The sequence below is a fragment of the Rana temporaria genome, chromosome 4 (assembly GCF_905171775.1).
Source record: "Rana temporaria chromosome 4, aRanTem1.1, whole genome shotgun sequence".
NCBI lineage: Eukaryota > Metazoa > Chordata > Amphibia > Anura > Ranidae > Rana > Rana temporaria.
The window spans coordinates 54373600-54445688 of record NC_053492.1 but is presented as its reverse complement, the minus strand read 5'-3'; the positions used below and the strand labels follow the sequence as shown (position 1 = coordinate 54445688).

Genomic DNA, 72089 nt, shown 5'->3' with positions numbered 1-72089 from the left:
TAACATAAACGAAAAAAACGAATTTTTTGGCAGTGCACATGTCTAACAGTAATCTTCTCCACCTCCTTCAATCTCCCTCGAGAGACATCACACGTACCACTCAGGGCACAAACGTTGCTCTTTTCCCAATTTACGCTTAATCCGGACATACTTCCAAAGATCTTTAATTGGAGTTCCGCCCTGTTCAGATCCCTCGCCGAACTACAGAGGAACGCAACATCGTCCATATAACACAACGTCTTCACATTACTGCCATCACATCCTGGTACAAACATCCCCTTAAATGATTTGTCTTGAGTTATATTTTTCATCAAAGGCTCCATCACACAGATAAAAATAATCGGGGACAAGGGACACCCCTGCCTTACTCCTGATCTCACTTTCACAGCATCAGTAAGACTCCCGTTAACCAGGATCCTACTACTAATGTCCCTATATAGACATTTTACCATTTTAACTAGGTCTTCAGGGAACCCCAGACTCTTCAAGACCGTCAACAAGTAGCTGTGCGATACCCGGTCATACGCTTTTTCTAGGTCACATCCCGCGACAGCAAAAGGTAGGTTATTGCTTTGCGCATAAGCGACAAGGTCCCTCAGCAGGATAAGGTTGTCAGATATCCTCCTTCCCGGGACTGCACAGACCTGCCATTCCCCAACAACCCTGCTAATCACCTCCCTCATCCTGTTTGCCAACAGTTTAGCCAACACCTTATAGTCTGTATTCAGCAGAGTTATTGGCCTCCAGTTCTTGACCTCACGTGGATCCCCTTTTTTGTAAAGCAAGGTAATGATCCCCTCCTTCATGGATCTTGATAACGTCTTGTTTTCCAAACAAAACAAAATAACTTCAAAAACTTGGTTTTTAATTACTGACCAAAAACGCAAATAAAATTCCACCGGGATTCCATCGCCCCCGGGTGTCTTATTCTTCTTCATGCTTTTCAGCACATCCTCCACTTCGGTCAGGGTCACGACATCCACAACGGTCTCAGCCTCTTCCTTCTGCAGGTTCCCTTTCACCACCTGACAGTATTATTCAATCTCCTCAGTTCGAGCATTCCCACCACCTCCATAAAGATCCTCATAAAAGGTTTTAATCACCTCCTTTACCTGATCTCCACATACCTCCTCCTCCCCCTTCAGGACTGTACATATAGCCTTCTTCGGCCCGAAGGACTTTTTAAAAAAATACCTCGAACAGGTCTCCCCCTCCTCCATCTCTTGGATTTTAGCTCGAAACACAATCCCTTTCCCTTTCTCCTTTATCATCTTGTTCCTCTGTTCCCGTACCATTTTAATATCCTCCTCCACCTCCACTCCCATCTTTTTGCATTTAAACAAAAAATGTAGCCTATTTTACAAGCTCTCCTCCTCCTCCCGTCTCCTTCTCGCATTCTCCTTTCCCATCCTCCTAAAGAAACCACCGATTCCTCTCTTGGCCCAGTCCCACCACTCCAACACATTCGTAAAATCACGCTTCTTAAAAAGCAAAGTTTCATAAAAGGACTCAAACCTCCTACAGGCTACATCGTCTTCTAGCACAGAGCAGTTTAATTTCCATACACCTCTTCCAAATTCCACTCCCATCTCCATATTCACATGGCCAAATAATATAGAGTGATCTGAAAAGGTTACCGGAACTACCTCATACCCCTGTACCTCAAGGGAGGCGGAACAAAAAATAAAATCGATCCTTGACTTCACCGTCCCCTTATCTGAATGAAAAGTGCAGGATAATCCAGACCCTTCCACCACCGCCCCCACATCCTGAAGGTGAAAGTCAGACACGAGATCATTCAATAGTTTAGACGAACTATCTGTACCACCTCCCTCACCACCACCCTCTCTCTCCTCACTCTTCCTCACACAGTTAAAATCACCCATTAATATAGTAGGTATCCTCCCAGGCAACCACAACTTTAGTGTATTCAAGAAACCACATCTTTCTTTCTTATCAGCCGGTGCATAGCAGTTAATCACACGGAATTTCTTTTGAAAAAGTTCAAAAACAGCCACTTGCATCCTTCCAGGAATCACCACTTCATGGGACATACATTGTATATTTATATTCTTCACAAGGATCCCCACACCTTCACTCCTGGACTCACAAATTGGAGACCACAAAGACACCCCACACTTCCACTCATTAATGGGTATCCTCCCAATTCCGCACTCCTGTAAACAGATCACATCCGCTTTAAGCTGACTCAGGTGTTCAAAAATCATGGCTCGTCTCCATACAGAACAAATACTTCTCACATTCACAGAACTCAGAGTCAGCGCCATCATAAGGAGTGTAAAAAAAGTTAACACAGCCATATCGGATACTTAAAGGTAGTGCGCGTCCTCTCCTAATCCCTTACCCGCCACATTTGCATATGTGAGCCTCTTCCTTGCAAACGGAGAACTGGCAGACTCAGAACCTGAGCCTCCATTGTCGGGGTCAGCCACGCCTCCCCCTCCCCCTCCACCTCCAGCTCCTTCCTCCCGAGCTCTTTTGGAGGATTGAGCAGTCTCGTCCATAGAAATCACAAGTCTCTGACCACACTCAATAGACTCATCACTGTCCATCTCCTCATCTCCTTCCTCATCCTCCTCCTCAGCACTTGAAGATAGTCCACTCATCAAATCTGATATCCGCCCAGGGCTTGTAAAGGCCTGACTTCTTTGTTCCTCCTCCACACCACCATCCTGTTGACCCGCCGAGGATCCATCCTTCTCCACTTCCTGATAGTCCCGAACCACACCAGTTTCTTCCCCTACAGTAACCTTAAGGCTCCCTTCATCAGGCTTCTCACCAACCACTGTACCCACAGTGGCAGCACCAGCCCCTCCGTTCACCGCCTCAGATTGAACTGTAGGTGCAGCGTCATTGGCCTTATGCTCTGAGGACACAGCAGGCTGGCCCACTTTATCCGCAGGCCTACCCCTACTAGCCTGCCGAGCTAGATAATCAAGCCTCTGCTGCTCCTTTTCCTCTCTCGCAAGGTTCCTAGCTATCTTCCTATTCACCTCTTTTTCTCCTTTTTGCCGAGATATATTTTTCACACTGTCTTGCCAGATGGCCAGGCTTTTTGCAAATATCGCACATTTTCTTTTGTCTACAGTCTTTGGAGGAGTGATCCTCAGTTCCACAAAACCTGCACTTAACTCCTCGATCACAATCCCCACTAGTATGCCCATACACACAGCACTTTCTACAGTACACTGGCTGTCCTGGGTAAAAAAGAAATCCCCTCTCCCCACCAATATTGAAAACTGCAGGGGGCCTCCTCACCCCTCCAATACACTCTGGGTCAGGCCGGAACTTGCCAAAAAACCTGTATTTTCCAGTCCATATTCCGTATTTGTTCAACACTTTATCACCCCCACGCAAGTTTTCACAATAATTGTTCAGAAAAGCTTTAACCAGGTTCTCATCCGCAAAGGGATTGTACATATGAACTACTATAGCCTTTTCTTCCTGCATGAAGAGAGGTGTAATCTCCATCTTCCTTAACAATTCATTATCTGCTTGTCTCACTTTTTCATATATATTCCAACATATCTCGGTAGAAGAGAAAGTAATATCATATAACCTCTGCTGAGGAAAATCTTGTAGACACAATATATCTCTTACCCTTAGGCCAAGAAGATCCAACAAGACGTCGACCACGATCGTGTGCAAGCTGACCTCCTCCTTGAAGTCCGGCTTCACCAGGAAACGCAATGAATCCCGCAATCCACGGGCAGCCATCTTCCTCCGTCAAAGGGCACCCCCAAGGGGGACCCTGAACTCCGCAAAAACCGCCTTCAGAAGGGCGATCGCTTCCCGTTGCCCGGGGACTAATCCTAAGGCCAATAGCAGCAAGGGGGGGGCCTTCCTCAGAAGAACGTTCCCCCCAAGGCCGACCGTCGGGTACCCCGGGCACCTCTTGGCTAATCACCGAATGCAGCAGAACTACACTGGATCTTAGCCAAAAGGCCGAGAAGCGATAACCCAATTATTCTCTGTTCCGAGCGAGCGGCTTTCTGGCCCCACCGGAGGGCTCGCTGAGAGTTGCCCTTTTGCCTGTACCCCGCAAGCGCCCTTCCCCCCAGTCTAGGCTGTCCGGAGGTGTGAATCCTCAGCCAGACGGGTGTGGCTGGTCTACAGGCCTGACCCCCTGTCTACTGGACAATCCACCCTTTTCTGACACCTGGCCAACACTGCTGGAGCCCAGTCATGACCTTCAGTCATCCCAAAATAAGAATTGCACACGTTCAGGTGCTTCTCGTTGCTCCTCGTTCACATTCAACAAGGAAAATCATTTGCATGGGCCGGCCTCCTAGTTAGCATAACGTGGACTTAGTTAACATAACGTGGAAGAAAATCGAGGGCCACTAGAGGGAGTCAAAGACTAAGGGATCCTCCGGATAAAAATAAAAAACCCTTGCCACAGCAGACTTTTCTAGCTAGCTGCTGCATGCAGCAAGGCACACAGCAATGGAGCAAATTCAGCCCCCTTGTTTGTCAGCAGAGTAGTCACTGCTTATCGAAGGCTTCATTTTGGGCCTTAGGAAAGAGAGAGCGAGGAGTAGAACACTAGCTGACTTGTCGAAAATCGGATGCCCTGACTAAATCTAGGTGTTGCTGTATAGGTAACTTGATCAAGTAGTGGCATTCATTTGGCAAGAAAGTGACAAGAAGCAATGAAGACAAAGACACAAGGGTTAAATGCCAGTTTATTATAGCACGGAACTGAGTTTAAGCAAGAAACATTGTCAGCAAGCAACAAGAACACACAAGACAAACAAGTTGGATGATGTTCCAGTTAAATCTATTTTTTGACACTGCGTAAGAGAGGGGTGCACCGGTCCTGGAGGTACTGCAATACCCGGTCGATGCGTGGAGTGGACAGAGCAAGCTCTTCTTCCATCTCCCTGTTCTAAAAATCCATTTAATATATGGTCCCCAGATAGGGGACGTATCAGATATTAAACTGATAAGAACAGATTTTTTTTTTTTTTGAAAAGCCTGTGGCGTGCAAAACACAACCCAAAAACTCCACCCGGTGCAGGGAAAAATGTGCACACACATAAAGAGTGACATCACAAAAAACTGCGACGGGTGCAAACGTCAGTGGTCCTCCGAAAAGGACCCGTCTCTGATCCCCCGGGGCGTTAGGCTCCTGGCAGGGAAAAGAGTAAACTGTGGCCCATACAGCCGAAGCCATATGGACCCATCTTGGTCCAAGCAGCCGAAGCCACAAGGACCCAACTTCCTCAGAGGGACTGCCGAAACAGAACCCTCCTCGGTGAGGCTCCCCCGAAGGGAGACCCCATGAGAGCCGGTGAACCTAACCAGAAGGCCGAGTCCACCAACTCCCAAGACTTTCAGAGACCGGCCCGAGGACCGGCACCCTACTCGCCACACATAAAGTGCAAGCACCACACAAAAAGTGACAAACAAAACAACACACGGGGAAAAATAATAAAAGAAAGTGGGGAAAAGGAAGATGGGAAGGTGAGGAAAGTGACCAATGTGAAATACATTGGCCGGCCCTCCGGCCAGGATAAAAATTCCACTGGTCCTAGCCAAAAGGCCCGGCCCAAGCGGCAGGTGTGAAAAGTGTGTTGTGGAGATCAGTGACCTGAAGGTGCCACACGATGAGTGCCCCTCAAACACTCGTGCAATGTATGGCACCCCTGGACTGCCACTCCAGGGGCACAATCTCCACGGGCTTTTCAACGGTCCCTAGCCCCCGGTCCGGACCGGCAGCACCCTTCCCAGCCAGGAAGGTGGGAGAAGAGGTTGGGGAGAGCCTACTGACGCAGACTCCACCCACAACCCCTATCTCTCCCACCTAATCACATTCTGGAAGTACTACCCGCTCCATCCCGGTTAAAGGAGAAGCAAGGGTTCCCTCCAGAACAACTGACTGGGGCAGTTACCACCAAATCCAGGCCAACGGCCAGGGACCCGGCCTCTTGGCTTCGACCTCATGCCTCTCTGTCCAAATCAGAAGGCTTCCACCTCCACACCAACAGGCTTAGCGTCCGCCGACTGCCATCCCTTTCCCCCTGCCACAGGGTACCGGGGACAGTCAGCTTAGCACCACCTATTGGCAACTGATAAGAACAGATTTTTTGATTGAAAATGTATACTTTATTTTTCAAAGAAAATATACAAAAAACAAATACTTCAACAGGGTACATTCAGTTCCAAGCGTACAGATAAATTACATTCATTCACTCATTCTGCGGTATGATGCCCAATGTGTTGTACAGAGTAATATACCCTGTAACATCACATCATGCATGACGCCGCATTACCCTGAAATCAGTACTTCCAAAAATCATGTCAAATTTTAAGTCATTAAACTGTCAAAAGGAAATAGCGTTCAACTGGGCAACGGATGTGATGGGGAGGTGGGGTGGGGGAGGGAGGAAAGAGTTCACAGGCCCGAAGCTTTATTGAACTACCAATGGATACACACAGTTGGGAGAGAGGGGGGGGGGGAGATCTTTAGACGTCCTCTTCCTCCGTAAAGTCCATCAGGTGATAGTCTCTTAGTAGACTGAACGTCAGTCTGCGACAATCCGCGATGGACATCCTCTCCCTCTGGTGGATGAGGCGTTTTCTTGCACACCATACGGCGTCCTTGAAGCAGCACAGCACCCGCCAGGCACTGTCAATGTCCTCCTGTGAGTGAGTCCCACAGAAGAGTCCGTTTAACACACCAAAGTGTGTAATAGCAGTCTGTGGTACAAAGTCTTTAAGTTCAGGTTCCAAGGCCCTCAACAGGCTCTGTGCAAAGGGGCACTCCCAGAAAACATGAAAAGCAGTTTCCTCCTGGATGATACAAAAAGGGCAGTGCCTGTATCTGCACAGGTTTCTGGCATGCATGAATGTCCTCAGTGGCAAACCCCCTTGGATTGCCATCCATGCCAGATCTTTGTGCCTGTTGGTGAGTCTTTTTAAAGAAACATTCCTCCAGACCACTTTGCAAGTGGCTGAAGGGAGGCCTGGAATAGTCTCAATGATGTCCGATGCTCTAATCAACTTGTGGATAGTTTTTGGCTTCCACAAGTCGGGCTTAACTCCATGCAGCCCCAGCTCCTTGATGAACTTGAAAGTGTCCAAGTAATACCATGGAGTGTCCCAGTTGTAGGGGACGGAGCTGTCCCATCCGAGAGACCTCCAAAGAGGTAGGAGGAAAAAACGGGACATGGAGTTACCGCCAGAGTCCACTGTTCTGTCAACCAAGGTCCTGCGGATACAGTTACAAGCAAAGAACACCCTCAGTAGTGTTGCGATGTCGGGCACTCCCTTACCGCCTTTGAGGGGTTCCTTGAACATAACCGCCCGCTTCACTCTGTCCATTTTGGAGCTCCAGATGAAGTGAAACACCGCCCTGGTGATGGCTTTGCAAGTGTTAACCCGGGGGGGCCAAGCCTGGGCGAGGTACTGCAACACAGGGAGAATATCGCTGCGGAGTACCAGTGTTTTCCCTTCGATGGTGAGTTCTCTGAGGCTCCAAAGTCCAAACTTCTGTCTCATTTTCGCCAGTCTTTCCTCCCAGGACTTCAGGGCTGCGCCTTCCGCTCCAAACCAGACTCCGAGAATTTTAATGAAGTCCGCTTTGATGTTGAACGGGATGGGCGCAGAAGAAGGCAGGAACCACTTTCCGAAGAGCATGACTTCCGACTTCCCGCAGTTGACCTTTGCCCCTGAAGCTTGGCCGAAGTCCTCACACGTCCGGACGAGTGTGTCGATGGAGCGCCGGTCGGCACAGAACACCGTCACGTCATCCATGTAGAGCGAGCACTTGACCTCCCGTCTTTCTGGTCCTGGTGCGGTGATCCCTCTGATCTCTGGGTTCTGTCTGATGCTTCGGGCGAATAGCTCTATACAACAAACAAAAAGCAGAGGTGAGAGAGGGCAGCCTTGTCTGACCCCGGAGAAAATTTAAAAGGGGTCAGTTTTCCAGCCATTTACCAACACCAAACTACAAATGTCCTTATACATTACATTCACAAACGAACAAAACAGTTCCCCAAGACCAAACCTGCGCAGGGTTCTGCACATAAACTCATGGGAGACACGGTCAAAGGCCTTCTCCTGGTCAAGACTGACCAGGGCCGCGTGCACACGGCGGCCATGAATGTACTGGACCGTGTCCCGGACAAGCGCAAGGCTGTCCGCAATCCTGCGACCAGGAATGCCACAAGTTTGATCCGGGTGGATGATCTGTCCGATGACAGATTTCAGCCTGTTGGCCAAAACCTTGGCGAGGATTTTGTAGTCCACGTTCAAAAGAGAGATCGGACGCCAATTTTTCAGGTCCGATCTCTCCCCTTTACGTTTATACAGAATCGTGATCATCCCCTCTCTCAGTGATGGAGGCATTCTACCCTCCACCACCATCTCCTCGTACAGCTCGAGCAGGTCCGGGCCCACGAGGTCCCACAGGGCTACATAGAGCTCAACTGGGAGACCATCGGAACCCGGGGTCCTGCCCCGCCTAAAGGATTTAGCGGCAGAGTGCAGCTCCTCCAACACCAGAGGGGCGTTGACGGCCGATGAACCTGCAGGATCAATTTGGTTAGTGATACCTGACAGGAACCTGTCGGCTGCCTCCGTGTTCGTTTCCTTCGGGGAGTAGAGGTTGGTGTAGTAGTCTGCGACCACTTGCATTACAGCCTCCTTTCCCTTCTGGAGCATTCCAGTCTCGTCACGCAGTTCAGACAAGGGAGTGTGTCCTGAATGGAGTTTCCTGAAAAAGAAAGAGTTACACTTCTCACCTTTCTCATGATTCTCCACCTTGGCACGGAAGACAATGTGCCTAGATTCTTCCTCAAAGTACCCTTTCAGGGTCTTTGCGGTGTCCTCCAGGTCCTGCCTAACGTCCCAGCCGCAGTGGTGAAGGTCCTGCAGGGACTGCAACTGACGTTGCAGTCTCCTGAGTTCCTTCTTCCTTGCACACACTTGCTGACGTCCCCTTGCCTGAAAGAAGCTGCGCAGCTTAACTTTCACAAACTCCCACCAATCACTTACCTTTCCGAAGAATCTCTTTTCCTCCGTCCAGGAGGCATAGGCCTCCCGGAGTTCCCCCATCAATTCCTCATTGTCCAGCAGGGTGCTATTCAGTTTCCAGGAACCTGGTCCGCGGGCAAAGCCCTCGCCAAGTTCACCCCGAATGTGAATAGCCCTGTGGTCAGAGAAACAGCAGGGGATCATGGAGAACTCACGATGCTTGACTGCTCTTGAAGTGAGCACGAAGTCAATCCTGGAACGCACAGATCCATCGGGACGGCACCATGAATAATTCACGGTACCTTTCCCTATGGATCCCACGGCGTCCTGCAGGGAAGCCTCCGAGATCATCTCCCTGAGCAGCCTAGAAGTAGCATCAAGTTTTGCGTATATGCTGGAGCTGCGCCCATCCTCCTCTATCGGACAGTTGAAATCACCGCCGATCACTACTGCTCTGGTGGTGACGAGTTGTGTCCTCAGGGTCTGGAAAAGTTCCAGCCACGCACTCTTATCTGGGGGGGCGTACACGTTGATGAGCCTAATTGGCTCTCCCGCCCACGAGCCGTCTATGACCAAAAGACGGCCACAGACTAGCTCGTGGATGGAGTCAACCGTGAAGCGCCCGCCCCTGATAAGAATGGCAACCCCTGCGGATTTACAATCGCCGCCCCCGGACCAGTAGGAGGGACCAAGGGTCCACTGAGAGGTCAGATGTGTGTACCTTCTCAAGGGAGGAAGAGCGCATTCCTGAAGCATGTAGACATCACTCTGCTGAGTTGAAAGAAAAGTCAGCACCGCTTGCCTTCTAGAGGTATCCTTGATACTCCTCACATTAATGGAAAAGATTGAGATCTCTGCCATAATGAAAAAGGGTATGAGGTCTAGTCAGCAAGGGGCCAAACTTACCTCCCCGCAGGGGGGGGTGACTCCTCCATTTGCTCAGCTACCTGTTCTGGGGTCTGGGTTAGGCCCAGTTCCACTAGGACATCATCAATCATCTGGCGGGTGTGGACGGTGGAGTTAGGCACAGTGTCGGCCATAATCTCCTCGTCTTCCTCTTCTTCAGACTCCAGGTCCTCCATTAACTGCCTTGGTCCAGCGCTTTCGTGCTGGACCCCATTGGGCCGTTTGATGGAGGTGGCAGTTTCCTCTGCCGATGGGCTCACAGTCTTCCGTTTCCGGCCTCCTGTTTGACCACCGGCAGGGGTGGAGGGGGGGAGGGAGGGGAAGTCCTCCAAGGAGGACAGGTCCGGGGTGGGCAGTGGGGCAGGAGGGGTCTCCTCTGACACAGAGGGGGTGGGGACAGGGACAGGGGCTGGGGCAGGGGGAGGGGGAGGGACTGGGGCAGGGGCTGGGGCAGGGACAGGGGCTGGGGCAGGGACTGGGGAAGTGGCAGGGGCAGGGACAGGGACAGACTTACCTGTGGCCTTTCGAGGCTCACTTGGCTTCTTTACTGGTGGCTTACTACCGGAGCTAGGGGCTGGCTTACCCTGGATCAGGGCTCCAGCGTAGGTCCGGGTCCTCTGGGGGCATTGCATGAAGACATGCTCTGCCAAACCACAGAGGTTGCAGGTTTTGGACCTCGGACAGTCCTTGGTCTCATGGCCTGAGACCCTACAGAACCTGCAAGAAAGCTCTCTGCAATCCTTACCTAGGTGCCCCGGATGGCCACACCTGTTACAGTTGATGGGCATCCCGGGGTAAAAGAGTGAGCCTGCGGAATATCCCAGGGAGAAGCACGGCTGCAGGTGCTGCATTTCCCCCGATGGGTCTTTCCTCAGCTTGCAAAGGACGGACCACTTACCTATCCAGAAGCCGTTGGCATCGAGGATTTGGACTGGGTCTTTCACCACTGTGCAGAACCTCTGGAGGTATGTGGCTATGTCTTTGCCTTGGGTATGGGGGTTCCTCATGGACACCTTCACCCACTTTTCGTCCCGTGTAATGGGGCAGTTCGCGCTGAACTTCCGGAAAGGGGATTCAGGGCCACTGGTCTTCACCATGTCCCAGTACCTTCTGCATGTTTTGAATGACACGAAGGTGATGAAGAAAATCCCTCTTGGGAAGGACTGTACTGAAAGCGTTTCTGCTTTGCTGAAACCTTGCTCCAGGATCATCTTCTTTCCGAAGATCTCCGGGGTCATGTCAGGGACTCTTCCGTCCACCTCCTTCAGCTGCAGCACGACCGTCTGCTTCATCCAGGGCTCCAGGATTGGCAGCCCGTCTGCAGGAGGGTTCGGCTTCACTGTTCTCGGTTGGCTGGTGCCGGCCGGGGTAGGAGTGGGGGTTGAGGCAGTGACGTTCTCTGGGACTTCGGAGGAAGTGGCTGGTGCAGGGTTCTTCTTCATCATCGTTTCTTCTGTCTTCTTTTTCTGGTCTTTTTTCTGGTCTGTCTTCTTCTCGCTCTTCCCCATCGTCGAGGATTTAGGATGTCGCTTCAGGTGTTCTTAGGCGGCTTCCTTCTGGTTCCTCGACGTCTTCACTCTTTTCGTAGCCTTGAGAAAGGCTCTTGCATCTACTGCCCGAAGGTAGTAATGCGGAGTGTGGGGGGGGAGAAGGGTAGATCGCAAACTCGTTCCAAGTGGGGGCTAAGCCTCTGCCCAATAGCAGCAAGTAGGTGAAGCTGAATTTAATCAACGATCCTACAAGGCCGAGCAGAGGGTACCCCACAAGGACCAATTGGCTTGGATAGATACAAGTGGTTCTCAACGTCCTAGCTGTGAAGCCTAGACACCCCTAAAGGCTATAGTCGATTTTTTTTTTTTTTTTTTTCCATCAGACTGAATCACTACACCAGCACGAAAACCCCGACACCATCACTGAGCAGCGTTCCTTGCATCATCTGGACGTTCTTTTCATAAAAGGTATGTAAAAGGTACAAAAACTACTCCCCACTAAAAAAAAACCCTCCATCTATCATACTTCCAATACAGGTTCGCATCATCCACCCCCATCCGCTTTTGGTCATACAGCAAAACGACATACAGTTTAGCCAAACACAGATTCATACAGTCTTCCTCTGACATATTGAAATTCTTTTTCACCTTCCAACACCTAGCATCCCATAGAACTTCTTTAAAAATGGCAAAAAAGATCCAAGCTTTCCGTTGTTGTCGATTCCCTCCCCCCACCAAAGCATAAAACCAATTCAAAAGGCAAACATTTTCCACCTCCACCACACACCTTACAAATCTCTCCACTTTCTTACATACGTTTTTTGGGAAGTCGCAATCCCAGAAGACATGGGTTGTGGTTTCCATTCCCCCACACCCCTCCCTTGGGCATCTGTCATCCCTGGACAAATCCCTCGCCTTCAAAAACGATTTTGTAAGTAAACAGCCTTGAAAGGTCATCCACGAAATCTCCTTTTGCCTGTTGGTTACTCCCTTAATCAAAAAGTTTCCCCAACACTTCTCAACTAGGGCGGATCTCAACCCAAAAATATTAGTTACCACCTCCTCCCTCCTCATCCATTTAACAAGGTTGGCTTTAGCCACAGCTCCAACTCCCAAACCAACCAATCCATTTTTCAAAAAAAACTGGTGTAACCGCAGATATACATGCGAAGGTACCAAGGCCAAAGGCCTTCTGAGATCTTTCTCGTACCACCCCCACTTGAGCATAGACCATCCGGCAAGATATCTCATAAACTTGGCGGCATTCCCACCTGCGGAAAAGGTCTTAAAATGACTTATCCATAAATGGATCCCTATAAAATCATGAACATTAGGAAAGTTATACCCCCCAAACTTAATGTCTCTCATAACAATAATGTGGGACACCCTCTCCATCTTTGCTCCCCAGAAAAACAGGAATAGCAACCTGGCAATCTTCCGCATGGATGTCACATTTGGTGGAAATATCAGGCTAGTATATAACAGGAGAGGCAGTATCACTGCCTTCACCACCAACACCTTCCCAGAAAAGGTCAAATGCCTCAATCTCCAGAAGTCTAGCTTCTGAGATATTTTCTCAGTCACTTTCTGGGCATTGCACTGGCTTATCATATTTCTACAGAACCGGACTCCTAAGATCTCAATGGTCTCGGTGGTCTTCAGGTGAGCACGCGCTGTGTTACAGGACCCACTTAATACACACACTTGACTTTTATTCCAATTAACCTGCAGACCAGACATACTCCCAAACAGTTTTAATTGTAGCTCGGATCTGCTCAAATCTGCAGAAGAAGAACAGAGGAGCGTAACATCATCCATGTAACACATGGATTTGACTTTGCCACCATCCCCCCCCGGAACAAAAAAACCTCGGAAACACTTATCCCTTTGTATATGTCGCATGAGGGGCTCCATGGCGCAAATGAACATAACAGGAGACAGGGGGCACCCCTGCCTCACTCCTGAATTCACATTAAAAGGTTCCGACACTACACCGTTAACTACAACTTGGCTAGACATGCCAGCATATAGGTTTTTAAGAGCCCTCAGGAACTTGTCTGGGAAGCCCATCTGCTCTAAGACACCAAACAAAAAGGGGTGAGCGACTCTATCGTAAGCCTTTTCTATATCAATCCCGGCTATGGCTAACGGAAGATTGTTAGACTGGGCATAACAAATCAAATCCCTCAACAACGTCAAGTTATCAGTGATCCTCCTTCCGGGCACTGCACATGTCTGCCACTCTCCCACTAGGTTACCGATAATCTGACTAAGGCGACTCGCCAATACTTTGGTTACGATCTTATAATCCACGTTTAGCAGAGTTATCGGTCGCCAGTTCTTCAAGTCCCGATCTTCCCCTTTTTTATACAACAAGGTAACCACCCCCTCCTTCATTGAGAGAGGTAAGCTCCCCGTCTCCACACAAAACTTTATTACTTCCACTAAGTGTTCTTTCAGAATAGGCCAGAACCTTACATAAAATTCTGCTGGAAGCCCATCCTTCCCTGGGGTTTTATTTTTTGGCATCCTTCTCAAGTTATCTTCTACCTCCTCCTCCGTGACCTCATTCAACAGAAGGTCTGCATCCTCATTTCCCAAACTCCCCCTCAGGACCTCGCAATACTCAAAAGTTTCCTCTTTAGTGGTTCCTAAATGATGTTTATATAGATTCTCATGGAAATGCCTCACCTCCTTTACCACCTCCCTTCCACACACTTCCCCATCCTCTACGAGCACACTTTTAATCACCTTCTTTGCTCCCATGGCTTTTTTGAAAAAAAACCTGGAGCATTGCTCTCCTTCCTCCATATCACGTACTTTGGCACTAAAGATAATCTGTTTACCTTTTTCTTTTAGGAAACGGTTTCTCTCCTCCTGCACCTCCTCAAGCTCTTTATCCACCTCCACACCAACTTTTTTACATTTTAACAGCAAGTGTAATCTCTCCACCAGGGCTTTCTCTTTCTCCCTCCTCCACCGTGCTCTTTCTACTCCTGTTTTTTTAAAGAAACCACATATCTGCACTTTAGCCCAGTCCCACCACTGTAGTGTTCCTCCAAACTCCATCTTCCTTCTCGCTAAACATGAAAAAAATATTTCAAAATTATTACATACCTCCTCCTCCTCCAAAATCATAGTATTTAATTTCCACAACCCTCTTCCAAAAGAAACCCCCTCCTCCAACATAAGGGTACATGAAACCATTTTATGGTCTGAAAACAAAAAGGGTTGAACTTCATAGCCTTTAACCGTCATAAATTCTGACATGAAGGCAAAATCTATCCTCGAGCTGACCGTACCCCGATCGGAAAAATAAGTGTGTGAAGTACTCCTCCCCTCCCACTCCACAGCTGCATCTTTTAGTCTAAAGTCTGTCACCATCTCATTCAACAATTTAGATGAGGAATCTAGTTTACCCTCCTCCCCAGAGCCTCTTCTATCACCTGTTTTCCTAATACAGTTGAAGTCTCCCACTACGATTGTAGGGGTTCTACCAGGTAGATATAGCTTCAACGTGTTGAGAAGTTCCTTCCTTTCACTTCTAATGGCCGATGCATAACAGTTAAAAAGCCTGAACCTGTACCCCACGTATTCCAGCACCACCATCAACAACCTTCCTGGCACAATCACTTCTTGCGATACCATCACAACTTGCGGGTTTTTTATAAGAACACCCACACCTTCACATCTTGACTCGCAAGCTGGGGACCACGCACTCCCCCCATGCCTCCATTCTTGAGGCCCTGGAACCCTCTCCACACCGCATTCCTGAAGGCACAAAACATCGGCTCTGCATCCTGACAAACTGTTAAAAACAGCAGCACGCCTCCACCCTGCTCTCACGCTCCTCACATTAATGGTACTGACAGTTAATGCCATTAAAAGAAAAAATAGGATTTTTCCAGCCATTATAAGTCTTTAAGGAAGCCCTTCCATACTTTCGCCTTTACTTTCTCTCTTAACTTTTGGGTTCTTTCTCTGCCATCTCTTTGGACCAGGAGAACTGGCGGACTCTTTTCCTGAGTCCCCAGAAAGGGCAATGTGAAGTGACCCCTCCCCCCCAGAGTCCTCCGCTTCAATCCGGGCTCTTTTACCGGAGGAATCCTCCCCTTCTGCAGATAAAGGCACAAAGCGCTGCCCACACTCTATCTCCTCTTCTTCTATTAACTCTTCCTCCTCCTCAGACTCATCCATTTCTTCCTCACTGTCCGAAATTTCACCGAGCAGCCGGGTCACACTGTGCCCCGACTCAGAGACTGGTGTCCTCGCCCCGCTTTCTCCCTCTGCATCCTGCTGCATGGCTTCTTCTTCACCCGATCCAGGCGCCACCAACGTTGTCTCCTCTTCGCCCGGCGAAGGGTCCCCAGGCCCGAAGCCGGCCACTCCAGACTCCGCTGCACCAGCAGAGGCTGAAGCATCGCCCGCTCCACCAACCGGGACCCCCCCATTCTCGGGTACGGCATCATCAGCTGTGGCAGGGCGAGGTAAGCCAGATGGGGCCGCATCATTATTATCTTCCGCGGGTCCCCCCTCGGCTCCCTTCTCCCCACCACTATCTTGCCTCTGCCAAAAGCTCTTTCCTCTCCTCGCATTCCACATTCTCCGGATCTCCTCTCCTACTGCAGTCTCCGCCCAAGTCTCTTTAGTCTCTTTATATATATCACACTGTTTTGCCAAGTGTCCTTCCTTCTTACAAATATCACAGACTCTGCCCTTTTTACACTCTCTTGCCGAATGTCCCGGCTGAGCACAAAGCCGACACACCAACCCCTCATTGCACTCGTCGCTCATATGTCCATACTTAAAACATCTGCGACAGTACTTGGGCTGTCCCGGATAAAAGAGGAAACCCCTCTCCCCCCCATGGAAAAAACAGCCGGGGGCCTCTTCACTCCTCCAATACAACTCGCATCTTTTTTGAAGCTCCCAAAGAAGCGATATTTCCCAGACCAAATACCAAAATTATTCTTTATCTTGTCACCCCCCCTTAAATCATCACAGTATTGTTTCAGAAAGGCCCATATCAAAGCAGAATCCGCAAAGGGATTGTATAAATGTACAGTAATCATTTTCTCCTCTTGCAAAAAAAGAGGCTGAATTTCAAAACATTGCAAAATTTCGTTCTTTCTTTTCTTCGCGTCCTCAAAGATCTTCCAGCACACCTCGGGAGATTCAAACGTAATATCATAAGTCCCCTGCTGAGGGAAATCTTGCAGACACTTTATGTTGCTTACCTTAAGGTTAAAGATCTCCATCAAGACATCGACAACCACCGTCCTTAACGTCACCTTCGCCCTGAAGTCTGGCTTTACCAGGAAACGCAGTGAATCACGGAGCCCGCGCCCCGCCATCTTGGCACCAAAGGGCACCTCGCCTTCCCACCGTCCAAGGGTACCCCCCAAAAGGGGCACCCTGGAAAAACGCCTCGGTCGCCTTAAGAAGGGCGATCGCTTCCCGTTGCCCGGGGACTAATCCTTCAGCCAATAGCAGCAAGGGGGGGCCCTCCGAAGAGGAACGATCCCCCCAAGGCCGACTGTCGGGTACCCCGGGCACCTCTTGGCCAATCACCAGCACAGCAGAACTAGTGTTGCTCACGAATATTCGCATTGCGAATATTCGACTCGAATATAGCATATTCGAGAAATCGCGCTATATTTCGAAATTCGCGGTGAATATTCGCAATTCCGAATATTCGACTTTTTACAATTTTTTTTTTAAAACAGATCACATCCTAGATATCTCCATCGACGTCTAAAAGCATTGCTGGTATCATTAGAGACCCTGGGCCGAGTAGCTGAAGCGTTCATTGAATTTTCCAGAAAGATCGCAATGCGATTATTCGGCAAACGCAATATCGCGCGATTACTTTCCTCGCCCCGATCTTCCGCATCAGAGCGATTTTTACAGTTTCATTTTTAAAACAGATCACATCCTAGTGATCTCCATAGACGTCTAAAAGCATTGCTGGTATGATTAGAGACCTTGGGCCGAGTAGCTGAAGCGATCATTTTATATTGCCGAATAATCGCAATGCGAATATTCGGCAATAGGAATATTGCGCGATTATTTGCTCCGCCCTTTTGCATCAGAGCCAATCAGAGTTCTCCTTCCACACTCGTCAGAGGTTAGCAACCAATAGGAACCTGCCTGCATGGACATTATATAAGCTCACTCCCAGCACCATTTCATTGCAGATTCAGAAGCTGGCTATAGAGTGTGGAGGCTGTTTCTGTGTTCCTGTGTCTTTGTTCCTGATTGATTTAGATCATCACCAGCATTGCTATTTAGTGATTCCAGTGGATCTTTTCCAGAATATCAACTGCTTTTTTCAAAGCAATAGACCCAAGAGCTTTTTTCAAAGCTACGTTTTGTGCTGTTTTGTGCTGTTTTTTTTCATTTGTGTTACTGTTTGATCCTGCATTCTCGCTGTTCAGTGATATTTGCTAGAGATTTCAGTACACATTTTGCTGAGCTTTATAAAAGAGCTTTTCTAAAAGCTAAGTTTTGTTCATCTTGTGTTACTGTTAGATCTTGCAGGTTCGCTGTTCAGTGATATTTGCTAGGCATCTCAGTTCACATTTTGTTTAGTTTTTCCTAAAGAGCTTTTCTAAAAGCTAAGTTTTGTGTTCAGTTTAGTTAAATTTTGTGTAGTAAGTGTACACACTGTTAGTGTACATTTATTTCATCTAGCTTAGCTTAGTGTGTGTTTAGTGTCTGTGTTTTGTGTTTAAAAAAAAAAAAAAAAAAAAAAAGTTAGTGTTTGTTTAGTGCTTTTTTTTTTTCTTTAATTTTGTAGTCCTTGTCTTTGGTGTACTACTTTTCTTATAGTTTAGTAGCTGTCTGTGTACGTCTTTGTCTGCGTGCCTGTCTTGTAAAAAATACACAAAAACACATTTTGTTCACATTTCCCCCCCCCCACACACATATCAGCAATAATGAGCGGCATCCGTGGCCGTGGCAGCAGGGGTAGGGGAGTTACTCCCAGTGCTGGATCGCTGCCAGCACGGGGTACCTCTCGTGCCCCTACTAGTGTTAGAGGATCGGGTGCAAGGGGAGTACGCCTGATCCGGGAGTTCTTCCCATCGGGCAGCCGCCCGATATTGCCATCTCAGGCTGAAGTAGTGGTGGACTACATGGGGCACAGCAGTGCCACTGAGTCGTCGGTCCCGACTCACAGTAGTACCACCATTACACCGGTGCCTGTAGTACGCCCCCCCAGCCCCCAAGAGTCCAGCATCTTACTGTTCGACAGCGACAGTGAGAGGGATCTCTTGGGGGAGGCCATGCATCAGGCAGACCTCCAGCTCTGTCCTGATGGTCAGGACCTTTTTGAAGGGATGGATGAGGAGGATGGGATACCTGCTGGCAGTATCCCAGAGACATCCCTTCAAACTGGTGCTGCTGTTTTGGTGCAGGAAACAGCAGCACCTAGTCAGACCCAGGCGTGGGTGAGGGGACAGCGGAGCCAGGCTAGAGGCTCCATGTCAGTTGGTTCCCTCAGACCAACACATTTCAGCCCTTGGTCTGACATCTCTGGGGGCGAAGAGGGTGACCCATCATGGTTGCCATCTGACGCGTCGGCTCACTACGTCAGTGACGACGGGGAAGGTAGGCACCCTGGTGAAACGGTGCGCCAGGTCACCACCAGGGAGACCATCGTCAGGGTCTCCACTGGTGATGGCAGCAGGAGGTGTCAGGAGGAGGAGCAGCAGCAGCAGCAGCAGGCAGCTCCACCTGTGCGCACCGAGTCCCAGCAGGTGCAAGTAAGCGTCACCCCATCTGACAGGAGGGCGGTGCTGAAGTCACCTGTCTGGAATTACTTTACCCTGGTGGCAGACAACCCTACCGTGGCCATCTGCCGGATTTGTAAAGTGAGGGTGAAGAGAGGGAAGTGTTTGGCTCGGGTGGGTACCACAGCCCTGAACCAGCACCTGAGGATAAACCACTGGGCGGTGTTTGACGAGATGAAGCGTGGTGGTGGTAGCAGCGCCACCACCACAAGTGAGCAGGGTACAGCAGCCCCTGCCACATCTTCATCTCTTTCCAGCAGGTCATGCCCCCCCGCTCCCTCTAGTAGAGGTACTGGTACCGGCAGCCAGACCTCTACTTCCACAGCACCCTCCACGTCTGTGTCCCGCACTGCCGTCCGGCGCCAGGCGTCGATTTCAGACGCCTTTGACCGCACCACTCCCTTCCCCCCTGGAGACCGACGTGTGCGTTCCCTCAATGGCCTCCTGGCAAGGGTTATTGCCCAACATCTGCTGCCCCTCAACATAGTTGACAGCAACCCCTTCAGGCAGATGTTGGAGCAGGCCCAACCCCAATGGCGTGTCCCCAGCCGCCATTTCTTTGCCAGGACTGGTGTCCCTGCCCTACACCAGCACATTGTGCAGAATGTAACCCTGTCGCTGGATCACGCTGTCAGCGACAGGGTTCATCTGACAATGGATGGCTGGACCAGCAGGCATGGGCAGGGACGCTACATCAGCTTCACGGCCCATTGGGTTTCCCTCCGAGGCGTCGGTGAGGGATCGGCGGCAACCGATCTTGTGGTGCCGCCCCGGGGTGTCCAGGGGAGAACTGCTGGTCTCCCTCAAGCCACTGTCTCCGCAGCTGCTGAGCCTCCCAGCAAGCGCCCCCGTAGCTACTCAAGTGTGGGGCACGTGCGCTGTCAGGCCGTGCTCCAGATTGTTAGTTTAGGGGACCGGAGACACACTGGAGAAGAAGTGCTGAAAGCACTTCAGGCTCAGGTCCAGAAGTGGCTGACACCCCGAAGGCTCCAGGCAGGTATGGTTGTCTGCGATAACGGCAGCAACCTACTCGCCGCCCTTAGTGCTGGCAGTCTGACCCACGTGCCCTGTCTGGCACATGTCCTCAACCTGGTGGTGCAGAAGTTCCTGCGCACTTATCCAGGGTTGAGTGACATTGTGGCAAAGGCGCGTAGGATTGCCAGCCACTTCAGGCGCTCCCCAACCGCTACCGCGTCCCTGTCCAAGTTTCAGCGGAAGTACAATCTGCCCCTTCACAGGCTGATTGTGGACAGTGTGACGCGGTGGAACTCCACCCTCCACATGCTGAAGAGGTTGTGGGAGCAGCAAAGGGCGGTGAGGGAGTACCTGATGGAACTAGGCACTGAGAGGGCTTCACCACAACTCCCTTTCATCGCCTGTGCGGAGTGGGGGCAGATAAACCAGGTCTGCCAAGTGTTGTCCTCCTTCGAGCAGGCGACCAAGATGGTCAGCAGTGAGCAAATCGGCCTCAATAGCGTGCTGCCAATAGTGTTCATGCTGGAGAGGACACTAGATCGCCTGCTCGAAGCTGGGGAGAGTGCCTTGGTGGAGCAGGAGGAGTCAGCAATGCTCCACCGAGACCAGGGCCAGGACCAGGAGGAGGAGGAGGAGGATGATGATGAAGAGGAGGAGGAGGTGGTTGCTGGTGTCGTCCCGGAGTCAGGGCCTGGTCAGTAGGGAGAGCCGGTGTTGGGGGCACCGATTAGTCCGGGGGTTGGGCATCTCTGAGTTTGACCAGCAGCGCCTCAGGGATGAAGAGTCGCACCTCATTCACCTGGCCAGCATTGAGGAGCCACAGCGGGCTGTGCTCTTCCCCATGGCTGCCCACATGCTGAGATGCCTCAGGAGGGACCCCCGGGTTAAGACCATCAAGACGAGGGATGATTTCTGGATGGCCACCCTTTTGGATCCCAGGTGCAAGGGGAAACTGGAGCAGTTCATCCCAGCCAGCCGGAGGCAGCACCGGATGGAGGAACTGCAGGCAGGCATTGTCAGACGGTTGGAGCAGGCAACTCCCCGGCCTCCAGTTGTCCCCCCTCATCTCACCCAGCAGGTGGCTGCACCCAGCAGCAGCCGAGCAGGGGACCTAATGGAAGAGATGAGGATGTTCTTCCAAACCGAGCGACCCAGTACCAGCACCAGCAGCAGCAGCAGTCACCACCAGCGGCTGGCCCACATGGTGGCAGACTACATGGCGTCCGTCGGTGCTTCTGACAGTATGAGCACCGACGACCCCATGGAGTACTGGGTTGCCAGATTGGACACCTGCCGCGAGCTCGCTCAGTATGCGCTGGAGTTATTGTCTTGCCCCCCCTCCAGCGTACTATCTGAGCGGACATTCAGCGCGGCAGGTGGGGTGGTCACGGACAAGAGGACCCGTCTGTCCACAGACTCCGTGGACAGACTCACATTCATAAAGATGAATGAGTCCTGGATCGGCGGTGACTTTCTGGCACCCGTCGTCGGTTCAGGGCGCTGAAGGGTCCCTTGTCATGCATTCCCTGATGAAGCCCCGGACCTGATGTATTTACAGTGCTGAATTTTAACAGTGCTATTTTAACATCAGAGAAAATCAATGTTAATATTTGGTACAGTAGGCTTTCTTTGCAATTACAGCGGTCAAACCTTTCTTGTAGTTTTACACCAGCTTTGCACACACTGGAGGAGGGATTTTGGCCCACTCCTCCACACAGATCTTCTCTACATCAGTCATGTTTCTGGGCTCTCGCTGAGAAACACGGAGTTTGAGCTCCCTCCAAAGATTCTCTATTGGGTTTAGGTCTGGAGACTGGCTAGGCCACGCCAGAACCTTGATATGCTCCTTACAGAGCCAATCCTTGGTTATCCTGGCTGTGTGCTTTGGGTCATTGTCATGTTGGAAGACCCAGCCTCGACCCATCTTCAAAGCTCTAACTCAGGGAAGGAGGTTGTTGCCCAAAATCTCGCAAGACATGGCCACGGTCATCCTCTCCTTAATACAGTGCAGTCACCCTGTCCCATGTGCAGAAAAACACCACCAAAGCATGATGCTACCACCTCCATGCTTCACATTAGGGATGGCGTTCTTGGCATGGTACTCATCATTATTCTTCCTCCGAACACGGTTAGTGAAATTATGATCAAAAAGTTATATTATGGTCTCATCTGACCACATGATTTTCTCCCATGACTCCTCTGGATCAGTCAAGACACCTATGTCAGCAGTTATTTCACACTCTATATACTTCTATTCTTACTGCTGTTCATCATGGCACCTCCTGCCCATGTGATATGACTCTGTATCAACTACTACAGTTAATACTACTACTGCTGCTTCTGCTGCTGCTGCCGCCCAGTCAATACACCTATGTCAGCAGTTATTTGACACTCTATATACTCCTATTCCTACTGCTGTTCATCATAGCACCTCCTGCCCATGTGATATGACTCTGTATCAACTACTACTGGTAATACTACTACTGCTGCTTCTGCTGCTGCTGCCGCCCAGTCAATACACCTATGTCAGCAGTTATTTCACACTCTATATACTCTTATTCCTACTGCTGTTCATCATGGCACCTCCTGCCCATGTGATATGACTCTGTATCAACTACTACAGTTAATACTACTACTGCTGCTTCTGCTGCTGCTGCCGCCCAGTCAATACACCTATGTCAGCAGTTATTTGACACTCTATATACTCCTATTCCTACTGCTGTTCATCATAGCACCTCCTGCCCATGTGATATGACTCTGTATCAACTACTACTGGTAATACTACTACTGCTGCTTCTGCTGCTGCTGCCGCCCAGTCAATACACCTATGTCAGCAGTTATTTCACACTCTATATACTCTTATTCCTACTGCTGTTCATCATGGCACCTCCTGCCCATGTGATATGACTCTGTATCAACTACTACTGTTAATACTACTACTGCTGCTTCTGCTGCTGCTGCCGCCCAGTCAATACACCTATGTCAGCAGTTATTTCACACTCTATATACTCTTATTCCTACTGCTGTTCATCATGGCAACTCCTGCCCAAGTGATATGACTCTGTATCAACTACTACTGCTAATACTACTGCTGCTGCTGCTGCTCAGTCAAGACAACTATGTCAAAAGTAATTTCCCACTCTATATACTCCTATTACCACTGCTGTTCATCATGGCACGTCCTGCCCAAGTGATATGACTCTGTATCTACTACTACTACTACTGCTGCTGCTGCTCAGTCAAGACACCTATGTAAAAAGTTAATTCCCACTCTATATACTCCTATTACCACTGCTGTTCACTGATACCACTGATAGTTAATTTATCCCTTAACTACCCCCATTTGTGAGGGTCGGGGTTTTCCTTTAAAGTCCAATGCAAATCAATGGAAAATGTATGTTCCCACATAACTTCTGTACGCCTGGAGATATTTCAATAATACCCGCTATACATATTACTTATATGCCAAATAAAAATATATAACAGTTAAATTAACCCTTACCAACACCCTTATATAAAAGATGGGTATATTTATATTACTATGATTTTCCTCCCCAAAAGGTTAAGATAGGAAGACCGGGCAACGCCGGGTATTCAGCTAGTAATAGTATAAAATGTTTTCGGTTATTATTAAGCTAGATGTGTTGATGTTGATGTTGATGTTGATGTGTTAGATGTGAAGTTAGATGTGTTTAAAAAACTAACAATTTCAATAAGAAATGAAACCTTTGCAAAATATAACATTTTTTTATTAAAAATAAAAAATAAAAAATTAAGACATTAACTTCTGAAGCTCTGTCACCTCATCCATGTTTTTCGTCAGTTGTTGCACCAGTTGCTGATTTTGGCGTGTCAAAAAAAGTATCTGCTGCTCATTTGCCAGTACTCTCTGCGTCAGGTTTTTCATGGCAGCTTGTTTCCCCTTGAGCTTTTTTAAAACTGTTAGGATATAAGAAAAAAACATTTGGATTTCAAAGACCGTTACGAAAGATTATTTTCAGCCATAAAAATAATAAAGTCTGACTTAAAGGGGAGTTCCAGCCATTTGTATGTTTATTAAAAGTCAGCAGCAACAAAAAGTGTTGCTGCTGGCTTTTAATAAACAGGCACTTACCTGCTCCAGCGCTCCAGCGACGCGCCGGCCGGGGCTCCGCTCCTCTCCCCCCCTCCCCGGCGGGCGTCTTCATCTTCAGTGTGGGCACCCGGCCGTGACAGCTTTCGGCTTCACGGCCGGGCACCCACTGCGCATGCGCGAGCGGCGCGGCACTGCGCATGCGCGAGCGGCGCGGCCCGGCGCCGCGCCGTGTAATTGGCCAGGAGATCGCCTAGGACCTGTGACGTGTCCTAGGCGATCGCCTACAGCAGCCACTTCCTGAAGGCGACTAAGCTTAGTCGCCTACAGGAAGGAGGAAGTGGGACAGGAAGTCCCACTCGTGCTGAAGCCCCCACTCCCCCCCCAAAAAAATTACATGCCAAATGTGGCATGTAAGGGGGAGAGGAGTGGATTGAGAGGAAGTTCCAAATTTGGGTGGAACTCCTGAGACTCTATGAAAGAGGATCTGGCAGAGGCAATTCTCTTCCTTAGAACTCTACATTGCATTTATTTGCATTTGCTAAGCCTAGAACTACATTTCAAGATTAATATAAACCATTTCTAGGTTTTTCATATTTTTTTTTTGGTTCATTATAGATAAACTTTGTTTTTGTTCTAAAACAGCCAAATAATGTGGTCTGTATTTTTGAACTGTTAAAGATCATGTTCCTGATGTTTAAGCCTGCTGCTACTATCCAGTCACTTGATTGTTTTCATTGTGTTTGTCTTTTGCTTAAACTGTGCAATACAGTAGACTGTTGGCTTCCCAGCCAGTAGTCCTGTGGTAGTTTGCGTTTCTTTCCCTCAAGTAATCTATAAAATACATTCGCATATTAATACAGAGGAGTCGGAGTCGGGGAGTCGGAGTCTGAAGTACATAAAACTGAGGAGTCGGAGTCGAAAAATTTATCTACCGACTCCACAGCCCTGCTTTAAATGCTGTCCATTTTTAGAGCTACATTTTATTGTTGAAATTTTATTAATCTCTGTGCACATATTTACCCTCCTGATTGATGGTAAAATTAACCGTCTCATCCTGCTCCTCTTCCTCGTCACCCACTACTCCACCAGAAGTTTCGGGGGGGGGGTGCAGCTCCTCCTCTTGCTCCTCCACAGGAGCTGGGGGTGGTGATGTGGATGGCCCTGGCTGCTCCTCCTCATCCCTCTCCTCCTCTTCCACATCCTCCTCCTGCTCCTCCTCTGCGGCCTGTCGCCTTGTGCGCTTGGGGCGCACAGTTGGTAGCGGAGCTCCTATAATAACACAATGTTCATATATTATAAAAATGTTTTCTAATGACGTATGCAAATTCTGTGTACTCTACTGTATTGTATATGAATACAAATTAATTTATATAGACAGTTAACCAATGGGACAATGTTATATTAAAGGGTCTTGTGGGCACTACAGGGGACTGAGCGTGAGCTGGGCTGCCACCATGGTAAAATGAGCTGTTTTTGTCTCCTTTGTTTTGTTCAGACGATCTCATGTTAAAAAAAGGACTTGATGGAGTACACGGGATTACTATAACAACCCCACGCCTAACACAGGAATTTAGTGGGAATCTATATATATAAAACTCAACGTGTGTGTGCATGTATGTATGTATGTTCCACCATCACGTCCAAACGGCTAAAGATATTTACATGAAACTTGGCACACAGGTTACTTATATGTCAGCCACAAATATAGGATTGGTGGTTTAACCCTTACCCACCCCCATTTGCCTTGGTCAGGGTTTTTCTTTAAAGTCCCATTCAACTCTATGGGAAATACATGTTATTTCATAACAGCTGTAGATATTTCGATAACACTTGGTCACATGTTATCTATACGTCCACTTAAAGTATAGGATCGTTAATTTATCCCTTAACTAACCCCATTGGTGAGGGTCGGGCTTTTTGTTTAAAGTCCCATGCAAAGCAATGGGAAAAGTATGTTCCCACATAACTTCTGTGTTCCTGTCTGCTGTCCCATGTTTTTTTCCAACAGTACTATGAATACCTTGGCTGGTGGTGATATATGTTACAACAACATGGCGTCTTGGTTAACAACATCTGACCTTACATTAATTACATATGACCTTACATAACTGTCCCCAAGGGACCCGGGCTGGCTCAACGCGATTGCCACTGCGCTGACAAGCCATTCACCTCTGCAGCTAGGGGTTCGGATCCCGCTCTCGGCTACATGTGAATTGAGTTTGGTGGTCTCAGCTCGGCCCCCGGTGGGTGTGCTATGCGAGGTAAGCCTGCGCTTAGTATGCCCACCTCCCTCCCACAAAAACCACCACACTTACACACGCACTCGCAATTGGGTTAACATGCACGCACTCTGACCATGCGGTCTCTAAAAAGAGAGGCGAAGGACTAACGGGGCTGGTTGAGCGGGCAAATCCTCTCACTCCCTTATAGGGAGTCCCTCTGCCCCGTTGGGCTTCGAAGCGGAGCAGGTAGGACGGTCTGTGTGGGAGGACCCCCTCACACCCGCCATTGCCACCCGGGGCATGGAGAAAGGTGGCAGATTACCTCTGGGGGAGGCCTGCCTACTCCCAACTCCTGCAGTCCGGCTCCTCTCTCGAGTACACGCACAAAATACACTTTAGGGGAAAAAAAACATAACTGTGACCAATAACTTACCAGGATGATATTTATTCCGGATACGCCTGACCCGGTTCATCTGGCGCCTCTTCAGGTCGGACCACTTTTTGAGGATCGCCATGCGAGTGTGTTCTTCGCCTAGTTCCTCAATCAGGGAGCTTATAACTCCCTGTTTTTCTTGCTGCCTCCGCAGCTCATCGTATCCTGTTTCCAGGAACTTCTGCAAGATGAAGAACAAAGTATATTGTAATACTTTTGTTGACAGCCTTATGGATATATGACGTAAATGTATGCTATTCAACAATTGGAAGCATTCTCGCCTTATTAATCAATGACAGGGGTAACATGACAGATTTTATATCCTGCCATTTCGGTCGCCATCTATTTTACATAAATATAGCAGCCATTATCATTTGCATAATTATGAATATATTATTAACAACACAGGATACACGTATAGGGGAGATATGCGTTGCTAACTCTTTTCCCTGTCAGGAGCCTAACGCCCCGGGGGGTCAGAGACGGGACCTTTTCGGAGGACCACTGACGTATGCAACCGTCGCAGTTTTTTGTGATGTCACTCTTTAGGTGTGTGCAAATTTTTCCTTGCACCGGGTGGAGTTTTTGGGTTGTGTTTTGCACACCACAGGCTTTTCAACAGAAAAAAACCAGCTGGAGGCAGAATGGTTGCAAAACACTACGGGTTTGTTGCCTAACTCTGGGTTTCAAGACCAGTCCACCTCCAGCTGTTGCAAAACTACTACTCCCATCAGCCACGGTCTGTCAGTGCATGCTAAGAATTTTACTTTTGCTGCATCTAGGGTGCCACAGTTTAGAGACCCGTGCATAAAGGCCTGAAAAATGGGGGCCTGCAGAACTTACAATACTAGAAGTGCCAGCATTCCCAGGCATGCTGGAAGTTGTAGTTCTGCAACATCTAAAGGGCAATATGTATTCGAACGTCCTTGGGCCTTGAGGACACTGAAGTCAGGACGTTCGCATACGTCCTATGTCCAAAAAAATGTTAAATTCATTATGCTAAATAACAAGGAAAAGTGCCTAAATACACATTTGCCAACCAGGGTGTCTGCAGCTGTCCAGGCATGCTGGGACTTGTAGTTTTGTAAAAGCAGGAGACACATTTTTTGTGAAATACTAATATCTGATCATATATACTAACTTTTAAACTAGACTAAAATGCAGTTGAAGATAATGAAATAACAGTGGTCAAAATACTTACACAAATCAGCAACTTTTCCTCAGATACAGTGAAATTACTTCCAACCATCTTGCTCTGCGATTGCGTTGCGATCATAAAGTTGGAAACTGGCAAGGGTCCAGGAAATGGTCGCGTGTTGTTCGCGTGTTGATTGCGCTGCTTGGACCGAGATGGGTCCATATGGCTTCGGCTGTATGGACCACAGTAACTCTTTTCCCTGTCAGGAGCCTAACGCCCCGGGGGGTCAGAGACGGGACCTTTTCGGAGGACCACTGACGTATGCAACCGTCGCAGTTTTTTGTGATGTCACTCTTTAGGTGTGTGCAAATTTTTCCTTGCACCGGGTGGAGTTTTTGGGTTGTGTTTTGCACGCCACAGGCTTTTCAACAGAAAAAAACCAGCTGGAGGCAGAATGGTTGCAAAACACTACGGGTTTGTTACCTAACTCTGGGTTTCAAGACCAGTCCACCTCCAGCTGTTGCAAAACTACTACTCCCATCAGCCACGGTCTGTCAGTGCATGCTAAGAATTTTACTTTTGCTGCATCTAGGGTGCCACAGTTTAGAGACCCGTGCATAAAGGCCTGAAAAATGGGGGCCTGCAGAACTTACAATACTAGAAGTGCCAGCATTCCCAGGCATGCTGGAAGTTGTAGTTCTGCAACATCTAAAGGGCAATATGTATTCGAACGTCCTTGGGCCTTGAGGACACTGAAGTCAGGACGTTCGCATACGTCCTATGTCCAAAAAAATGTTAAATTCATTATGCTAAATAACAAGGAAAAGTGCCTAAATACACATTTGCCAACCAGGGTGTCTGCAGCTGTCCAGGCATGCTGGGACTTGTAGTTTTGTAAAAGCAGGAGACACATTTTTTGTGAAATACTAATATCTGATCATATATACTAACTTTTAAACTAGACTAAAATGCAGTTGAAGATGATGAAATAACAGTGGTCAAAATACTTACACAAATCAGCAACTTTTCCTCAGACTTAGTGAAATTGCTTCCAACCATGTTGCTGTGTGATTGCGCTGCGATCATAAGTTGGAAACTGGCAAGGCTCCAGGAAATGGTCGCGTGTTGTTCGCGCAATTGCGCATGCGCGATCGAAAAATCGCAATCGCAATATGTTTTTTGGTTAAAATATCATACATATTCGATTTCAGAGTGCTGCTACAGCAGTTTTCGAAATATCTGCAATCAATTTCGCATTCGCATTTTGTGAAATTGCGTTAAAATATCTCGAATATTCGATTTCAGAGTGAGCCAATCAGAGCGCTCCTCCAGCATTTCTCGAAATTGCGCAATAAATATCGCATTCGCATGTTGCGATATTTCGATAAAATATCACGAATATTCTGAGCCAATCAGAGCGCTCCTCCAGCATATCTCGAAATTGCGCAATAAATATCGCATTCGCATGTTGCGATATTTCGATAAAATATCACGAATATTCTAAACCAATCAGAGCGCTCCTACCGCAGTTATTAAAAAATCGCAATTATTTTCGCATTCGCAATAGCGAAAAATCGCAATCAATTAATTTCGATAAAATATCACGAATATTCGAATTTAGCGAATATATCTCGAATATTCGAATATATATTCGAGATATATCGCGAAATCGAATATGGCATATTCTGCTCAACACTAAGCAGAACTACACTGGATCTTAGCCAAAAGGCCGAGAAGCGATAACCCAATTATTCTCTGTTCCGAGCGAGCGGCTTTCTGGCCCCACCGGAGGGCTCGCTGAGAGTTGCCCGTTTGCCTGTACCCGGCAAGCGCCCTTCCCCCCAGTCTAGGCTGTCCGGAGGTGTGAATCTTCAGCCAGACGGGTGTCGCTGGTCTACAGGCCTGACCCCCTGTCTACTGGACAATCCACCCTTTTCTGACACCTGCCCAACACTGCTGGAGCCCAGTCATGACCCTCAGTCATCCCAAAATAAGAATTGCACACGTTCAGGTGCTTCTCGTTGCTCCTCGTTCACATTCAACAAGGAAAATCATTTGCATGGGCCGGCCTCCTAGTTAGCATAACGTGGACTTAGTTAACATAACGTGGAAGAAAATCGAATGTCACTAGAGGGAGTCAAAGACTAAGGGATCCTCCGGATAAAAATAAAAAACCTGCCACAGCAGACTTTTCTAGCTAGCTGCTGCATGCAGCAAGGCACACAGCAATGGAGCAAATTCAGCCCCCTTTTTTGTCAGCAGAGTAGTCACTGCTTATTGAAGGCTTCATTTTGGGCCTTAGGAAAGAGAGAGCGAGGAGCAGAACACTAGCTGACTTGTCGAAAATTGGATGCCCTGACTAAAATCTAGGTGTTGCTGTACAGGTAACTTGATAAAGTAGTGGCATTTGTCAAGAAAGTGACAAGAAGCAATGAAGACAAAGACACAAGGGTTAAATGCCAGTTTATTGGAGCACGGAACCGAGTTTAAGCAAGAAACATTGTCAGCAGCAAGCAACAAGAACACACAAGACAAACAAGTTGGATGATGTTCCAGTTAAATCTATTTTTTGACACTGCGTAAGAGAGGGGTGCACCGGTCCTGGAGGTACTGCAATACCAGGTCGATGCGTGGAGTGGACAGAGCAAGCTCTTCTTCCATCTCCCTGTTCTAAAAATCCATTTAATATATGGTCCCCAGATAGGGGACGTATCAGATATTAAACTGATAAGAACAGATTTTTTTTCTATTGAAAAGCCTGTGGCGTGCAAAACACAACCCAAAAACTTCACCCGGTGCAGGGAAAAAGTGCACACACATAAGGAGGTGCAACAAAAACCTGTGACGGGTGCATCGTCAATAGGCCCTCCGAAGAGGGCCTGACCCTGATCCCCCGGGGCGCAAGGCTCCTGACAGGGACTGAGGTTGTCAGTGATCCATGCAGCCGAAGCCACATGAACCCATCCAAGGCCCATGTAGCCGAAGCCAGCACGGACCCAACAGTGAGGCTCCCCCGAAGGGAGACCCCATGAGAGCAGGCGAACTAAGCCAGAAGGCCATGTCCACCTACTCCCAAGACGTTCAGGGCAGGCCCGAGGACCAGCACCCTACTTATCACACATAAAGTGCAGTGCACCAAACAAAAATAAGTGACAAACTAGACAAACACGGGGAAAAATAAAAAGAAAGTGGGGAAGAAGGAAGATGGGAGAGTGAGGTAAAGTGACCAATGTGCAATACATTGGCCGGCCCTCCGGCCAGGAATCAAAAATTCCTCTGGTCCTAGCCAAAAGGCCTGGCCCTAGAGGCAGGTGCTAAAAAAGTGTGTGTGGAGATAAGTGACCAAAAAGGTGCCACACGTTGAGTGTCCCTCACACACTCAGTGCAATGTATGGCACCCCTGGACTGCCACTCCAGGGGCACTATCTCCACAGGCTTTTCAATGGACCCTGGTCCACGGCCCGGACAGCCACGGCCCCCTCCCCACCTCCACCAGAAAGGATCAGGAGCTACCGGAGGCGCACCTCTTTCGCTCCCTACCTAATTAAACCCGAGAGGTACTAGCTGCGCAGCTCCGCTTTCCCTCTCAAGGAAACTGGTAAGGCGGGTTAGGAACCGCATCAAATCCAGGCCAGAAGGCCAGGGCCCCGGCCTTCCGCTAAGATCTCATGCCTCTCTGCTCTCAACCAGGAGCACCCTTCCAGATGGCTCAGACTCGACTAGTGGCCTGCCCCCAGTACTGTCGGGTAGCAAAAGCATAGCCCCTGCTGAAACCATCCTTCCAGGTGCCTATCACATCTTTGGATTGCTTCAGCCCTCTACTAAAGAAGTGCTTCAGCGCTCCTCCGAAAACTGATAAGAACAGATTTTTTTTTAATTCTTTTATTTAAAATTTCACAAGTAAAATACAAAGTAACATTGACAAAATATGTACATAACATTTGTACAAAAAATAAAATACAAGAAATAACAAAACGGTTTACAATAAAGTACAGAAAAATAAAATACAAAGAATACAAAAAGGTTTACAATATTTACATAAAAACACCCACATCCCTCCCAAAAACCCTCCCACAAAACCCTCCCACAAAAACCCTCCCACAAAAACCCTCCCACAAAAACCCCAATGGTACATAGCAAAATAACAAAAAATATATAACAACAAAATACAAGAATACAGCAAAAGTTCACAAGAGAAATATTGTACAAAGGAACCCCTTCCACCCGTCAATTAGCACAAACTACCCCTACAATATACTATCCCTCAACCCTATCCCTACACAAACAAAAAACACTCCTGTACACTTTCTCAACACTGTCCCTTCACCACCACCTGCACTCACCCTGAAAGACAAAAACAAAAAGGTTAATTATCAAAAATAAGAACATCATCAAACATAATCCCAAAAAACATATTATACACACCATTGCTTCCACACATCTATTTTCCACAACCTCCGTGCATCACCCTCACCCAATTTCTTAAAATCATAATATGCATAGTTAAAAATCCTTCCTCGGACCATGGCCACACACTCCCTCACTTTAACAATCTCCTGTCTAAAAATAAAAATATTACGCACATCCCACAAACATTCCTTAACACAATTAACCACTATCCACAGCAATCTCTCCTCATTCCTCGGCAAATCACACAAACCATACAACACCATCTCATACGTTAAAACATCCACACCAGTCAATCCCTTCACCATCTTTTCCATCCTACTCCATATTTTCCTAGCATACCGACACTTCCAAAACACATGTATCACTCTCTCAATCCCCCCACACCCACTCCTCGGACACACCTCACTATCAATCAACCTTCTCCTTCTCTGAAATTCCCTAGTAGGCAGACACCCATGCACCCCCATCCATGCAATGTCTTTCTGCCTATTGTCCAAACCCTTACAACACACATTCTTCCAGACTTTCTTACATTCAGCAACTCTCAAACCACCTATTCCTTCCACTTCCTCCCTCTCTTTCAACAACTGCACAATCTTCTTACTCTCACACCATTTATCCCGCGTCACATCTCGCAACTCATACCTCCTCATACACCTATCAATCCTCACATAAAACCAAGGCGCAACAAAACATACAGGCTTCCTCAGATCAACCTCACACAACTTACATTTCCGCAACACACTGCCACCAGCATACCTCACCATACATCCTGCAATACTCTCTTTCTCACTTAATCTCACACACATACTTACATACTTCACCACCAGAAACTTCTCAATACTCACCATACCCTTCCCACCATTCATTGCACCTTTCATCACTTTCTCTCTCTTCAACTTCTCCATCCGCGACGACCAAAGAAACATAAAACACACTCTCACAATCTGCTTCATCACTCTGTCAGGCGCCGGAAACACACAATACAAAAATAACAAAATAGGAATCACAACCGCTTTCACAACCAACACTTTCCCTTCCATCGATAAAGTCCTTAGAGACCAAAAATCCACTTTCTTCTTCACTCTCGCCAACACATCCTGCCAACTCTCTCTCCCATACAAATCTCCATCAAACTTAACCCCCAAAATCCTCAATCCTCCAACACAAAACTTCCAACCACATTGTTCAACCGTTCCCCACACTCCAAACAACTTGCACTCACTCTTCCCCATATTCACACAAAACCCACTCGCCATACAAAAAATATCAATCAACAATTTCACCCTTCTTAACCCTATCATATCCTTGCAAACCACAGTAACATCATCCATATATCCAATCACCTTCAGAACCCTGCCACCACTCCCAGGAACCTCCACTCCCCTCACACACTTATCTTTCGCCAACATCCTCAACAATGGCTCAATTACACAAACAAACAAAACAGGCGACAACGGGCATCCCTGTCTCACTCCAGACCCAATGTCTATATCATTCGTCAACCACCCATTCACCAAAACCTTACTTACCATACCTCTGTACAAACACTTAATCCAACCAATCAAAACCTCAGGTATCCCCATCCTCCTCAACACTTTGAACATAAAATCATGCGACACTCTATCAAACGCTTTCTCAAAATCCACAGCCAACACAGCCACCTCCTGCTTCCTCTCCTTACATAACCACAACACATCCCTCAGACTCACCAGACTTTCAGCAATCGACCTCCCAGGCACCGCACACACTTGCTCCTCTCCCACCAATTTCTCCACCACCGCACGCAACCTATTCGCCAACACTTTCGCCACCAACTTATAGTCCACATTCAACAATGATATTGGCCTCCAATTTTTCAACTCACGCTTATCACCTTTCTTGTACAACAAAACAATCACACTCTTCAGCATAGACTCAGGCATCCTCCCAACTTCCAGAACTTTCATCACCATCTCATACACACAATCCCCAATCACATCCCAAAACGCACAATAAAACTCAACAGGCAAACCATCACTACCAGGCGTCTTCCCTTTCTTCATGCTTCCAAGACATTCATCAAGTTCACCCTTACTCACTTTCTCCCCTAACATACTCTTATCATCCAAATCCAAACACATCTCCACCTGCTTCAACACATCCTTCTCAACTCTCGCATCCCTCTTCTTTTTCTTATACAAACCCGCATAAAACTTGCACACTTCTTCCCCCACTCTCTCCTTCCCATTCACTTCCAGTCCATTCTCATCCAACACACTTGACAGCTCCACCTTCCCACCATACACCTTCTTAAAGAAAAACCGCGTGCACTTCTCATCCTTCTCTTTCACCACCATCCTCGCTTGCGACATAATCTCTCTCCCCTTCCGTTCCATAAACACTCTCAACTTTCTCCTTGCTTCCACTAAATCACACCCCACATTCTCTCCACATTCTCTCAGCTCTTCCAAATATTCCATCCTCTTCAGCCACCATTCATACACCTCACGCTCCTTCCTCGCAATCTCACACCCCTTTCTTACAAAAAACCTCTTAGTCTGCTCTTTCACCCATTCCCACCACTCAATCACACTTAAAAAATCATTCCTCCTCCTCTTCAGTCTTCCAAAAAACACCCCATACTCTCTTTTCACATTCTCATCTTCCAACAACTCCACATTCAACTTCCACACACCTTTACCATACGTTACCTCCGGATCCATACTCACAACACATTCGATCCTACCATGGTCCGAGAAAGGCTACCGTCGCACAGTAAAATGATCCACCTGTAAATTTTTAGAAATAAAACAAAAATCAATTCGTGACTTAACATTACCCCGATCACTAAAATACGTAAAACCACCATCTTCACCCACATCCCTTAATCCAAACAAACGTAAAACCTCCCCTAACTCCTTCCCAGATTTATCAACGTCCCCACCACCACCCCCACACCTATCCCCACTCCGTAAAATACAATTAAAATCACCACACACAATAACAGGATCCCTCCCCCCTAAAAAAAACGTCATCTTCTCCCACAGGTCCAGCCTTCCCTTCTTGTCCACCGGTGCATACACGCAAAAAAGTTTAAAACAAATACCCCCATACTGTAAAAACACACACAAACATCTTCCCACTTCCACCTCCACCTTCCTCAAAACCTTAATATTTTTATTTTTTTTAAAAATCCCCACTCCCGTATTTCTGCTTCGGCCCAAGGACCACACCGCATCCCCAAGGGTCCAATTAGCGGTGTGGGGGGCTTCCCTCAAATTGCAGTCCTGCAGGCAGTAGATATCCGCAGCATATCCGGCCAAGATGTTAAAAATTGCTGCCCGCCTGCAGGTCGTCCCAATACTTCTGCAATTGAGGGAAGACACCCGTAAGGCCATAGAAAATCAGGAAGGGGTCATATCCCTGTCATTTTTTCTTCTTCCTTTGTTTTCCCGGGTTACCCTTCGCCCTCGTCCGCAAACCAACTCCTGATCCGGTACTTACCCCACCGGCCTTCTTCTCAGCCTTCTCCTCCTGATCGGCCTTGCAGTACCCCATCACCTCCTGCAGGCTGGACACCTGACCAGTGGTCACATAAGATGGGGAGTGTGACGAGTCCGAGTCGACCACTGCTTCAGATGACCCAGGGTCCGGGGAGTCTGGAAAAGAGCCAATGTCCTGGGAGGAAGTAGGGGCCTCTGCGCCCTCCATCTTCCTTTTCAAGGAAGGCTTCCCTACTTCCATCCCTTCCACCTCCGAGCCCTCCGACTCCATACCGCTCTCCTCCACCTCCCCCTCGGCCGCGAGGTGCTCGGGGACACTCCTCTCGGGAAGAGAAGAGGTCCCCTCCTCCCCCACGGCGTCCAGAGGGGAGAGGCCCGGCTCACCCTCCATCGGTGGGCAGGCGTCGGCCCGCACCACCACTTCCTCGGGTAGCACGGGGGCCTGATCTTGGGAGACCACGGCGGTAGCCGGAGGACCACCTCTGGCCACATCTGCGTAGGACAGCACCCTCCTGCCCACAACCGTCTCAGGAGCCTCCACCGCCCTTATTTCCGCCACCACGGTTGTGGGCTCAGTTGTTCTTGATACCTTGGGGCACTGCCTAGCCAGGTGGGTTCGGCTCCCACAGATGTGGCAGCTCTTCCCTTCTGGACACTGGCTCTCCCCGTGACCCTGCTTGAAGCAGTTACGGCAGGTCAACCCGGCCTCACACTGGTCCTTCGTGTGTCCAAATGCAAAGCATTGCCTGCAGAAAAGCGGCTGGCCAGGGTACCACAAGTAACCGTGATTACTCCCGATGGAGAAGGACTGAGGGGGGTGCCGGACGCCAAAGATGCCCTCTTTATCCGCCTTAAAGGTAACCCAGAATCTCCGCTGCCCGTTAAAGGTACCGAGAACGTTTTTCAGTTTCACGCCCGCAGAAACTGACTCGCAGTACCTAAGTAAAAAGGCAGCGATCTCCCCATCACGTACAAAGGGATTGTACATATGCACAGTGATGGGGAGCCGCTCTTTCGTCTCACTCGACAGGAACACGATCCCTTCCAGCTTTTCATGACCCTCCTTCTCTTGTGACCGAAGCAGACATGTGTGCAGATCTTCCTTCTTCCAGAAAGTAACGTCATACATTCCGGTGGTGGGGAAACACTGCATGCAAAAAATCGATTCTCTCGGCATCCCAAGCAAGTCCTCAATCAACTCCTTCTGAATGAAGTGCAACCCAACAACGTTACGTCTCGGCTCGGCCACGGCCAGCCTTAAAGTGTTGGGAGCGCTCTGAGGCCCAACCATCACGCCCACCAAACCCACAGCCACCACAAGGATGGTAGGGAGAGGCGATCACGACTCGTTCACTCCCGGTGGCGTCCCCCCCAATAGCAGCATGGGGTGTACCAATTAAGGAAACACCCCAAGGCCGAGAGGGACTGGCACCGGTCGTTACCTTAAGGCCAAGACCAAGGTAGAAACTACACTTGATCTTAGCCAAAAGGCCGAGAAGCGATAACCCAATTATTCTCTGTTCCGAGCGAGCGGCTTTCTGGCCCCACCGGAGGGCTCGCTGAGAGTTGCCCGTTTGCCTGTACCCGGCAAGCGCCCTTCCCCCCAGTCTAGGCTGTCAGGAGGTGTGAATCCTCAGCCAGACGGGTGTCGCTGGTCTACAGGCCTGACCCCCTGTCTACTGGACAATCCACCCTTTTCTGACACCTGCCCAACACTGCTGGAGCCCAGTCATGACCCTCAGTCATCCCAAAATAAGAATTGCACACGTTCAGGTGCTTCTCGTTGCTCCTCGTTCACGTTCAACAAGGAAAATCATTTGCATGGGCCGGCCTCCTAGTTAGCATAACGTGGACTTAGTTAACATAACGTGGAAGAAAATCGAGGGCCACTAGAGGGAGTCAAAGACTAAGGGATCCTCCGGATAAAAATAAAAAACCCTTGCCACAGCAGACTTTTCTAGCTAGCTGCTGCATGCAGCAAGGCACACAGCAATGGAGCAAATTCAGCCCCCTGGTTTGTCAGCAGAGTAGTCACTGCTTATCGAAGGCTTCATTTTGGGCCTTTGGAAAGAGAGAGCGAGGAGCAGAACACTAGCTGACTTGTCGAAAATTGGATGCCCTGACTAAAATCTAGGTGTTGCTGTACAGGTAACTTGATAAAGTAGTGGCTATTGTCAAGAAAGTGACAAGAAGCAATGAAGACAAAGACACAAGGGTTAAATGCCAGTTTATTGGAGCACGGAACCGAGTTTAAGCAAGAAACATTGTCAGCAGCAAGCAACAAGAACACACAAGACAAACAAGTTGGATGATGTTCCAGTTAAATCTATTTTTTGACACTGCGTAAGAGAGGGGTGCACCGGTCCTGGAGGTACTGCAATACCAGGTCGATGCGTGGAGTGGACAGAGCAAGCTCTTCTTCCATCTCCCTGTTCTAAAAATCCATTTAATATATGGTCCCCAGATAGGGGACGTATCAGATATTAAACTGATAAGAACAGATTTTTTTTTTTTTTTTTTTTTTTTTTTTTTTTTATATACATTCTATTAACGCTTTCTGTAATAATTTAAAGCTCCATTTTTTCCCAGCTTCTTCTTTTCCCAACTTTTTTAGATCTTTTAAATAGTAGGTGTATATTAAACTGACTGCATACTCAATGCAGTTTTTAACTTCCAATTTTTCTCTGTTAATTACCAAAATATTCCTCATCTTCCATAATGCTTCTTTAAGGCAATTAATAATTAGCCATATTTTGTCAAAGTTTTCATTCGAACCAATCAATACTCCATACAAGACTGTATTTTCATCAAAGGTGTCGAATCTCCCAATCCATTTTAGGATTATACTGGTTTTCTTCCACATTTCCTGGGCAAAACTGCACCCCCAAAAAATGTGTTTAGCTGTTTCCGTTCTTTTGCACTCTGCTCTTGGACAAGCAGCAGAGGCGATCAGGCCACGTTGATGCTGAAAGTCCCTTGTAGTCAGGCACTGAGTCACAATCTGCCATGCAAGATCGCATTGGGTATTGGTCAAACCTCTTATTGTGATGTTCTTCCAAATTTGCCTGCTTTTCTGTTCCGAGAAGTTCTCAATTCTTATTATATTATCCTTCTTTTTGATTTCTTTAATTATTTTTTGTGACTCATCAATGTTTCTTCTGGGAGCTTTTGTAAGTGGTACTCTTTAATCGTTTTTTCTAAAATTAAATAAAACTTTGGTGGATCAAAACAATATGGGTTTCGTAATGACAGTCTTACGAGCTCATATCTCTTGAACATAAAGCCAACGCAATAATTCATCATATTCTATGAAAAATCCCTTCCATGAAGAATGACATTTATGCAGTACGCCAGATATTTGGTTTTGATGAATCGCTTTATATCAATCATATTTCTTCCACCTTTGTCTTTATCTTGACACAGAGTAACTCTCTTAGCTCTCTCCATTGTTGATCTCCAGAAAAAAGAAAAACACACTTTAATTATTTTTTTCAAGATTTTTTCTTCATCTGGGAATACCATTGCCACATACAAAATCATAGGGAGCAAAACTTGCTTTACAATTAGCATTCTGCCTTCCATAGTTAAGTCTCTCGTTTCCCAAAAAGTTAATTTCTTCTTTACTCTCTCGAGTAGAGCTTGCCAAGTTTTTTGTCCATTATTGGTGTTATCAAAAATTATGCCCAAGATTTTAATTTCTTCTGCCGTTTTAATTTTAATCTTCTCCGCACCCATCCATTTTCCAATCCACAAGACCTCGGATTTTTCACAATTAATTGAAAAACCAGAGGCATTTTTAAACTGTTCCACTTCTTGGATTGCATATTTGACAGATACAGCATCCTGGCAACAGATTGTCACATCGTCCATATATGCCATTGTTTTTATGGCATTCAAAGTTCCAGGAATTTCTGCTCCTTTTATGATTTTCATTTTATTTATTGAGCAAAGTAGAGGTTCCAAAGCACATACAAACAAAATTGGTGACAAAGGACATCCTTGTTTTACACCACACTTCAAATGTACTCCTGATGACAAGGATCCATTTACTAAGATTCTGCTTATACATCCTGTATATAGCATTTGAACTTGGTTTACCACCTTCTCAGGGAAACCCATCTTTCGCAATACCTTAAACAAAAAAGAATAGACCACTTTGTCATAGGCCTTCTCGAAGTCTATTGAGATCATTGCCAGTTTTCCTCCTCTTTTTTTTGTATACCAAATCAAATCTCTGATTGAAATTAAATTGGACAAGCTTTTCCTCTCAGGTACTGCACATGTTTGTGTTTCTCCTATGATTTTCCCCAACACTTTTTTGAAACGGTTGACTAGAATTTTGGCAAAAATTTTATAGTCCGCATTAAGAAGGGTTATAGGCCTCCAGTTTTTGAGGCTTTCTTTGTCACCTTTTTTGTATATGAGTGTGACCACACCAGATTTCCACGAATCAGGCATTCGGAAATTATTTGTGCATTCCGACAAAACTTCTAAAAAATCTTTTTTAATAATATCCCAAAAAACAATATAAAACTCAATGGGTAATCCATCATTTCCTGGTGTTTTATTTTTTTTGAAGCTTTTAATTGCTTCCAAAATTTCTTCACCGTTCAAGTCTCTGTCCAACCAGGCTTGGTCTTCATTTTCTAGTTTTTTATCCACTTTCCCCAAAAAATGGTTTTCAAAAGCGATATCTGTTTTGCAAGGGGAAAACAGGTCTTGATAGAAGAGATCAGCTCTTCCCAACATTTCCACCAGTTCTGTTTCACCTTCCAATTTATTTATGTATCCTTTTTTCGAAGCAATCTTTTTGAAGAAATAACTTGTACATTTTTCGTTATGTTCCAGTTCTTCCATTTTTGACTGAAAAATGATTTGTTTTCCTCTTTCTTCAATTTGTGTTTTAATTTGACTTTTAATCTCATCGATTTCTTTTTCAAAGTCGAAACCATGTTTTTTTAATAAGACTAAAGTATTCAAGTTACCGTTTAGTTTTTTAAAGAAATCTCTTTTTTGCTCCACAATTTCTTTGCTTTTTCGTAAAAAGAATTTCCTTGTTTTACTTTTCAATTTCTCCCACCACGTCAAAATATCCATGCCTCTTTTGTTTTGACTCCATTTGGAATATTTGTGTACATATTCTTTTTTTATCTCTTCTTTTTCTAGCAGAGAGACATTCAATTTCCACAGGTTAGATTTGCTGTGGCTTTGTCCGTCCAACTTATATTCGCTCTCCACTAGAGTGTGGTCAGAAAAAACAACCGGGATTGTTGAAAAAGAAATTACCTCAATCCCTCTTGAAACAAAAAGATAGTCAATCCTTGACTTATTTAAGACATTGGACCATGTATATCTATTATTCTCCTTCCCTTTACAAATAAAAGAGTCCTTTAAACATACATCTTCAACAATTTTTTTCAAAATCTTTGCAGAGTAATCAGTTTTATCATTTTTCCCTGGTCTTTCACGAGTCTCACCCGGCCAAACACAATTAAAATCACCACCGATTATCAATGGGCTTTGTCCAACTGAAAAATATTTTAAGACCTCAAAATTTTCTTTTCTGTCTTTTTCCTCAGGTGAAGCATACACATTAATGCATCTTATCTTTTCGCCAAAACGATCCCATTCAACTTGTAAGATTCTGCCAGGAATAATTTCTGTTACTCTTTTAATTTCAATATTTACATTTTTGGTGAGTATTGCAACGCCATCATTTCGGTTAGTATTGGATCCAGACCACACAGAAGGTCCATAAATCCACTCTTTTTTATAGTTGTTATATGAACTTCGATGGCTGATGCCACATTCCTGTAAAAAACAAAAATCAAAGTCCATAGTACTTAAAAAATCATATAATACCATCCGTTTCGTTTTTGTTTTTAAACCTCTAACATTTAGAGATAATACTTTTAATTTTGTATTCATTATTATTTCACCATGTTTCTTGGTTATTCCTCAATATTTCAATGTTTGGGGAGTTTATTCCCAAATCATTTAAATCCGCTTCTTCTCTATCAGAGAGGTCTACCACAAGGGGTGATGTTTGGTGACATGGAACTGAAGAGTCGCTGGACATTCCCTCCATCTGACCCGGCGGACCTTCTCCACTTCCTGACACACAGCCCATCTTCTTCCTGGGAGTAACCCCTGGTTCATCTTCTTCTTCTTCCTCTTCTTCTTCTTCCTCTTCACAAAGTTTCATTTTTTCTTTATCCGGCTTACCGGATTCTTCTTCCGGTCTGCTTCTCTTTTTTGACTCAGAGGAGTCCATTTGTTCTGGTATCTCCACTGATGTTTTTGTTTCTAGGTTTTCTGCAGGGGTCTCAGGGACCTCTGTCTTTTGTTGTTCCGCAGTCTCACCATTTTGATCTTCCTGAGGCTGGTTTGACTCTTCCATTTTTTCAAACGTTTCGACCAGTAAGTCAAACAGATCTTTGTTTACTGGACAATGTTCTTTCGTGTGCCCTCTTTTTTGGCACAATTCACACACTGCCAATCTTGGACAAGAGTCCATGTTATGTCCAAAGGATTTACATCCTTTACAATAGGGAGGCATCCCATTGTAATATAAGTATCCTCTGTTACTGCCGGTAATTAAAGGAGGGGGTCGCATGAAACCTCCAAAGGATTGGGAGCATGGTCTAAAGGTGACCTTGAATTTTCTTTTCCCATTCCAGACCCCCACTTCATTCAGAATCTTCCCTTCATATTTGACATTTTCACAGTATGGGACGAGTATACCTATCACTTGTTTTTCAGTGACATGTGGATTGTACATATGTACTATCACAAGCTTCTCTTGTTTGGAGAAGAGTGGATGAACAAGGATACCCCTGAAAATATCAGTACCCTGTAGCTCTATATATTTTGCGTAAACTGTTTCACAGTCTCCTCGTGACTGGAAAGTTACATCATAACTTTTCTTTTTTGGAAAAGATTGCAAGCATAAGAGCTTTTTCAGGTCAATGCCCAACATGTTTTGCAAGATAGTCTTCGCAAAAATCCGTAGATCCAACATACCTTGGGCCTCCGGTTGGATCACAAATCTGATGGTGTTTTCGATGTAGTCAAAAGATTCCCCTCTGGACGCCATTTTCTTCGCTAGAAATTCCTCCAAGAAATCCTCAAAAAGATGGACCAAACGCAGACAGCTACAGGAACAGGATTCTTCACCAAAAAGGCTAGGATGTTCTTCTTCCGTTCACCGACCAGGATCAGCACCTCTTCAAGTTGATCGCAGCTCTACGACAATCCACAGCGCCAAACCCAATAGCAGCAGCAACTGGACCCCGTAGGGAACCAATTAACAGGCCGAGAGTGGCTGGTGTATCAAGTCTAACCCTCTGACAACGACAAGATCGAAGCCAAAAGGCCGAGAAGCGATAACCCAATTATTCTCTGTTCCGAGCGAGCGGCTTTCTGGCCCCACCGGAGGGCTCGCTGAGAGTTGCCCGTTTGCCTGTACCCGGCAAGCGCCCTTCCCCCCAGTCTAGGCTGTCAGGAGGTGTGAATCCTCAGCCAGACGGGTGTCGCTGGTCTACAGGCCTGACCCCCTGTCTACTGGACAATCCACCCTTTTCTGACACCTGCCCAACACTGCTGGAGCCCAGTCATGACCCTCAGTCATCCCAAAATAAGAATTGCACACGTTCAGGTGCTTCTCGTTGCTCCTCGTTCACGTTCAACAAGGAAAATCATTTGCATGGGCTGGCCTCCTAGTTAGCATAACGTGGACTTAGTTAACATAACGTGGAAGAAAATCGAGGGCCACTAGAGGGAGTCAAAGACTAAGGGATCCTCCGGATAAAAATAAAAAACCCTTGCCACAGCAGACTTTTCTAGCTAGCTGCTGCATGCAGCAAGGCACACAGCAATGGAGCAAATTCAGCCCCCTGGTTTGTCAGCAGAGTAGTCACTGCTTATCGAAGGCTTCATTTTGGGCCTTTGGAAAGAGAGAGCGAGGAGCAGAACACTAGCTGACTTGTCGAAAAGTGGATGCCCTGACTAAAATCTAGGTGTTGCTGTATAGGTCACTTGATAAAGTAGTGGCATTTGGCAAAAAAGTGACAAGAAGCAATGAAGACAAAGACACAAGGGTTAAATGCCAGTTTATTATAGCACGGAACCGAGTTTAAGCAAGAAACATTGTCAGCAGCAAGCAACAAGAACACACAAGACAAACAAGTTGGATGATGTTCCAGTTAAATCTATTTTTTTACACTGCGTAAGAGAGGGGTGCACCGGTCCTGGAGGTACTGCAATACCAGGTCGATGCGTGGAGTGGACAGAGCAAGCTCTTCTTCCATCTCCCTGTTCTAAAAATCCATTTAATATATGGTCCCCAGATAGGGGACGTATCAGATATTAAACTGATAAGAACAGATTTTTTTTTTTTTTCCCATCAGATTCAAGCGTTTAGTACTCTCCATCAAGAACTCGCCTTCTATTCTTTCAATACAACGCCATACTCATCATTCAGGTAAAAGGTTCAAAATTTTCAAATATTTTTACACAGTGTCAAAAAACAGCAATACAAAACAACAATAACACATACTTATTAAACCCTTCTCCCTCCCCATCCCACCCATTTCCCCCATCCCCAAAACCTATCTGCCTCTTCCTCCCCCATCCTTCCCCTATCTACTAATAAAACAATATACAACTTGGCCATACATAAATTCACACAATCCTCAATCGATACCATTCGCTTTCCTTTTACTTCCCAACACCTCACATCCCACATCACCTCTCTCAGTACAGCCATAAAAATCCATGCTTTCATCTGTTTATTTTTATCACCCTCCACTATCCCATAAAACCAACCATCAAAACCTATATCTTTAAGACCCAAGACTACGTCCAAAAAGGGGACCAATCTTCTTCTCACCCTTCTAACGAAAACACATTCCACTAAGGCATGTTCCGCCGATTCCAAACCAGCACATCCTTCTCTGGGACATGTCTCCACCCTACATAGGTCTCTTGCCTTCAAAAAGACTCTGGTCAGTAAGCATCTATGAAAGGCCATCCAGGCGATCTCCTTTTGCCGGTTGGTGACTCCTCTAATTGCAAAATTCTTCCAACAAACTTGAGCCATCCTGGAGCCAAGTCCTCGAACATTTGCCACAATCTCATCTTTGGTAAACCACCTTAATAACCCAGTCTTTTCAATTGCGCCAGCTCCTAATCCTTCCAATCCGTGCTCCCTAAAAAACTGATCCAACCGAGCATAAAAAAAGGGGGGGACCAAAGCCACTGGTCTTGAAAGATCTTTTGCACACCAACCCCATTTAACCAGAGACCAGCCTGCCAAATAACGCATTAGACAGGCCACTATTCCTCCACTCGAAAAAGTCCTGTAATGGCCTAACCAATAATGTACGCCAAGATAAACCGCTATGTCCGGGAAACCATAGCCCCCCAGGCAAGGCTTCTTCACTACCACCGCCCGAGCCACTCTCTCCATCCTGGCGCCCCAAAAGAATAGAAAAAGGGCTCTTGTCACTTTCTGCACCATCTTAACTCTCGGTGGAAAGATCAAACTGAAATATAACAACAAAGGAAGCACAACAGCTTTAGTGATCAAGACTTTACCCGTCAAGGTCAGCCGTCTCGATTTCCAAAAATCTAGCTTTCGGGTGACCTTCTCTATCACCTGCTCCGCATTGGTTTGGTTCAACAGATCTCTTTCAAAATGAGTGCCCAGGACTGTAATCGAGTCAGCGACCCTGACCCTGGTATTCTCAATCCTACAGGTACCACTCATGACGCACACTTGGCTCTTGTGCCAGTTTACATTGAGGCCTGACACACTACTAAAAAGGCTTAATTGTAGCTCCACTCGCCTTATGTCAGCTTCCGATGTGCAGGTAAAAGTGGCATCATCCATATAGCAAACGGATTTCACACACTCTCCGCTGCTACCTGGTACAAACATGCCTTTTATCCTCTTATCCCTCTGTACCTGTCTCAGTAAGGGGTCAATCGCACAAATAAAGAGAATAGGCGAAAGGGGACACCCCTGCCTAACTCCCGACTGGACTGGGAAGAAGCTGGACAGATTCCCGTTAACCAACACTTGGCTTACCACTCCATCATACAAGCCCTTCAACGTATTCAGGAAAGGTTTTGGTAAACCCATTTTCTCCAGCACTTCAAACAAGAAGGCGTGAGACACCTTATCGTACGCCTTCTCCAAATCGATCCCAAGAAAAGCCAACGGTAAGTTGTTCATTTGGGCGTACGAAGCAAGATCCCGTAGTAGGACCAGATTGTCCATAATTCTTCGCCCTGGGACTGCACAGGCCTGCCACTCACCCACCATCTTAGCGATCACATGATTTAATCTATTTGCCAGTATCTTTGCTACCAACTTATAATCGACATTAAGCAAAGTGATTGGCCTCCAGTTTTTAATATCTTTCCTCTCTCCTTTTTTAAAAATCAAAGTAATCGCTCCTTCTTTCATTGTTTTCGACAAACCATGATCAATACAATATGACACCAACTCTACCAAGTGAGTCTTAAAAAGAGACCAAAACATTACATATAGCTCTGCGGGCAAACCATCCCTGCCCGGGGTCTTGTTGCTTGACATTTTTTTTAGGGCAAGCTCCACTTCCCCCTCCACCACAGGATCCATCAAGCCATCCACATCTTCTTTCCCAAGGCAATTTTCCACTACATCACAATATTCGGTTAATTCCTCCCTCGATACTACATTCTTCCCTCTATACAAATCTTTATAGAAAGATGCCACCTCTTCCATCATTCCATCTCCTTCCACCTCCACCTCTCCTACCATAACCGAGCTCATCACTTTTTTGGCACTCAAGATCTTCTTAAAAAAGAACCGCGAACATTGCTCACCCTCCTCCATATCCTGTATTTTTGCCTTAAAAATTATACTTTTGCCTTTCTCCTTTAACAGCTGGGTTCTGGCCACTCTCACTTCCTCCAATTCCTTTTCAACCTCCAGGCCCATATTCCTGCACTTATGAAGGAACTGGATCCTCTGTATTAACAGATATTCTCTCTCTCTCTTTTCCCTAGCCTTTTGCGTACTCATCCTCCTGAAGAACCCGGCCACCTGCATCTTCATCCAATCCCACCATAGCAATATATTAGTATGCTCTCTTTAATTTCCAGAGGCCAGCACCAAATTTTACCCCCACGTTCACATCCACCTTGCATAACAGAAGAACATGATCAGAGAAAAGCACAGGGATAGTGCTGAACTCTAAGGGATTCAGGAATTCCGACAACAAAAGAAAGTCTAGGCGAGATGAAACCGTACCCCTATCAGCAAAATATGTATGAGAAGGGGCACTTCCTTCCATTATCCGGGCAGTATCTTTTAACCGAAAATCCCCAATCATATCATTCAGGATTTTGGAAGTGACATCCATACCACCACTACCCATCTGTCCTTTCCTATCATCACATGACCTGACACAATTTAAATCTCCGGCCACAATAGTAGTTATTCTACCAGGTAAGTACAGCTTAAGGGTTTCAAAGAAATCTCTACGTTCCCCTTTATCCGCAGGAGCGTAACAGTTAATAACACGAATCCTTTCACCCATACAATCCAAGATCACCGATAAGCATCTGCCAGGAATCAGTATTTCATATGATAAAACTTGAATGTTACTGTTTTTTATTAAAATCCCCACCCCCTCCGCTCTTGATCTACAGCAAGGTGCCCACACAGCCACACCTTTCTCCCAATCTACAATACCCGTAGGTTTATCCAGTCCACACTCTTGCAAGCAAATCACATCAGCTTTAACAGTGCTCAGATACTCTAGAATAGCAGCATTCCTCCATCCAGACTTCATTCCGCGCACATTTAGCGAACCAACAGTTATAGCCATCATAAAAAGGAGATTAACAAACCCAGCCATGACGATTTTTATCAAGGTTTACTCTCACTCTCAACCTGCACTTTCTCATGTTTCTGTCTTCTCCTAGGGGCAGGAGAGCTGGCGACCTCATCAGATGAAGCCCCAGAAAGGTTAATTTGCAGGGAACCCTCGTTCCCACTCTCCGTACCCACCCCATCACCTCTAGCACGTTTCCCAGAGGGCTGCAAAATAATTTCAACAGGGTATACCTCACGTTGGGCACACACAATGCTTTCACCACTTTCGTCACTTTCCACATCAATCATATCTTCCTCATCACTAGAGGATATTTCACCCAGAGCTTCAATTAAAGGGGTCGAAATCTGGTTTGCCAACATATCAACTGCCTGATCCACTTCATCCCCATCTCCAGGGGACTCTTGAGATGACTCAGCCACGACTCCAGTCTCCATTTCCTCCTCTTCACGGGGGGGTTCCGCAACCTCACCTGTGTTCATGCCCTCAACAGTTCCGTCCTTTGGGACATCAGGGATAGGGCTAGTATCATTGGCCACAGCCGCAGCTTCTGCACCAGCCGAACACCCATCATTTGCTCCCACTGTATCCTTGGACACAGCCTCATTGGCCTGAGGGCCAGGAGGCATGCCATTCGCCCGCCAGATTGCAGGAGTTGCCATGGCACCACCAAACACTGGCCCAGCATTACCTGCCTGTCCACTACTTGAAGGCCTCAGCTCCTCCCCCTGATTTTTTGCACCCGAAGTTGCCTCCGCAAAAGTCTTCTTCCACTTCTTGTACTCTCCGCACTGCTTGGCTAGATGTCCTGGTTTGTGGCAAATGTCACAAGTCCTAACAGCCCCACACTCATTCGCCTTGTGCCCCGGCTGCTTACAAAGACGGCATCTTTGCGCCGTATCACACTCTGCACTGGTGTGTCCATACAGCAGGCACCTACGACAATAACTGGGTTGCCCTTGATAGTACAGGAACCCTCTCTCCCCTCCAATTGTGAAGGCAGAAGGTGGATGTCTCACACCTCCTACACATTCTTTATCCAACTTGAAGCGGGCAAAGAAGCGGAATTTACCAGTCCATATTTTGAACTTATTGAGTACTTTCTCACCCCCCTTCAATACCTCACAATACCCTGCCAGAAAGGCCTTCACTAAAGCGAAATCTGCATAGGGATTATACATATGGACGATTACCATTCTTTCATCCTGCATGAACAGCGGTATAACCTCCAGAAACTTCAAAATTTCAGCTCCTTTCTCTTCTCGAAAGAGTTAAGGCAAACCTCGGCAGACGAGAAGGTGACATCATAAATACCTTGCAACGGGAAATCTTGCAAACAAAATATCTGACTTACCGAGAGGTTGCAGATATCGATCAACACGTCCACCACGATAGATTGCAGCGTCACCTTGTCCTTAAATTCTGGCTTGACCAGTAAGCGCAGCGAATTTTGGAGCCCTCGATTCGCCATGATGGGCACAGATCCGTGCAAGCCGACAATGAGATCCTAGGGTACCCCCGAAAGGGCCCCAGGAAACACCCCTCCACCGACCAGCTATGCCCTGTGGGGCTACGACCCACAATCGCCCTCTCGTAAACTTCCAGCAGCGTCCTACCCAATAGCAGCAGGGGGTGCACCAGCTAAGGAAAACACCCCCAGGCCGAGCAGGACTGGTGCCTTCTGTAAACCCTTCAACCACGACACAAGATCGCAGCCAAAAGGCCGAGAAGCGATAACCCAATTATTCTCTGTTCCGAGCGAGCGGCTTTCTGGCCCCACCGGAGGGCTCGCTGAGAGTTGCCCATTTGCCTGTACCCGGCAAGCGCCCTTCCCCCCAGTCTAGGCTGTCCGGAGGTGTGATTCTTCAGCCAGACGGGTGTCGCTGGTCTACAGGCCTGACCCCCTGTCTACTGGACAATCCACCCTTTTCTGACACCTGCCCAACACTGCTGGAGCCCAGTCATGACCCTCAGTCATCCCAAAATAAGAATTGCACACGTTCAGGTGCTTCTCGTTGCTCCTCGTTCACGTTCAACAAGGAAAATCATTTGCATGGGCCGGCCTCCTAGTTAGCATAACGTGGACTTAGTTAACATAACGTGGAAGAAAATCGAGGGCCACTAGAGGGAGTCAAAGACTAAGGGATCCTCCGGATAAAAATAAAAAACCCTTGCCACAGCAGACTTTTCTAGCTAGCTGCTGCATGCAGCAAGGCACACAGCAATGGAGCAAATTCAGCCCCCTTTTTTGTCAGCAGAGTAGTCACTGCTTATTGAAGGCTTCATTTTGGGCCTTTGGAAAGAGAGAGCGAGGAGTAGGACACTAGCTGACTTGTCGAAAATTGGATGCCCTGACTAAATCTAGGTGTTGCTGTATAGGTCACTTGATAAAGTAGTGGCATTTGGCAAAAAAGTGACAAGAAGCAATGAAGACAAAGACACAAGGGTTAAATGCCAGTTTATTATAGCACGGAACCGAGTTTAAGCAAGAAACATTGTCAGCAGCAAGCAACAAGAACACACAAGACAAACAAGTTGGATGATGTTCCAGTTAAATCTATTTTTTGACACTGCGTAAGAGAGGGGTGCACCGGTCCTGGAGGTACTGCAATACCAGGTCGATGCGTGGAGTGGACAGAGCAAGCTCTTCTTCCATCTCCCTGTTCTAAAAATCCATTTAATATATGGTCCCCAGATAGGGGACGTATCAGATATTAAACTGATAAGAACAGATTTTTTTTTTTTTAATTCTTTTATTTAAAATTTCACAAGTAAAATACAAAGTAACATTTGACAAAATATGTACAAAAATAAGATCTTATAACATTTGTACAAAAAATAAAATACAAGAAATAACAAAACGGTTTACAATAAAGTACAGAAAAATAAAATACAAAGAATACAAAAAGGTTTACAATATTTACATAAAAACACCCACATCCCTCCCACAAAACCCTCCCACAAAACCCTCCCACAAAACCCTCCCACAAAAGCCCTCCCACAAAAGCCCAATGGTACATAGCAAAATAACAAGAAATATATAACAACAACAAAAAATATATAACAACAAAATACAAGAATACAGCAAATAAAGTTCACAAGAAAAATATTGTACAAAGGAACCCCTTCCACCCATCAATTAGCACAAAACTACCCCTACAATATACTATCCCTCAACCCTATCCCTACACAAACAAAAAACACTCCTGTACACTTTCTCCACACTGTCCCTTCACCACCACCTGCACTCACCCTGAAAGACAAAAACAAAAAGGTTAATTTATCAAAAATAAGAACATCATCAAACATAATCCCAAAAAAAACATATTATACACACCATTGCTTCCACACATCTATTTTCCACAACCTCCGTGCATCACCCTCACCCAATTTCTTAAAATCATAATATGCATAGTTAAAAATCCTTCCTCGGACCATGGCCACACACTCCCTCACTTTAACAATCTCCTGTCTAAAAATAAAAATATTACGCACATCCCACAAACATTCCTTAACACAATTAACCACTATCCACAGCAATCTCTCCTCATTCCTCGGCAAATCACACAAACCATACAACACCATCTCATACGTTAAAACATCCACACCAGTCAATCCCTTCACCATCTTTTCCATCCTACTCCATATTTTCCTAGCATACCGACACTCCCAAAACACATGTATCACTCTCTCAATCCCCCCACACCCACTCCTCGGACACACCTCACTATCAATCAACCTTCTCCTTCTCTGAAATTCCCTAGTAGGCAGACACCCATGCACCCCCATCCATGCAATGTCTTTCTGCCTATTGTCCAAACCCTTACAACACACATTCTTCCAGACTTTCTTACATTCAGCAACTCTCAAACCACCTATTCCTTCCACTTCCTCCCTCTCTTTCAACAACTGCACAATCTTCTTACTCTCACACCATTTATCCCGCGTCACATCTCGCAACTCATACCTCCTCATACACCTATCAATCCTCACATAAAACCAAGGCGCCACAAAACATACAGGCTTCCTCAGATCAACCTCACACAACTTACATTTCCGCAACACACTGCCACCAGCATACCTCACCATACATCCTGCAATACTCTCTTTCTCACTTAATCTCACACACATACTTACATACTTCACCACCAGAAACTTCTCAATACTCACCATACCCTTCCCACCATTCATTGCACCTTTCATCACTTTCTCTCTCTTCAACTTCTCCATCCGCGACGACCAAAGAAACATAAAACACACTCTCACAATCTGCTTCATCACTCTGTCAGGCGCCGGAAACACACAATACAAAAATAACAAAATAGGAATCACAACCGCTTTCACAACCAACACTTTCCCTTCCATCGATAAAGTCCTTAGAGACCAAAAATCCACTTTCTTCTTGACTCTCGCCAACACATCCTGCCAACTCTCTCTCCCATACAAATCTCCATCAAACTTAACCCCCAAAATCCTCAATCCTCCAACACAAAACTTCCAACCACATTGTTCAACCGTTCCCCACACTCCAAACAACTTGCACTCACTCTTCCCCATATTCACACAAAACCCACTCGCCATACAAAAAATATCAATCAACAATTTCACCCTTCTTAACCCTATCATATCCTTGCAAACCACAGTAACATCATCCATATATCCAATCACCTTCAGAACCCTGCCACCACTCCCAGGAACCTCCACTCCCCTCGCACACTTATCTTTCGCCAACATCCTCAACAATGGCTCAATTACACAAACAAACAAAACAGGCGACAACGGGCATCCCTGTCTCACTCCAGACCCAATGTCTATATCATTCGTCAACCACCCATTCACCAACACCTTACTTACCATACCTCTGTACAAACACTTAATCCAACCAATCAAAACCTCAGGTATCCCCATCCTCCTCAACACTTTGAACATAAAATCATGCGACACTCTATCAAACGCTTTCTCAAAATCCACAGCCAACACAGCCACCTCCTGCTTCCTCTCCTTACATAACCACAACACATCCCTCAGACTCACCAAACTTTCAGCAATCGACCTCCCAGGCACCGCACACACTTGCTCCTCTCCCACCAATTTCTCCACCACCGCACGCAACCTATTCGCCAACACTTTCGCCACAACCTTATAATCAACATTCAATAACGATATAGGCCTCCAATTCTTCAACTCACGCTTATCACCTTTCTTGTACAAAAAAACAATCACACTCTTCAGCATAGACTCAGGCATCCTCCCAACTTCCAGAACTTTCATCACCATCTCATACACACAATCCCCAATCACATCCCAAAACGCGCAATAAAACTCAACAGGCAAACCATCACTACCAGGCGTCTTCCCTTTCTTCATGCTTCCAAAACATTCATCAAGTTCACCCTTACTCACTTTCTCCCCTAACATACTCTTATCATCCAAATCCAAACACATCTCCACCTGCTTCAACACATCCTTCTCAACTCTCGCATCCCTCTTCTTTTCCTTATACAAACCTGCATAAAACTTGCACACTTCTTCCCCCACTCTCTCCTTCCCATTCACTTCCAGTCCATTCTCATCCAACACACTTGACAGCTCCACCTTCCCACCATACACCTTCTTAAAGAAAAACCGCGTGCACTTCTCATCCTTCTCTTTCACCACCATCCTCGCTTGCGACATAATCTCTCTCCCCTTCCGTTCCATAAACACTCTCAACTTTCTCCTTGCTTCCACTAAATCACACCCCACATCCTCTCCACATTCTCTCAGCTCTTCCAAATATTCCAACCTCTTCAGCCACCATTCATACACCTCACGCTCCTTCCTCGCAATCTCACACCCCTTTCTTACAAAAAATCTCTTAGTCTGCTCTTTCACCCATTCCCACCACTCAATCACACTTAAAAAATCATTCCTTCTCCTCTTCAGTCTTCCAAAAAACACCCCATACTCTCTTTTCACATTCTCATCTTCCAATAACTCCACATTCAACTTCCACACACCTTTACCATACATTACCTCCGGATCCATACTCACAACACATTCGATCCTACCATGGTCCGAGAAAGGCTCCCGTCGCACAGTAAAATGATCCACCTGTAAATTTTTAGAAATAAAACAAAAATCAATTCGTGACTTAACATTACCCCGATCACTACAATTCGTGACTTAACATTACCCCGATCACTAAAATACGTAAAACCACCATCTTCACCCACATCCCTTAATCCAAACAAAAGTAAAACCTCCCCTAACTCCTTCCCAGATTTATCAACGTCCCCACCACCACCCCCACACCTATCCCCACTCCGTAAAATACAATTAAAATCACCACACACAATAACAGGATCCCTCCCCCCTAAAAAAAACTCCATCTTCTCCCACAGGTCCAGCCTTCCCTTCTTGTCCACCGGTGCATACACGCAAAAAAGTTTAAAACAAATACCCCCATATTGTAAAAACACACACAAACATCTTCCCACTTCCACCTCCACCTTCCTCAAAACCTTAATATTTTTATTTTTTAAAAAAATCCCCACTCCCGTATTTCTGCTTCGGCCCAAGGACCACACCGCATCCCCAAGGGTCCAATTAGCGGTGTGGGGGGCTTCCCTCAAATTGCAGTCCTGCAGGCAGTAGATATCCGCAGCATATCCGGCCAAGATTTTAAAAATAGCTGCCCGCCTGCAGGTCGTCCCAATACTTCTGCAATTGAGGGAAGACACCCGTAAGGCCATAGAAAATCAGGAAGGGGTCATATCCCTGTCATTTCTTTTTCTTCTTTTGTTTTCCCGGGTTACCCTTCGCCCTCGTCCGCAAACCTACTCCGGATCCGGTACTTACCCCACCGGCCTTCTTCTCAGCCTTCTCCTCTTGATCGGCCTTGCAGTACCCCATCACCTCCTGCAGGCTGGACACCTGACCAGTGGTCACATAAGATGGGGAGTGTGACGAGTCCGAGTCGACCACTGCTTCAGATGACCCGGGGTCCGGGGAGTCTGGAAAAGAGCCAATGTCCTGGGAGGAAGTAGGGGCCTCTGCGCCCTCCATCTTCCTTTTCAAGGAAGGCTTCCCTACTTCCATCCCTTCCACCTCCGAGCCCTCCGACTCCATACCGCTCTCCTCCACCTCCCCCTCGGCCGCGAGGTGCTCGGGGACACTCCTCTCGGGAAGAGAAGAGGTCCCCTCCTCCCCCACGGCGTCCAGAGGGGAGAGGCCCGGCTCACCCTCCATCGGTGGGCAGGCATCGGCCCGCACCACCACTTCCTCGGGTAGCACGGGGGCCTGATCTTGGGAGACCACGGCGGTAGCCGGAGGACCACCTCTGGCCACATCTGCGTAGGACAGCACCCTCCTGCCCACAACCGTCTCAGGAGCCTCCACCGCCCTAATTTCCGCCACCACGGTTGTGGGCTCAGTTGTTCTTGATACCTTGGGGCACTGCCTAGCCAGGTGGGTTCGGCTCCCACAGATGTGGCAGCTCTTCCCCTCTGGACACTGGCTCGCCCCGTGACCCTGCTTGAAGCAGTTACGGCAGGTCAACCCGGCCTCACACTGGTCCTTCGTGTGTCCAAATGCAAAGCATTGCCTGCAGAAAAGCGGCTGGCCAGGGTACCACAAGTAGCCGCGATTACTCCCGATGGAGAAGGACTGAGGGGGGTGCCGGACGCCAAAGATGCCCTCTTTATCCGCCTTCAAGGTAACCCAGAATCTCCGCTGCCCGTTAAAGGTACCGAGAACGTTTTTCAGTTTCACGCCCGCAGAAACTGACTCGCAGTACCTAAGTAAAAAGGCAGCGATCTCCCCATCACGTACAAAGGGATTGTACATATGCACAGTGATGGGGAGCCGCTCTTTCGTCTCACTCGACAGGAACACGATCCCTTCCAGCTTTTCATGGCCCTCCTTCTCTTGTGACCGAAGCAGACATGTGTGCAGATCTTCCTTCTTCCAGAAAGTAACGTCATACATTCCGGTGGTGGGGAAACACTGCATGCAAAAAATCGATTCTCTCGGCATCCCAAGCAAGTCCTCAATCAACTCCTTCTGAATGAAGTGCAACCCAACAACGCTACGTCTCGGCTCGGCCACGGCCAGCCTTACAGTGTTGGGAGCGCTCGGAGGCCCAACCATCACGCCCACCAAACCCACAGCCACCACAAGGATGGTAGGGAGAGGCGATCACGACTCGTTCACTCCCGGTGGCGTCCCCCCCAATAGCAGCATGGGGTGTACCAATTAAGGAAACACCCCAAGGCCGAGAGGGACTGGCACCGGTCGTTACCTTAAGGCCAAGACCAAGGTAGAAACTACACTTGATCCTAGCCAAAAGGCCGAGAAGCGATAACCCAATTATTCTCTGTTCCGAGCGAGCGGCTTTCTGGCCCCACCGGAGGGCTCGCTGAGAGTTGCCCGTTTGCCTGTACCCGGCAAGCGCCCTTCCCCCCAGTCTAGGCTGTCAGGAGGTGTGAATCCTCAGCCAGACGGGTGTCGCTGGTCTACAGGCCTGACCCCCTGTCTACTGGACAATCCACCCTTTTCTGACACCTGCCCAACACTGCTGGAGCCCAGTCATGACCCTCAGTCATCCCAAAATAAGAATTTCACACGTTCAGGTGCTTCTCGTTGCTCCTCGTTCACGTTCAACAAGGAAAATCATTTGCATGGGCCGGCCTCCTAGTTAGCATAACGTGGACTTAGTTAACATAACGTGGAAGAAAATCGAGGGCCACTAGAGGGAGTCAAAGACTAAGGGATCCTCCGGATAAAAATAAAAAACCCTTGCCACACAGCAGACTTTTCTAGCTAGCTGCTGCATGCAGCAAGGCACACAGCAATGGAGCAAATTCAGCCCCCTGGTTTGTCAGCAGAGTAGTCACTGCTTATCGAAGGCTTCATTTTGGGCCTTTGGAAAGAGAGAGCGAGCGAGGAGCAGAACACTAGCTGACTTGTCGAAAATTGGATGCCCTGACTAAAATCTAGGTGTTGCTGTACAGGTAACTTGATAAAGTAGTGGCATTTGTCAAGAAAGTGACAAGAAGCAATGAAGACAAAGACACAAGGGTTAAATGCCAGTTTATTGGAGCACGGAACCGAGTTTAAGCAAGAAACATTGTCAGCAGCAAGCAACAAGAACACACAAGACAAACAAGTTGGATGATGTTCCAGTTAAATCTATTTTTTGACACTGCGTAAGAGAGGGGTGCACCGGTCCTGGAGGTACTGCAATACCAGGTCGATGCGTGGAGTGGACAGAGCAAGCTCTTCTTCCATCTCCCTGTTCTAAAAATCCATTTAATATATGGTCCCCAGATAGGGGACGTATCAGATATTAAACTGATAAGAACAGATTTTTTTTTTCTATTGAAAAGCCTATGGCGTGCAAAACACAACCCAAAAACTTCACCCGGTGCAGGGAAAAAGTGCACACACATAAGGAGGTGCAACAAAAACCTGTGACGGGTGCATCGTCAATAGGCCCTCCGAAGAGGGCCTGACCCTGATCCCCCGGGGCGCAAGGCTCCTGACAGGGACTGAGGTTGTCAGTGGTCCATGCAGCCGAAGCCACATGAACCCATCCAAGGCCCATGTAGCCGAAGCCAGCACGGACACAACAGTGAGGCTCCCCCGAAGGGAGACCCCATGAGAGCAGGCGAACTAAGCCAGAAGGCCATGTCCACCCACTCCCAAGACGTTCAGGGCAGGCCCGAGGACCAGCACCCTACTTATCACACATAAAGTGCAGTGCACCAAACAAAAATAAGTGACAAACTAGACAAACACGGGGAAAAATAAAAAGAAAGTGGGGAAGAAGGAAGATGGGAGAGTGAGGTAAAGTGACCAATGTGCAATACATTGGCCGGCCCTCCGGCCAGGAATCAAAAATTCCTCTGGTCCTAGCCAAAAGGCCTGGCCCTAGAGGCAGGTGCTAAAAAAGTGTGTGTGGAGATAAGTGACCAAAAAGGTGCCACACGTTGAGTGTCCCTCACACACTCAGTGCAATGTATGGCACCCCTGGACTGCCACTCCAGGGGCACTATCTCCACAGGCTTTTCAATGGACCCTGGTCCACGGCCCGGACAGCCACGGCCCCCTTCCCACCTCCACCAGAAAGGATCAGGAGCTACCGGAGGCGCACCTCTTTCGCTCCCTACCTAATTAAACCCGAGAGGTACTAGCTGCGCAGCTCCGCTTTCCCTCTCAAGGAAACTGGTAAGGCGGGTTAGGAACCGCATCAAATCCAGGCCAGAAGGCCAGGGCCCCGGCCTTCCGCCAAGATCTCATGCCTCTCTGCTCTCAACCAGGAGCACCCTTCCAGATGGCTCAGACTCGACCAGTGGCCTGCCCCCAGTACTGTCGGGTAGCAAAAGCATAGCCCCTGCTGAAACCATCCTTCCAGGTGCCTATCACATCTTTGGATTGCTTCAGCCCTCTACTAAAGAAGTGCTTCAGCGCTCCTCCGAAAACTGATAAGAACAGATTTTTGATTGAAAATGTATACTTTATTTTTCAAAGAAAATATACAAAAAAACAAATACTTCAACAGGGTACATTCAGTTCCAAGCGTACAGATAAATTACATTCATTCACTCATTCTGCGGTATGATGCCCAATGTGTTGCACAGAGTAATATACCCTGTAACATCACATCATGCATGACGCCGCATTACCCTGAAATCAGTACTTCCAAAAATCATGTCAAATTTTAAGTCATTAAACTGTCAAAAGGAAATAGCGTTCAACTGGGCAACGGATGTGATGGGGGGGGGGAGGTGGGGTGGGGGGGGGAGGGAAGAGTTCACAGGCCCGAAGCTTTATTGAACTACCAATGGATACACACAGTTGGGAGAGAGGGGGGGAGGGGAGATCTTTAGACGTCCTCTTCCTCCGTAAAGTCCATCAGGTGATAGTCTCTTAGTAGACTGAACGTCAGTCTGCGACAATCCGCGATGGACATCCTCTCCCTCTGGTGGATGAGGCGTTTTCTTGCACACCATACGGCGTCCTTGAAGCAGCACAGCACCCGCCAGGCACTGTCAATGTCCTCCTGTGAGTGAGTCCCACAGAAGAGTCCGTTTAACACACCAAAGTGTGTAATAGCAGTCTGTGGTACAAAGTCTTTAAGTTCAGGTTCCAAGGCCCTCAATAGGGTCTGTGCAAAGGGGCACTCCCAGAAAACATGAAAAGCAGTTTCCTCCTGGATGATACAAAAAGGGCAGTGCCTGTATCTGCACAGGTTTCTGGCATGCATGAATGTCCTCAGTGGCAAGCCCCCTTGGATTGCCATCCATGCCAGATCTTTGTGCCTGTTGGTGAGTCTCTTTGAAGAAACATTCCTCCAGACCACTTTGCAAGTGGCTGAAGGGAGGCCTGGAATAGTCTCAATGATGTCCGATGCTCTAATCAACTTGTGGATAGTTTTTGGCTTCCACAAGTCGGGTTTAACTCCATGCAGCCCCAGCTCCTTGATGAACTTGAAAGTGTCCAAGTAATACCATGGAGTGTCCCAGTTGTAGGGGACGGAGCTGTCCCATTTGTCCCATCCGAGAGACCTCCAAAGAGGTAGGAGGAAAAAACGGGACATGGAGTTACCGCCAGAGTCCACTGTTCTGTCAACCAATGTCCTGCGGATACAGTTACAAGCAAAGAACACCCTCAGTAGTGTTGCGATGTCGGGCACTCCCTTACCGCCTTTGAGGGGTTCCTTGAACATAACCGCCCGCTTCACTCTGTCCATTTTGGAGCTCCAGATGAAGTGAAACACCGCCCTGGTGATGGCTTTGCAAGTGTTAACCCGGGGGGGCCAAGCCTGGGCGAGGTACTGCAACACAGGGAGAATCTCGCTGCGGAGTACCAGTGTTTTCCCTTCGGTGGTGAGTTCTCTGAGGCTCCAAAGTCCAAACTTCTGTCTCATTTTCGCCAGTCTTTCCTCCCAGGACTTCAGGGCTGCGCCTTCCGCTCCAAACCAGACTCCGAGAATTTTGATGAAGTCCGCTTTGATGTTGAACGGGATGGGCGCAGAAGAAGGCAGGAACCACTTTCCGAAGAGCATGACTTCCGACTTCCCGCAGTTGACCTTTGCCCCTGAAGCTTGGCCGAAGTCCTCACACGTCCGGACGAGTGTGTCGATGGAGCGCCGGTCGGCACAGAACACCGTCACGTCATCCATGTAGAGCGAGCACTTGACCTCCCGTCTTTCTGGTCCTGGTGCGGTGATCCCTCTGATCTCTGGGTTCTGTCTGATGCTTCGGGCGAATAGCTCTATACAGCAAACAAAAAGCAGAGGTGAGAGAGGGCAGCCTTGTCTGACCCCGGAGAAAATTGAAAAGGGGTCAGTTTTCCAGCCATTTACCAACACCAAACTACAAATGTCCTTATACATCACATTCACAAACGAACAAAACAGTTCCCCAAGGCCAAACCTGCGCAGGGTTCTGCACATAAACTCATGGGAGACACGGTCAAAGGCCTTCTCCTGGTCAAGACTGACCAGGGCCGCGTGCACACGGCGGCCATGAATGTACTGGACCGTGTCCCGGACAAGCGCAAGGCTGTCCGCAATCCTGCGACCAGGAATGCCACAAGTTTGATCCGGGTGGATGATCTGTCCGATGACAGATTTCAGCCTGTTGGCCAAAACCTTGGCGAGGATTTTGTAGTCCACGTTCAAAAGAGAGATCGGACGCCAATTTTTCAGGTCCGATCTCTCCCCTTTACGTTTATACAGAATCGTGATCATCCCCTCTCTCAGTGATGGAGGCATTCTACCCTCCACCACCATCTCCTCGTACAGCTCGAGCAGGTCCGGGCCCACGAGGTCCCACAGGGCTACATAGAGCTCAACTGGGAGACCATCGGAACCCGGGGTCCTGCCCCGCCTAAAGGATTTAGCGGCAGAGTGCAGCTCCTCCAACACCAGAGGGGCGTTGACGGCCGATGAACCTGCAGGATCAATTTGGTTAGTGATACCTGACAGGAACCTGTCGGCTGCCTCCGTGTTCGTTTTCTTCGGGGAGTAGAGGTTGGTGTAGTAGTCTGCGACCACTTGCATTACAGCCTCCTTTCCCTTCTGGAGCGTTCCAGTCTCGTCACGCAGTTCAGACAAGGGAGTGTGTCCTGAATGGAGTTTCCTGAAAAAGAAAGAGTTACACTTCTCACCTTTCTCAAGATTCTCCACCTTGGCACGGAAGACAATGTGCCTAGATTCTTCCTCAAAGTACCCTTTCAGGGTCTTCGCGGTGTCCTCCAGGTCCTGCCTAACGTCCCAGCCGCAGTGGTGAAGGTCCTGCAGGGACTGCAACTGACGTTGCAGTCTCCTGAGTTCCTTCTTCCTTGCACACACTTGCTGACGTCCCCTTGCCTGAAAGAAGCTGCGCAGCTTAACTTTCACAAACTCCCACCAATCACTTACCTTTCCGAAGAATCTCTTTTCCTCCGTCCAGGAGGCGTAGGCCTCCCGGAGTTCCCCCATCAATTCCTCATTTTCCAGCAGGGTGCTATTCAGTTTCCAGGAACCTGGTCCGCGGGCAAAGCCCTCGCCAAGTTCACCCCGAAAGTGAATAGCCCTGTGGTCAGAGAAACAGCAGGGGATCATGGAGAACTCACGATGCTTGACTGCTCTTGAAGTGAGCACGAAGTCAATCCTGGAACGCACAGATCCATCGGGACGGCACCATGAATAATTCACGGTACCTTTCCCTATGGATCCCACGGCGTCCTGCAGGGCAGCCTCCGAGATCATCTCCCTGAGCAGCCTAGAAGTAGCATCAAGTTTTGCGTATATGCTGGAGCTGCGCCCATCCTCCTCTATCGGACAGTTGAAATCACCGCCGATCACTACTGCTCTGGTGGTGACGAGTTGTGTCCTCAGGGTCTGGAAAAGTTCCAGCCGCGCACTCTTATCTGGGGGGGCGTACACGTTGATGAGCCTAATTGGCTCTCCCCCGCCCACGAGCCGTCTATGACCAAAAGACGGCCACAGACTAGCTCGTGGATGGAGTCAACCGTGAAGCGCCCGCCCCTGATAAGAATGGCAACCCCTGCGGATTTACAATCGCCACCCCCGGACCAGTAGGAGGGACCAAGGGTCCACTGAGAGGTCAGATGTGTGTACCTTCTCAAGGGAGGAAGAGCGCACTCCTGGAGCATGTAGACATCACTCTGATGAGTTGAAAGAAAAGTCGGCACCGCTTGCCTTCTAGAGGTATCCTTGATACTCCTCACATTAATGGAAAAGATTGAGATCTCTGCCATAATGAAAAAAGGGTATGAGGTCTAGTCAGCAAGGGGCCAAACTTACCTCCCCGCAGGGGGGGTGACTCCTCCATTTGCTCAGCTACCTGTTCTGGGGTCTGGGTTAGGCCCAGTTCCACTAGGACATCATCAATCATCTGGCGGGTGTGGACGGTGGAGTTAGGCACAGTGTCGGCCATAATCTCCTCGTCTTCCTCTTCTTCAGACCCCAGGTCCTCCATTAACTGCCCTGGTCCAGCGCTTTCGTGCTGGACCCCATTGGGCCGTTTGATGGAGGTGGCGGTTTCCTCTGCCGATGGGCTCACAGTCTTCCGTTTCCGGCCTCCTGTTTGACCACCGGCAGGGGTGGAAGGGGGGAGGGAGGGGAAGTCCTCCAAGGAGGACAGGTCCGGGGTGGGCAGTGGGGCAGGAGGGGTCTCCTCTGACACAGAGGGGGTGGGGACAGGGGCAGGGGCTGGGGCAGTGACAGGGGCTGGGGCAGTGGCAGGGACAGGGACTGGGGCAGTGGCAGGGGCAGGGACAGGGACTGGGGTAGTGACAGACTTACCTGTGGCCTTTCGAGGCTCACTCGGCTTCTTTACTGTTGGCTTGCTACCGGAGCTAGGGGCTGGCTTACCCTGGATCAGGGCTCCAGCGTAGGTCCGGGTCCTCTGGGGGCATTGCATGAAGACATGCTCTGCCAAACCACAGAGGTTGCAGGTTTTGGACCTCGGACAGTCCTTGGTCTCATGGCCTGAGACCCTACAGAACCTGCAAGAAAGCTCTCTGCAATCCTTACCTAGGTGCCCCGGATGGCCACACCTGTTACAGTTGATGGGCATCCCGGGGTAAAAAAGTGAGCCTGCAGAATATCCCAGGGAGAAGCACGGCTGCAGGTGCTGCATTTCCCCCGACGGGTCTTTCCTCAGCTTGCAAAGGACAGACCACTTACCTATCCAGAAGCCGTTGGCATCGAGGATTTGGACTGGGTCTTTCACCACTGTGCAGAACCTCTGGAGGTATGTGGCTATGTCTTTGCCTTGGGTATGGGGGTTCCTCATGGACACCTTCACCCACTTTTCGTCCCGTGTAATGGGGCAGTTCGCGCTGAACTTCCGGAAAGGGGATTCAGGGCCACTGGTCTTCACCATGTCCCAGTACCTTCTGCATGTTTTGAACGACACGAAGGTGATGAAGAAAATCCCTCTTGGGAAGGACTGTACTGAAAGCGTTTCTGCTTTGCTGAAACCTTGCTCCAGGATCATCTTCTTTCCGAAGATCTCCGGAGTCATGTCAGGGACTCTTCTGTCCACCTCCTTCAGCTGCAGCACGACCGTCTGCTTCATCCAGGGCTCCAGGATTGGCAGCCCGTCTGCAGGAGGGTTCGGCTTCACTGTTCTCGGTTGGCTGGTGCCGGCCGGGGTAGGAGTGGAGGTTGAGGCAGTGACATTCTCTGGGACTTCGGAGGAAGTGGCTGGTGCAGGGTTCTTCTTCATCATCGTTTCTTCTGTCTTCTTCTTCTGGTCTTTCTTCTTCTCGCTCTTCCCCATCGTCGAGGATTTAGGATGTCGCTTCAGGTGTTCTTAGGCGGCTTCCTTCTGGTTCCTCGACGTCTTCACTCTTTTCGTAGCCTTGAGAAAGGCTCTTGCATCTACTGCCCGAAGGTAGTAATGCGGAGTGTGGGGGGGAGAAGGGTAGATCGCAGACTAGTTCCAAGTGGGGGCTAAGCCTCTGCCCAATAGCAGCAAGTAGGTGAAGCTGAATTTAATCAACGATCCTACAAGGCCGAGCAGAGGGTACCCCACAAGGACCAATTGGCTTGGATAGATACAAGTGGTTCTCAACGTCCTAGCTGTGAAGCCTAGACACCCCTAAAGGCTATAGTCGATACTACACTTGATCTTAGCCAAAAGGCCGAGAAGCGATAACCCAATTATTCTCTGTTCCGAGCGAGCGGCTTTCTGGCCCCACCGGAGGGCTCGCTGAGAGTTGCCCGTTTGCCTGTACCCGGCAAGCGCCCTTCCCCCCAGTCTAGGCTGTCAGGAGGTGTGAATCCTCAGCCAGACGGGTGTCGCTGGTCTACAGGCCTGACCCCCTGTCTACTGGACAATCCACCCTTTTCTGACACCTGCCCAACACTGCTGGAGCCCAGTCATGACCCTCAGTCATCCCAAAATAAGAATTGCACACGTTCAGGTGCTTCTCGTTCACGTTCAACAAGGAAAATCATTTGCATGGGCCGGCCTCCTAGTTAGCATAACGTGGACTTAGTTAACATAACGTGGAAGAAAATCGAGGGCCACTAGAGGGAGTCAAAGACTAAGGGATCCTCCGGATAAAAATAAAAAACCCTTGCCACAGCACACTTTTCTAGCTAGCTGCTGCATGCAGCAAGGCACACAGGAATGGAGCAAATTCAGCCCCCTGGTTTGTCAGCAGAGTAGTCACTGCTTATCGAAGGCTTCATTTTGGGCCTTTGGAAAGAGAGAGCGAGGAGCAGAACACTAGCTGACTTGTCGAAAATTGGATGCCCTGACTAAAATCTAGGTGTTGCTGTACAGGTAACTTGATAAAGTAGTGGCATTTGTCAAGAAAGTGACAAGAAGCAATGAAGACAAAGACACAAGGGTTAAATGCCAGTTTATTGGAGCACGGAACCGAGTTTAAGCAAGAAACATTGTCAGCAGCAAGCAACAAGAACACACAAGACAAACAAGTTGGATGATGTTCCAGTTAAATCTATTTTTTGACACTGCGTAAGAGAGGGGTGCACCGGTCCTGGAGGTACTGCAATACCAGGTCGATGCGTGGAGTGGACAGAGCAAGCTCTTCTTCCATCTCCCTGTTCTAAAAATCCATTTAATATATGGTCCCCAGATAGGGGACGTATCAGATATTAAACTGATAAGAACAGATTTTTTTTTTTTTTATTCTTTTATTGAAAAATTTTCATAGAAAAACAAGGTCTTTAACATTTTTACAAACAAAAACAGAGTACAATAAAACAGAGAAAATTCAAATACATTTTCAAAACATATTTTCCAGAAAATACAGAAAAGTATAAACATAAAAGTCATTTCTTGCGCTTTATGCGCTTGTACAGGAAAAAAAACCATATACATGGAAAAAAACCATAAGAACAAGCATAATTATAATTTCTTGCGCCTGAATGCGCTTAGTCTTTTTTTACAACAAAATGCAAAACAACATACATACAAAAAACAAAGAAAATTTCTTACATCTTTTGTATATTCCATACATGTAAAAAAGCCAATTAGTCTTTCCTTCTTTATTTTTTGAAGGAAGACACACATACAAAAAAAACATTTCTGACCCTATCATCTAGACATAGATCAACTATTCTTTCCCTATCACAATACCCATCCCCTCCATTTTTCGCCATCTAGTGGAAAAAACAAGAATGTTAGGAAAAAAAAATTCCATAAAAAATTTCATTTGTCTACTCACATTATTTATCAAAACAGAAGCATACATTTTTCAAAAATAGAAAAACAGAGCCAAGTCCTTTAAAAAACTGCCCAAATTCTCCAGGACTTAAATTGCCAGATCCTTTCAGCCTCCTCTATGCCCAACTTAATTCGATCCATATAACCATATCCAAATAGCCGTGCCCGGACCATAGCCGCACATTCTCTCACTAATAAACGTTCATTTTTAAACACTAAAATATTTCTCACGTCCCATAAACACTCTTTCACGCAATTTACAAGAATCCATAATACTCTCCCTTCCCTCTTTCCCAACTTCCATAACCCATACAATACCATTTCATATGTCAATACTTTTACACCAGTCAAACCTTCAATCATTTTTCCAAATTGCTTCCATACTTTTTTTGCAAAACTACACTCCCAAAATAGATGTACAATACTCTCTATACTCCTACATCTTTCTCTAGGACATTTTTCAGTATCTGACATACCTCTCTTTCTCTGAAAAGTTCTTACCGGCAAACAACCATGTACCCCCATCCAAGCCAAGTCTTTTTGTTTATTATCCAACTCATTTATACACACGTTCTTCCACACCCTTTCACACTCTACTACTGTCAAACCCCCTATGCCTTCCATCTCTTCTTTCATTTCCAAACACTTACTCACCTTTTTACATTCATACCACGACTTTTTCTCTATTCCATCCAGACCAAACTTTTCTATTCCTCTTTCTATACGCACATAATACCACGGAGCCTTGAAGCATACAGGTCTTTTTAAATCCACTTCACACCATCCAAACTTTCTTAACACACTCCCACCAGTATATCTTGTCATACATCCAGCCAGATTTTCCTTACTACAAGATTTCACACACATCCCTACATACCTGATAAACAAAAATCTTTCCACACATACCATTCCTTTTCCACCGTTCATCTTATTCTTCATTACCTTCTCTCTTTTCAGTTTCTCAGCTTTAGAGGACCAGAAAAATTGGAAAACAATCCTCACTACCCTCCTCATTATCCTGTCCTGTGCTGGAAAAACTTGATACAAAAAAAGTAAAATAGGTAAGATCACTGACTTAATAATTAAGATTTTCCCTTCCATAGATAAAGTCCTTAACGACCAAAAATGTATTTTTCTTTGAATCTTTGCTATCACATCCTCCCAGCTTTCCCTCCCATACAATTCACTCTCAAACTTCACACCCAACACTCTCACACTCCCTCTACATACTTTCCAAACGCTCTGTACACCCACATCCCACTCCCCAAAAAACTTACATTCACTCTTATCCATGTTAATTTTAAAACCGCTCCCCATACAAAAAATATCAATCAACAATCTTACTCTTCTCAAACTTGCTACATCTTTGCAAATCACTGTCACATCATCCATATAGCCTATTACTTTCAGACTTCTACCCCCACTCCCTGGAACCATTAAACCACGTACACTTTTATCTTTCATCATCATTCTTATCAAAGGTTCAATAACACATATAAATAGCACGGGGGACAAAGGGCACCCCTGCCTAACTCCAGATTTGACTTTAACTCCTTCCGTCAACCACCCATTTACTTGAATCTTACTCTCTATATCAGTATATAAACATTTCACCCATCCAATCATTCTTTCAGGCACACCCATTCTTTCCAAAACTTTAAACATAAAACCATGCGCTACACGATCATATGCCTTTTCAAAATCTACTGTCAAAACAGCTGCTCTCTGTTTTCGTTCTTTACAATCCCACAACATATCTCTCAAACATACCAAACTTTCAGAAATCATTCTACCCGGTACTGCACATACTTGCTCTTGACCAACCATTTTATCAATCACTCCACGCATTCTGTTTGCTATAACTTTGGCAATAAGTTTATAATCGACATTAAGAAGCGAGATCGGCCTCCAATTTTTAAGATCTCTTTTCTCTCCCTTCTTATATAACAAAACAATCAGACTCTCAGACATACATTTAGGTAACCTTCCCTCTTTTAAAACAGCTATACATACTTCATGCACATACACACCAATCATCTCCCAAAAAACCTTATAATATTCTGCAGGCAAACCATCCAAACCAGGTGTTTTCCCCTTTTTCATTTCTTTCAACCCGATCTCCAACTCATTCAATTTTACATCCACACTCAATCCAATCTTGTCCTCTTTTTCCAGACCCATCTCTATTTGTTGTAACACATCCTCTTCCACATTCATATCCCTTAATTTTTCAGAAAATAGATTATCATAAAATTTCCACACTTCATTTTTTACCTTATCATTCCCACTTACATCACAACCATTCTCATCCAAAACACTCAACAGTTCACTCTTGCTTCCATAAACTTTTTTAAAAAAGAATTTTGTACATTTTTCATCATTTTCTTTTATGACTGCTCTGGCCTGAGCTAAAATAGCTTTACCCTTTGATTCAAGAAATTTATTCACTTTTTTCTTTGCTTCTACAATCTCATTACTTACATTCTCGCCCCATGCTCTCATTTCCTCTAGATGCGTCAATCTTTTCTGCCACCATTCATACTCCTCACGTTCTCCTTTCACTCTTTCACACCCTTTTTTAATAAAAAACCTTTTTGTATTCTCTTTCACCCATTCCCACCATTCTACCACACTCCCAAAATCCAATCTTCTCTTCTTCCATCTCTCAAACATCCTCACATACTCTTCTCTCACTCTTTCATCCTCTAACAATTCTATATTCATTTTCCAAACACCCTTTCCATGCGTTTTATCCGATTTCATACTCACGATACATTCAATACGGCCATGATCCGTGAACGGTGCCCGATGAACATTAAAAGAAATAGACTTAAGATCTCTGGAGAGGAAACAAAAATCAATATGTGAGCAGACTTCACGGCTTTCACAAAAATAAGTAAATCCTTTTCCTTTTCCCACATCCTCCAAACCTAGATCCACACATAATTCCTTCAAAATTTTTCCTGACCTATCTACACCACCAACCCCACCACCCACACCACCTCCACCCCCACCACTCCCACCAACCCCACTCCCACCATTCCCACTCCCACCAACCCCACCACCCCTCCTGTCTCCCTCCCCCAAAATACAGTTGAAATCCCCCAAAACCAACAAAGGCTCTCTTCCGCCTAAAAAAAGTTTTAATTTTTCAAAAAGTTCAATGCGTTCACTTTTTTTTGTAGAGGCATACACATTTAATACCCTAAAAATTAAACCATCAAACTCAACTTTAACTAATAAAGCTCTTCCTCTTTCAATGTGAACACTGTGTAAAATTTTAAACCTCCACCCTTTAAATAAAATTCCCACCCCTTCATTTCTTTTACTACCCGCTGACCAGATTGCGGGACCATGTGACCATACGTCTTCTGAAGGCTCCTCTTTTATGTTACATTCTTGGACACATATGACGTCACTCTGTACCAAAGATAAGTATTTAAGCACAGCAGCTCTTCTAGGTCCTGAACAGATACTTCTGATATTAATAGAGGATACCTTCACCATTTAATCACTAAGGAAGGAAAAGAAAAAACGTCAACATCAGGTTAAAAAGAAATCAAGTATCAACAGATTTAGCCATTTTCCCTCTTGCTTTAGGCAGTTTACTTTTCTTGGCCTCCTTCACCCCTGCCATAACTTTTTTCTCTTTATCATACCCTGCCACAGATCTTTTGATCTCCACCTGACCGGAACTTATAACAGACTCTGCTGATATTTCAGAGCAACTGTCTGAATCCACCACCAAAGTGGCTGGACTAGGGAAGTCCTCGATGACTTGTGAGGACCCTCCCCCTTCTGAACACTCAGCCTTCCTTTTAAGAGTATCCCGGGAAAGGTCCATTTCATCCGGGCTCCCACCCTCGGCTGCCGCAGGCTCTGAAACCCCAACTGCTGGGGATCCAGCCTCCGCAACAGCTTCATCGGGATTTGGAGTCTCCGGGACCACCCCACTCACTGAAGCGTTAGTCTCCATCTCTGCTGGAGCAGTTTCTGGAACCTCCCCTACCACCGGATCATCAGTCACCACTGCAGCTGATGTTGCTGCTGGGACCTCCCCACTGGCAGGATCACTAGTTCCTGTTGCCCCCTTCACTGTACACTTGCCACCGCTTACAGCCTCCGCGTAGGATGCAGCCCTTTGTTTGGCATTAGCTGCTACCCTTTCCTCAGGAGTCAGATAACCCTGTGGGCAATCCTTGGCCAGGTGCTTTTCACTATCACAATAGTGACATTTTCTTTATCGTACATCACGGGACACAGAGCAGCATAGCCATTACATATGGGTTATATAGTGTACCTTCAGGTGATGGACACTGGCACTCTCCGACAGGAAGTTCCCTCCCTATATAACCCCCACCCATAGTGGGAGTACCTCAGTTTTTTCGCCAGTGTCTTAGGTGTTGGTGCACGTTGAAGGTTGTGCCTGCAGTTTGTCCTTGGGACCAGGGCCAGCCGACCGGATCCGTCCAAGGTGCTTCATAGCCAAAGTGGACGGTACCCGGGCCCCAATTCGTGGATGGGGTTTTGCCTATAATGCCTCTCCTTGGAGGGCTGGACTCTGGGTTCCAGGACTGGGTTTTTTAACCTATGAATACCTGCTGCCAGTAGTGCTGTATAGGTCCAGGTGTGTGGTGTTCCTGACTTGGACCCCGGTCCCTGAAGGTCTATGACCATACCCACGGTGAAGGGGGAAGATTGGGCCTCTTGCATGAGCAATACCCTGCGGCGTGGAAAGGTAAGCGGGGGGCCTACGGAACTTGGTTTGTCAGTGGGCTCCCCACAGGGGACTCTGGGGAAAAGCCTTTTTTATGCCTCTGTGCATGGGCTAAAAGAGAAACCACAAAGTCTGCATGACTGGATGGCTCAAACACCCAGGTATACTGTTCCTCTGGCTGGGCTAATAGACTGCTGCTGCTGCTACAAGGTGTTTTGCTCCATGAAATGTAAAAGGGAGCATGTCAGGTTTAAATTACTTACTTCCTGATGTCTGTGTATCTCCAGCAGCTCCCGGGCTCCTCTCCCCACATGGATTCTGCTTCCTGCTTCCTGAAAGCGGCGTCGGGAGCGCGCGCGCGCGTGCGCACTGTTATAGGCGCCGACGCTGCGTGGAGGGGCGGGGGACGCCCAGGGAGTTCCCTCCCCTCTGTACATCAGAGGGAAAAACTCTATTTAGCCTGTCAGTTTGCTGAAGGCTGTGAAGGGACACGGAGCAGCGATGCTGAGCTGAGCAGGATAGGTTTGCCTATGTTATGCTGACACAGTGACACCTAGTGGCCGTTTTTTTGTACACACCTTGCTAAAGAGCTGTTTAAGCTCATATTTTCTCTAAAAAGCCGGTGTACTAAGTAGCAGTCAGAGTACTTAGTATTTGGTACTCTCTTAGCCCAGCATTAAGGGAAGCAATATTAGGATATGATTAAGCCCTTGGGGCTCAATATTGCTATCTCTTGTTAGGTTTTGGGGAAGTTTAGTTTCTGTCTAACATTACCCTAGCCTAAATTTTTTTCCTCATTTATTTAAATGTGTGTTTTTCTCCAGCTATTACAGTTAGTTGTATATTAGCGGAGTATCTCAGATTTGTTATTATGGCTCCTAAGGGTGCAGGGAACGCTAAAAATGCTAAAGGTGTTAAAAAGCCGAAGGGTTCCCCATCGGGCTCGGAGGATATTTCCCAGAATCCACCTGCCCCTACCTCCCCGGAGGATCCGGAGGTTGCTGCCCTGGGTGAGCCATCGGGGTTGCTAGGTGCTATGGCGGGCCCTATTCAACCAACTCCTTCCTATGTCACGGAAGAGATGTTAGCCTCCACCTTGGGTGGATTTGAAAAGAGGATGGCCGCTCTTATTACGGCCTCTTTATCCGGGAAGAAGCGGGCTAGGTCCCCGTCTCCCAGGTTTGAATCTCCTGAGGAAGATGTCCTTTCCACTGAGGAATTGGAAGATACAGGAGACCAGGCTGAGGATCATCTGGACCATTTGGGTTCTGAAGATTCTACTATAGAAGAACCTTTTTCAGCTTCTCACGCAGAAAAATTGTGGGTTCAGTCCTTAACGGATATGGTGCGGTCAGCTTTTAAAATGCCTTTGCCTCAGCCTCTGGCCTCCGCTGTGTCCTCATTGGGCTCCCTAAAAGCGCCCCAAGCCAACCTGGTGTTCCCGGTCCATCCTTTGTTAAAGGACCTGATATTTCAGGACTGGGTTAAGCCAGACAGGATTTTTCTGCCTCCTAAAAGGTTCGCAGTTATGTACCCTTTAGAGGAGGAGTTTTCAAAAAAATGGGCTGTCCCCACTGTTGACGCAGCCATATCATGTGTCAATAAAGCTTTAACATGTCCAGTGGACAATATTCACATGTTCAAAGATCCTGTGGATAAAAGGCTTGAGACCTTACTAAAGGCATCCTTTTCCACAGCGGGGGCAGTGGTCCAGCCAGCTGTAGCTGCCATTGGCGTCTGCCAGGCTTTAAAAGACCAGGCCAAGCAGGCCCTAAAGGACCTCCCGGCTCAACAGGCTCAGGACTTAGCCGATCTACCTAGAGCCTTATGTTTCGCGGTAGACGCTATCAAGGATTCAATCCAA

General features: G+C 47.3%; 4 non-coding genes and 5 pseudogenes across 4 annotated transcripts; all 9 read right to left on the bottom strand.

Moving 5' to 3' along the window:
- Positions 1-4824: 4824 nt before the first annotated feature.
- On the bottom strand, positions 4825-5001 carry LOC120938608 (annotated as a pseudogene).
- Positions 5002-29600: 24599 nt separating this feature from the next.
- LOC120938718 lies at positions 29601-29773 on the bottom strand (annotated as a pseudogene).
- Positions 29774-30617: 844 nt separating this feature from the next.
- On the bottom strand, positions 30618-30793 carry LOC120938582 (annotated as a pseudogene).
- Positions 30794-38276: 7483 nt separating this feature from the next.
- On the bottom strand, positions 38277-38475 carry LOC120938624. Its single transcript, XR_005749179.1, has one exon. It is a non-coding gene; the product is annotated as a U2 spliceosomal RNA (small nuclear RNA).
- A 5685-nt stretch (positions 38476-44160) lies between these two features.
- LOC120938596 lies at positions 44161-44346 on the bottom strand. The gene has a single exon (XR_005749161.1). It is a non-coding gene; the product is annotated as a U2 spliceosomal RNA (small nuclear RNA).
- A 6046-nt stretch (positions 44347-50392) lies between these two features.
- Positions 50393-50578, bottom strand: LOC120938592. Its single transcript, XR_005749157.1, has one exon. It is a non-coding gene; the product is annotated as a U2 spliceosomal RNA (small nuclear RNA).
- A 6428-nt stretch (positions 50579-57006) lies between these two features.
- On the bottom strand, positions 57007-57185 carry LOC120938568 (annotated as a pseudogene).
- Positions 57186-63872: 6687 nt separating this feature from the next.
- LOC120938753 lies at positions 63873-63967 on the bottom strand (annotated as a pseudogene).
- An 836-nt stretch (positions 63968-64803) lies between these two features.
- Positions 64804-64991, bottom strand: LOC120938569. Its single transcript, XR_005749139.1, has one exon. It is a non-coding gene; the product is annotated as a U2 spliceosomal RNA (small nuclear RNA).
- Between the last annotated feature and the right edge of the window lie 7098 nt (positions 64992-72089).